The sequence below is a fragment of the Trifolium pratense genome, linkage group LG4 (assembly GCF_020283565.1).
Source record: "Trifolium pratense cultivar HEN17-A07 linkage group LG4, ARS_RC_1.1, whole genome shotgun sequence".
Lineage (NCBI taxonomy): Eukaryota > Viridiplantae > Streptophyta > Magnoliopsida > Fabales > Fabaceae > Trifolium > Trifolium pratense.
The window spans coordinates 46,210,945-46,283,033 of record NC_060062.1 but is presented as its reverse complement, the minus strand read 5'-3'; the positions used below and the strand labels follow the sequence as shown (position 1 = coordinate 46,283,033).

At 34.0% G+C, this 72,089-nt stretch overlaps 5 protein-coding genes across 5 annotated transcripts; 4 read left to right on the top strand and 1 right to left on the bottom strand.

Annotated features, from left to right (window-relative positions):
* Positions 1–22,560: 22,560 nt before the first annotated feature.
* Positions 22,561–23,151, top strand: LOC123919784 (zinc finger protein 4-like). The gene has a single exon (XM_045971784.1). The coding sequence runs from the start codon at positions 22,600–22,602 to the stop codon at positions 23,119–23,121; it is 522 nt and encodes a 173-aa protein (XP_045827740.1). The 5' UTR covers positions 22,561–22,599; the 3' UTR covers positions 23,122–23,151.
* Positions 23,152–35,133: 11,982 nt separating this feature from the next.
* On the top strand, positions 35,134–38,257 carry LOC123919783 (metal transporter Nramp3-like). The gene is made up of 4 exons (XM_045971783.1): positions 35,134–35,927; positions 36,612–36,748; positions 37,004–37,656; positions 37,788–38,257. The coding sequence occupies exons 1-4, from the start codon at positions 35,392–35,394 to the stop codon at positions 37,956–37,958; spliced, it is 1,497 nt and encodes a 498-aa protein (XP_045827739.1). The 5' UTR covers positions 35,134–35,391; the 3' UTR covers positions 37,959–38,257.
* Positions 38,258–43,886: 5,629 nt separating this feature from the next.
* LOC123919782 (FRIGIDA-like protein 3) lies at positions 43,887–47,032 on the top strand. The gene is made up of 4 exons (XM_045971782.1): positions 43,887–44,092; positions 44,854–45,881; positions 46,115–46,290; positions 46,391–47,032. The coding sequence occupies exons 2-4, from the start codon at positions 44,858–44,860 to the stop codon at positions 46,832–46,834; spliced, it is 1,644 nt and encodes a 547-aa protein (XP_045827738.1). The 5' UTR covers positions 43,887–44,092; positions 44,854–44,857; the 3' UTR covers positions 46,835–47,032.
* Positions 47,033–49,432: 2,400 nt separating this feature from the next.
* On the top strand, positions 49,433–56,253 carry LOC123919781 (aspartic proteinase 36-like). The gene is made up of 12 exons (XM_045971781.1): positions 49,433–49,837; positions 49,961–50,081; positions 51,209–51,636; positions 51,745–51,901; positions 52,757–52,839; positions 52,918–53,014; positions 53,110–53,182; positions 53,338–53,523; positions 53,714–53,838; positions 54,088–54,189; positions 54,291–54,388; positions 55,699–56,253. The coding sequence occupies exons 1-12, from the start codon at positions 49,482–49,484 to the stop codon at positions 55,871–55,873; spliced, it is 2,001 nt and encodes a 666-aa protein (XP_045827737.1). The 5' UTR covers positions 49,433–49,481; the 3' UTR covers positions 55,874–56,253.
* A 2,436-nt stretch (positions 56,254–58,689) lies between these two features.
* LOC123919780 (lysine-rich arabinogalactan protein 18-like) lies at positions 58,690–60,465 on the bottom strand. The gene is made up of 2 exons (XM_045971780.1): positions 59,842–60,465; positions 58,690–58,957 (listed from the first exon to the last, which is right to left on the bottom strand). The coding sequence occupies exons 1-2, from the start codon at positions 60,385–60,387 to the stop codon at positions 58,877–58,879; spliced, it is 627 nt and encodes a 208-aa protein (XP_045827736.1). The 5' UTR covers positions 60,388–60,465; the 3' UTR covers positions 58,690–58,876.
* Positions 60,466–72,089: the final 11,624 nt, after the last annotated feature.

Sequence of the window (72,089 nt, the reverse complement as noted above, 5' to 3'; positions counted from 1 at the left end):
ACAAGTTTCCATAAGCTAGCTAATGAGAGCAAATCAAACCTAAAATTTAAGGTGTTCGCATAGACTTGATCCAATAAAAAAAAAAAAAACAAATTAAGAAAAATACACATAGAAATGTAGAGAATTTTTAAGAGATGATCCAAATTTGAAAAATATCATAGTAAAGCCGGCTAACCTCACTTTTGAGATTCCTTACCAAATGGGCCACACGATATTAAATTATTTTTTGAGGGAGAGAAGTCACTACAATAGCTTGCTACTAGGCTTCTTGTGTATCGTTCATGCGTTGCACTACTGCATAGACTGACGCACCCCACAAAATTAAAAATATATATATATATATATGGGGGCTGCTAACTTAGACCCAGTTGGGTCTAAGTTAGCAAGGTGCACCTTTTGAGTTGGACAAAAATACCCATTTTTTTAATTTTTGAAAGAATAGAGCAACAGGGGCATTTCTGTAATTTTCTGCAATTTTACACGCGCCCCCCACTTCTTTTTCCCCCCCCCAGGACACGTGGCAGCTCCTGATTGCACAAAAATCACGCGCGTGCATCACACGCGCCGACAGGCGCTCGTTTGGTGGAAGGATGACGCGGAGAGAGAAAGTTTTTGAAAAGGCAGGCCACGTGTCAGCATATGATTGGCTACGTTAATTTTTTTCCATTTAATACTTTAAACTCGATTATTTCGTCGTAAATTAATTTTTTATTTTTTAATTTTTATACCAAAATTCATAATTTTTTTTTCTCTACAAATAGAGACTTGGTTCGTTTGATTTGGACACAGAAAAAAAAACCGAATTTTTCACTACCTTAATCTCATTTTTCACTACCTTAAATCAACTTACTGAAACCATTCTACCAGCAAAATGGTTTCAGATTACAACTCTCTGAAACCATTGTACCAGATAAATGGTTTCAGAAGCAAACACAATTAATAAATTACTCACTGAAACCATTCTACCAGTAAAATGGTTTCAGAATGCAACTATGTGCAACCATTCTACAAGCTAAATGGTTTCAGAAGCAAATAACTAATAATCAACTTACTGAAACCATTCTACCAGCAAAATGGTTTCAGATTACAACTCTCTGAAACCATTGTACCAGATAAATGGTTTCAGAAGCAAACACAATTAATAAATTACTTATTGAAACCATTCTACCAGTAAAATGGTTTCAGAATACAACTATGTGCAACCATTCAACCAGTAAAATGGTTTCAGAAGCAAACATTAGTTTTTTATTACCGTTTTATCTCATTTAATTAACTAAAAATAGTTTCAGGTCTCCAAAAATTTCATAAAATATACCAAAAATTCCAGAATATTATCTACTATTTTCCTGGTATAATGGTTTCAGTGAGTTGGTTGAGTGGTGCGTGTTAAATTACAACACACAAGTAACGTATTTAGTAAACAATAAATGAGATTAAGGTAGTGAAAAATTGCGTTTTTTTTTCGGTGTCCAAATCAAACGAACCAAGTCTCTATTTGTAGAAAAAAAAATATTATGAATTTTGGTATAAAAATAAAAAAATAAAAAATTAATTTACAACGAAATAGTTGAGTTCAAAGTAAAAAATGAACAAAAATCACGCCCAGCCAACCATTGTGTGACACGTGTCCTACTTTTAAAAAGCAAATTTTTCTCTCTCCAGGTTGTAATCCAGTGTGACGCAGGCGCTTGAATCTGATGGATCAGGATGATCTGGGCTGTCTGATTGATCAGACAGTCTTGATGAGATCAGATCTTGGCTGTCTGATGGAAATCAACGGTCTGTAACCATGGTCCTTCGGTACGCGCGCGACACTGGATCCGCGTCTATTAATGGTTTAAGAAGGTGGGGCGCGTGTATATGGTTGGCAAAATTGCAGAAAATTACAGAAATGCCCCTGTTGCTCTATTCTTTCAAAAATTAAAAGAATGGGTATTTTGGTCCAATTGAAAAGGTGCACCTTGCTAACTTAGACCTAACTAGGGTCTAAGTTAGAAAACCCCTATATATATATATATGGGTCTTGCTAACGAGTGCCTGTTATCCCATATTTTAGCTCAAGGTAAAATATGTTATAATCTCCAGTTCCAAAGACATTTATGGCTATAAAAACCTGTTAAAATGGCTTTAAGTAGCCTTAGTCTTTAATGTCTTCAAAAACAAGAGAGATTCTCTCTCTTATCGTTTAAATGAAGGTTAAGGGTAATGTCTTTAAGAACAAGAGGATTCTAATGAGAAACTTCATAGCTCGAGATTAAAGGATGTTTCGATGGAAGCCAATGAATCGAAGTAGTCAGGGATTATGGACTTAGAGTATTTTTCATCATTCAGGTGTGATTCGACTTCGACGGTTACAACGGTTTAAAGGCCTTGGTTCATTTCAAATGCAAAAGGACGCGTGGCTGAAGTTTAGGAGTTTAACGTTAGGGTAGACGTTACTTAGTTTTCTATAAATAGAAGTATGTATAGTCGAAATAGTGGTCACAATTCATTTACACAAAATCTCAAACACTCAAAGTATCCATGTTAAGGCGAGAAACGAGTTACTCGAGAAAGATGTATGAATCGGTGAACCTTTTCAATTTCTTTGTAACTTTTACATTCTAAATGCAAATTTACTTTTCATAAGTCTTTACTTTCTAAAGCATTTATAAATTCTGCTTTTCATTAGTTCCCTCGTTCGAGTGAACTTGCTTTAATTATATTTAACATATGTTTCAGAAATTAAACATATTGTTCTTTTATAAAATAAGGATGTCTTTAAAGATAAACTTCCAAATTTCCTTTAACGAAATGCATGAACAATTGTCCCGAGATTTACTAGTTGATCTCTCAAGTAATTGATTTAAACTAGCGGTTGTTTACCAAAAATCAGTGTAAACAAATTGGCACGCCCAGTGGGACGGGTTGTTTTGTGCAATTTACATTGTTGAAAGAAGTTTATTTTCTAAAAATCCTTTTACAAATACTAAGACAGTCAGTGTTTATAGTTTGTGTTTTGATTTTGTATGCATTTGAGAAGTGGTAAATCTTTACCAAATTTAACTAGTGTTAAATCTAAATCAAAAATGGTTAGACCACCAAATAACAATCAAAACAATAACAACAATGTCCTAAATCCTGAAGGACAGCCAACACAAGCGTCAATTAGTAACGCTACTGTCATGGCCCAAGGCTCTGGAACATCTGCTTCGAGCGTTCCTGCAGTCAGTTTTGGGAATATAGGGGTAACAATGCCCTCAACGAGTTCGACTGTATCTGGGTCGATATCCTCGTTAGTATCACATGGTATAGGGGGCAGTCAGCCTGGTGCTGAAGATGTAAGGAGCCCCATTCGATCGTTTTTGTTGAACCAATCAGGATTAGGAATGCCAGACTCTTTAATGGCAGGCTTACATAATTCTAATCCAAATCCTGACAGGAGTACCATGCCTTCCCCAGCAGCCTCTGTTGTGGGAAATAGGACCAGAGACATTGCCTTACAAAATTTAACCAATGTAACTATGATGTCCTTTCGACAGCAAATGGACGAGAGTAATCATGAAATGGTTAACACTCTGACTTCACAATTGGGGACTATTTTGAACCCCTTAATCAACAATACAAATAATAATTATCAGTTGCTAGCCCATCAGATGGGGCGGATTGCAGATTTCTTTGGTACTCCTGCAATGCCTAACCAAAACCTTCAGCCCATTCGAAACCAAACACAGGTTCAGAACCAAGGGTTTCATGTGAACAATGAAGTTCCAAACAATCAAGTACCACAAGTGGTACAAGAGGAACCACCGGCTCCAGTAGTGCACCATGTGCCAGAGCCTGAAGTAATTTTGGTTAATCGAAATCAGAATGCTGACGAAGTAATTAGAAATGTGCAAAGAAATAATTTTGCGCAACAAGATAACTTGGCAAATTTAGTCGAAACTATTTTAACTCAAAACGGTTTCAATGTTGGCCTACATAGGCCTAACTTTATTTCCCCATTATCTGAATACGTATTACAAACTGAATTGCCAAGGGGATGGAAGATCCCCAAATTCACAAAGTTTGCTGGGGACACAACTGAGTCAACAGTGGAACATGTGGCAAGGTTTTTTGCCGAAGCAGGAAATTTGGCAGATAATGAAAATTTAAGGTTGAAATATTTCCCAAATTCCCTTACAAAAAATGCTTTCACTTGGTTCACAACTCTTCCCCCCGTTCGATTCAGCATTGGACTCAACTGGAAAGGGCTTTCCATGAACAGTTTTATATGGGCCAGTCTAAGATTAGTTTGAAGGAATTGGCCAGTGTGAGGAGAAAGACACCAGAGTCCATAGATGATTATTTGAATCGATTTAGGCTACTTAAGGCCAGATGTTTTACTCAAGTGCCTGAACATGAGTTAGTCGAAATGGCTGCTGGAGGCCTAGATTATTCAATTCGAAAGAAATTAGATACACAGCATCTAAGAGACATGGCACAATTAGCAGATAGGGTAAGACAGGTCGAACGCCTTAAGGCTGAGAAGGCCAGATCATCAAAGTTTCAAAAAAGGGAAAAGATTGCTTATGTCGAAACTATAGATGATGATGATGATGAGGAATATGTAATAAACTATGGAGACATAGAGGATAATGAAATTAATGTGGCCGAATTAAAACCTGGCCCCCCTTATGTCTGCAAATTACTAAAACCTTCGAATGGAAAAAATCCTGTCGAACCCAAGAATGATAAATTTGTCGCTAAAACTTATTCGTTTGATATAACTAAATGTGATGAAATATTTGATTTGTTGGTTACTGATGGCCAAATTGTTGTTCCAAAGGGATTGAAAGTGCCTCCCCTTGAACAACAAAAGAAAAGAGGTTTTTGCAAATTTCATAATTTTTTGGGTCATAAAACCTCACAATGTGTTCTTTTCAGGGATCTGGTTCAAAAGGCTTTGAAAGATGGAAGGCTGAAGTTTGGAGAGAAACCCAGACAACAGATGAAAATTGACGAAGATCCACTACAAATATCGGATGCCTCTTATGTGGAACCGGTCGAATGCTTGATGATCGATGCCATGGACTTATCAGGAGGCGCTCAATTAGTTTCTATTCCAGAGAATGAGTACTATGAGAAAATGAAAGTAGTATATCCTGGGGCTGAAGAGGAACTGATTGATTTTCTACAAAGGTGTAAGCTTAACAAGTCTGAGGTTATGCTTTGCCCAAGGTGCAGTGTTGTATTCGACAAGAAGGCTACTGAGGGCCTCAACAAGTTTATACCATTCAGAAGAAACAAAGAGAATTGGCCAAAGTCAAGGCCAATGAAAAGACAGAACATGGCGCATGCTAAACCAATACATCAAAGGTTGGGCAACCCAAATACTTTTGTGCCATCCAACAACTCACCAATGAACAAATGGGTTCATGGTCATGCATCAAACTTTGTCAGAAATTCTGTTGACAAGGGAAGTTCGAGTCATTCTGTTGATTCGAAGAAGTATGCTTACAGAAACAATTACAAGGGAAAGAATCCCATGACCCGCACACAATGGCGTAGGCATCAGCGCCAACAAAGGCTCTCCCTTCAAGAGGCTCAAAAGACTGAAGACAACAAAGAAAAACAGGTTGTCGAAGTGACTAGAAGGCCTCTGAAAGAAAGATTGACTCAACCAGAGGATGATCAAAAGGTTGAAAATGAGTTCGAAGGAGAGAACATGGAAGATGAGGATCTCCTTGATTCAGATCCCGAGTTTGATGTGTTGGTGAACGTAGTTTCGATTCTCCCTGCTGAATATGACGTGTGGTCAGAAGTGACTGAAGGGGAGGATGAGTTCGATGAGTCTGAATTGGCTTTGCATAAGCCAATGTGTTATTATGTAATGAATAATGGCTGTTTAGAGGAACAGATGGCCAATTTTGAGAGGCCAACTGAGGGAATGAAGAATCATTTGAAACCCCTCTTTATTCTGGCCAAAGTAAATAATGTGGGGGTCAACAAAGTGTTGATTGATGGAGGAGCAGCAGTAAACCTGATGCCAGAATTCATGATTACCAAGATTGGTAAGTTTTCTACTGACTTGCACCCTCACAACATCGTTCTTTCGAATTATGAAGGCGAGACTGGGTTTTCGCTGGGGGCAATTCAAGTCGATGTGGCGGTTGGCAGCACTGTTAGGCCAACTCTGTTTTTAGTTGTAGCATCGAAGGCCAATTACAATCTGCTTCTAGGAAGGGAGTGGATACATGGCGTTGGAGCAGTGCCTTCAACTCTCCATCAGAGGGTAAGTATTTGGAGAGATGATGGTGTGGTAGAGAATATCGAAGCCGATCAAAGTTATTTTAGGGCTGAGACACACCACATAACTAAGCATTCATTCGATAAGAAGTTGGCAAACATATCGCCATGTAATGAACAGGGATATGCCTATGCCCCTGCTGATAATGTCTACCATTCTGTCAAATTGGATCCAACTCATGGATTCATTTGGGAGAGAGAGGAGATAGATGAAGGTCCACATGTGGATGAAGGCAAAGTCCGCCCAACTGGGTGGGATCTTGAAGAATACTACGATGACTAAGCCCAATGCTTGGGCCAAGATTTCGGCTTATATGGCCGAAAACAAGATAAAGATGGCTTTAGAAGCCACAATGCTGCAAGAAAATATGGCTGTCGAAGCCAATAATTGTGAAAATGGCAAATTATTGCCAATGACTCAAAAATTGGACTGCATCTATGATGAAGAACCATTAGGATTTGAGAAAGATCCTTCCAGTTCCAGTCAAAAGATGCAGGCCCAAGACCCTTTGGAGGAGATAGATATTGGAGATGGCTCGATCAAAAGGCCAACATACATAAGTGCCAATATCCCAAAGGATTTGCGTGATAAACTGGTTGAACTCCTTAAAGAGTTCAAAGATTGTTTTGCTTGGGATTATGATGAAATGCCAGGTTTAAACAGAAATTTGGTCGAACATAGATTGCCCATTCGACCAGACAAGAAACCAGTTAAACAATCACCGAGAAGATTTGCACCAGAAATCCTATCTAAGATCAAGGAGGAAATCGAAAGGCTGCTCAGAAGCAAGTTCATCCGGACTGCCAGGTACGTCGAATGGTTAGCAAATATAGTTCCTGTCATTAAGAAAAATGGTTCTCTTAGAATATGTATAGATTTTAGGGACTTAAATAATGCTACCCCTAAAGATGAATATTCGATGCCTGTGGCAGAAATGCTAATAGATTCAGCAGCAGGGTTCGAATATCTTAGCATGTTAGATGGATATTCTGGTTATAACCAAATTTTTATCGCTGAGGAAGATGTGGCAAAAACAGCTTTTCGATGCCCAGGGGCTTTGGGTACCTATGAATGGGTCGTAATGCCGTTTGGATTGAAAAATGCTGGAGCCACATACCAAAGAGCAATGAACTCAATTTTCCATGATTTTATAGATACTTTTATGCAAGTATATATTGATGATATTATTGTTAAATCATCATCACAAAATGATCATTTGGTTTGCTTGAAAAAGTCATTCGAAAGAATGAGAAAATATGGATTGAAAATGAATCCATTAAAGTGTGCTTTTTGTGTACATGCAGGAGATTTCCTTGGGTTTGTGGTGCACAAAAAAGGCATTGAGATAAACCAAAACAAGACAAAAGCTATTTTGGAGACTAACCCTCCAACAAACAAGAAGCAACTTCAATCCTTGTTGGGAAAGATCAACTTTCTGAGAAGATTCATTTCGAATCTAAGTGGTAAAGCTCAAGCTTTTTCACCATTGCTTCGACTCAAGAAAGAGGATGTTTTTACTTGGGGGCAGGATCAGCAAGAAGCATTTGATGCAATCAAAAGATACTTGTCTAATCCTCCAACTCTGATGCCACCAATTAGAAATAAGTTTATGAAGTTGTATATTTCAGCATCTGATACCACATTAGGTAGTATGTTAGCCCAAGAGGACGAAAACGGCGAAGAAAAGGCCATCTATTATCTAAGTAGAGTCCTTAATGATGTTGAAACTAGATATAGTAGTATTGAAAAGCTTTGTCTTTGTTTATACTTTTCTTGTATGAAATTGAAGCATTATATAAAGCCTATTGATGTTTATGTTTATTCTCATTATGATGTTGTTAAACATATGTTGCTAAAACCAATTTTACATAGTCGAATTGGGAGATGGGCCTTAGCTCTTTCTGAATATTCACTTTCATACAAACCTTTGAAAGCAATTAAAGGCCAAATAGTGGCTGACTTTATTGTTGATCATTCAGCAATCGAATCACCTCAAAATTACATTGCTCTAGAACCATGGACTTTGTATTTTGATGGGTCTAGACATCAACATGGTACTGGAATAGGTATTTTGATAATTTCCCCACAAAAAATTCCTACTAAGTTCAAATACAAGATTAATGGTATTTGTTCGAACAATGAAGCTGAATATGAGGCTTTGATAGCAGGATTAGAAATATTATTAAGCCTGGGGGCAAAAGACATTAAAATAAAAGGTGATTCAGAACTAGTTTTGAAACAACTGACAAAAGAGTACAAATGTATCAAAGAGCATTTGATTCGTTATTTTGTCATAGCAAATGCGTTACTAAAACGTTTCGATTCGATTGACATAGAACATGTTCCTCGAATAGAAAATCAAGAAGCAAATGACTTAGCCCAGATTGCTTCAGGATACAAAGTGTCCAAAGAAAAGCTAGAACAATTAATAGAAATCAAAGAAAAATTGATTTCTAATGAGCCAATGCAATTGGAATTGTCAATACCAAAACTTGAGGGGGCAGAGATGTCACCAAATGACATGAATAATTCTGATAAAGAAATGAATTATGATGATTTCCAAATTTTGGTCATTGACAATTTAATAGATGGTGATTGGAGAAAACCAATTATAGAGTATTTGGAAAATCCAATCGGGAGTGCTCCTCGAAAAATCAAATATAGGGCATCAAATTATGTGATCATTGGTAATGAATTGTTTAAAAAGACCCTCGAAGGAGTACTGTTGAAATGCCTTAGTGAGAATGAGGCCTACATAGCAATATCTGATGGTCATAGTGGGGCTTGTGGTTCTCACCAATCAGGCCATAAGATGAAATGGCTTTTAGTTCGACAAGGCATGTACTGGCCATCTATGTTAAAAGATTGCATAGATTTTGCTAAAGGTTGTCAAGAATGTCAAAAACATGCAGGAATCCAACATGTACCTGCAAGTGAATTACATTCGATAATAAAACCTTGGCCTTTTAGAGGTTGGGCATTGGATTTAATTGGTGAAATAAAACCAGCATCATCAAAAAATCAAAAATACATAATAGTTGGTGTTGATTATTTTACCAAATGGATCGAAGCTATACCCCTGCCCAATGTTGACCAAGAAGAAGTTATAAGTTTTATCCAAAACCACATTATTTATAGGTTTGGAATTCCTGAAACCATCACAACTGATCAAGGTTCAGTGTTTACTGGTCGAAAGATGCAAGAATTCGCCAGGCAAACAGGGTTTAAACTTTTGACTTCGACACCTTATTACGCACAAGCAAATGGTCAAGTAGAAGCCGCCAATAAAATTATTATTGGATTGATCAGAAAACATATTGCTCAAAAGCCAAGAAATTGGAACAAGACTTTAAATCAAGTCTTATGGGCATGTAGAAATTCCCCTAAAGAATCAACAAACTCTACTCCATTTCGATTAACATATGGTCATGATGCTGTGTTACCAGTAGAAATTTATTTGCAATCTATCAGAATTCAAAGGCAAATGGAGATACCAACTGATCACTATTGGAGTATGATGTTTGATGAATTGGTTGATTTAGACGAAGAAAGGCTAAGAGCACTTGATACTTTAAGTAGACAAAAAGAAAGAGTAGCAAAGGCCTATAATAAGAAGGTTAAATCAAAAACCTTTGAAGTGGGGAATTTAGTTTGGAAAGTTATTTTGCCTATGGACAAAAAAGATAGAGTTTTAGGCAAATGGTCTCCAAATTGGGAAGGACCTTTTAAAATAATACAAGTGTTTTCGAATGGTGCGTATGAAATAGAAGAATTAACTCCAGAAAAGCGAACATTGAATATAAATGGTAAGTATTTGAAAAAATATAAACCAACGCTTTTAGAAGTTAATATTAGCACAGAATAAATATTCGAAACGAAATTGAAATTGCATAAACAAAGTAAAAGTGCCATAAAAGGCAATTGTCAAGGTTACAAACCAAATAAAAATAAAACCAGATAATTGTTCGAGAATTTAAAAACATCAAAAGAAAATCTAAGACAAACACTTGGATTTGAAATCAGCATAATGGTCCTTAATAAGGCCAACTTCGACAGTCTGGATCTTGATTGCATCTTCGAGAGATTTGATCTCTTCTTTGATCACAGTGGCAGAACTGAAGTGAGAAATACCTTCCTTCGCAGCTTCGCGGATGGATTCTTGAGTGGTAGCAGCAACAGCTTCTTCAATCTTTGTACGCTTTGCTTTCTCTTCGAGAATCTTTTTCTCTCGATCAGCAATCTCAGCTCGAAGAGAATCTATTTCTGCCTCCCACTTGGAAATATTGTTGGTACATTCTTGAATCCCAAGGCCTGGTTGCTGAACTTGCGCTTTCATTTGGTCAACTTTCGATTGAGCAGCCATGGCCTTCTCGAATAACGCATCGTAAGCAGCTTGCTGACCAACAAGTTTTTGAGAATTGCGTTTCAAGCTTTGCACTGTGGTAGCAAACTGGTCCAAGATAGATTCGAGCTGAATGACTTTCCCCAAGGTTTCGAGATCAGTTTGAGGATTGTGCAACTTGTTCAAAAAAGACTTATGCTTGAAAGCATTAGCAGGGTGCTCCTCAACTGATGCCAAGATGTCTCCATTGATGAAGTCAGTATATAGCTTCGAAATCAGAGAGTCTTGCCGAACCGAAGAATTGATTTCTGAATCTGAAGCAGTCGAATTGCTGGGTCCACTCGAACTCACAGGATCAGTAGTCGTTTTAGAAATCAGAAGTTTTAGAGCAGCTTCAGGATCATGGATTTGCAAGGAAATGAATTCTTCTTCAGCAAGCCCTAGGCTGGCTGACAGTTTCGATGTCGAGGTTTCAGGCAGCAATTCTGATCCACCAGCTTCTGCTTCCTTCATGGCTTCAGAATCAAAATCTTCTTCCTCTGAGGAAGTTTCATTAGCATCGACCTCGACTGTTGCATTTTCGTTCCATTCTTTGAAAGGGGAGGTCTTGTTATCAGTTTCTGCAGATTTAGGATGCTCTGGTTGATCTTGACTAGGCTCTGGTATGATTTTTTCAGATATAGTGGTCTCACTATCTTTGAGGGTATCACCACTAGACCTGTTCGACATGTTGTCCTAAAAAACAGAATCGAATATGAGGGAATATAACTTTACTTATTATAAATAAGAAAATGCAAGTAAAGTAGTACAAGTACCTCTGGATTGATGTCTTGCTGAGGCATGTTATCCGATTCATTGAGTGTAGTATCAGGCATAGCAACATCTTCTTGAACTTCAGCTTCAGGGGTAGGCTCTTGCTGTTCACTCGAGATCGAAGGAGTTTTAAGGTTGGTTGCAGAGGGATCACTTGAGGACTTGGACTTTTTATTCTTTTTATCCCGGGTTCGATCCTCTGAACTTTTCTTTCCTTCTTTCTTCTTTTCCTCTTTCCTCTTTTCTTTCCTTTCCTTCTTTTCTTTCTTTTCTTTCATCTTCTTTTCCTTCTCTTCAGTAGAAAGATCATCAGAAGTAGTTTCTGGAATATTTGTTTCAATATTCACAGGAGGCTGGCTCCTCTTTCTCTGGAAACTTTGTTCTTCTTCTTCTTCTTCCTGCGAATAGAAGTCGAGACACGAAACATTTGAATTAATGGAATTGGTTTGGGAGGAACTTTGAAAATAAATTAGAAAAACTTATACCTCTTCTTCGTCACTGACGACTATTGTGTTAGGTTTTGGCTTCTTTGATGGGCCAGTCTCAGTAGAAGGGACGTTGGTTGGTCTTTTACGTGCCTAAAAGAAGTAGGTTGGAAAAATAAAGATTTAACTTAGAATTTTCAAAGGAAAATCAAGTTTGATTCAGTATGTACCTTAGAAGGCTCTTCAGACTCAACTGCCTTTGGTGTTGGTTTTTCTTTAACTGTCTTAACAGTTTCTGCAGCTTGTTTCTTGGTAACTAGGAAACATAAGCAAGAGGTTAAATCGAAACAATATGAGAATATTTGGCAAAAGAAAGTGCATATATAAAGACAAGTTACCTGTAGTCTTGACTTGTTGTTCGATTCTCTTTATCTGAGGTCGAGTAAACCCACTCTCCAACCTCGAGATAAGCACTGCATCTCCTAGGTGTTTGCTGTCGAAATATCGCCTCCACCAGTTGGCAAACTCTTGTGTACAGTAGTAAGAAAGGTTGAAGTCAAATGGCTCGAAGCCATAAACATTCTCACGACTAATCTTCATGTACCTTTCATACAAAGTGGAAGTCACAGTAGTCCCAAGCACGATGTTCTTCTTTCTTATATACATGCTCTTTGGTCGAAGCTGCGAAAAGCCAAACTGTCTAGAGACCAAATTCGGTTGATATCCAATTAATGCATACTCAGAAGATAGGGTACCAATTCGAATAGACAGAATGGTAGGATCTAAGTATGCTGTCCAGGTTTCATTTATTTCCTCCTCAGCATTTGGATTCAGCACTGGTATCTCTTTGACGAACCAGGAAGGACCAACAGTTCTCTTCACAAATGGAGCGTGTTCAGGCTTGAATTGGTCGATGGCTAAGAAAATTTTCATGTACTTCATGAAAAGCTGTTGAGAGTTTTGTTCGAGGGGATTAGGTTGAAGCCTTATCAAGCGGGTGCCTTCAATTTTCCTTTTAGCTATCGAAGCATGATGTTCAGTGGGAATGAACAAACCAAGTTCCTTTTCAAAGGTGGCATTTAACCACAATTGTAATAGCCACATTGGCCCAGCAGCTTGGAAACATCCATCTGTGGCGGCTTTCTTCGATTTCGACTTAGCAGGAACTAAACCTTTCAGGTTAATGCAAACTTCCCCAATCGACTCATACAAGGTTGCCAGCAGAAGGCGTCCTAAGGCAAAGTGGCATCCTTCGTGTATTTGCACAGCCATGGGTATAAATTTCCTAGCAATTTGGAGAGATCGAGAGCAGAATACATAGTGGGATAGCCATAAAGTGAGGAAAGCCACATGTTCTTCATCTGAGACTTCTTCATTCTCAGGTCCTGAATGTTTGAGGATATAGGCAGAAAAGGCGTTTTCTTTGTAGTTCAAAGTGATGTTATCACTAACATCATTAGGGCTGTAAGTTTTGCCAGTGGGTCTTAACCCTGTGATAGCAGACACATCGAACAGGGTGGGTGTCATCATACCACTTTTGAAATGAAAGGTGTTGGTAGATTTCTCAAAGAAATGCATCGCAGCAATGAGCATTTCAGGTTGGTATTTGGGCCCTATCCTAGAAAACTGTATTAACTCGAAGATTCCGTAATCTTTCCAGAATTTACCAAAGGATTGTTCTATTCGATCGAGCCAAGTAAGGTAAAGGTTATTTCCGTAATAAGGATGGGATCGAAAGGGTTTATAATTTGTCAACATATATTCAAAATTATAGGGTTTGCTGTCAAAGATTCTGGGTTCGCAAGTTTCGAGACATGGAAATATCTCATCTACTTCCCTAGTCAAATTCATATCATCTGGAATCGGACCACCAAAAGCATAAACATTTTTATTTATAGCAAAGGGAATCATTACCTGACTTTCCCAGATTTCTCGATGTTTTTTGCTACCTTTGGGTTCTGGAACGTACTTCGTTCCATCATCAGCAATGGAGAAATCGCTCCATTTTCCAGCAAAAGGGACTTGAATCTTGTTGGATGAAGACGCCATAGAAGCTCTCGGAAAAAAGAAGAAGATGAAGAATGTAGATCTGAGATCTGGAAAGATATGATTTGGAGAAGATAATCCAAGATACGGTAAGTTCAGATTTGTTTTGAATCTTTGTTGTTTCAAGATTGGGAGAGAGATTTTGAGAAGTTTTTGGAGCGTGAGAAGCTATGGAAGAAGTTGGAAAAGTTTCAATTGAAGTGGCAAAACTCTATTTATAGCCATTCTTGGATTAAGACAAAATTTAATTAAAAAAGGAATAAATGCTGAAAAAGCGCTTTTTGTCTGTTCCGATTCAACTTCTCAGACTGACGCGTGTCCCACTACTCAGAAATGGCACAGAACGTGACAGTTTTGTAAGAAGAGGAACGGTTATCTTTTTAAATGCCATGACATCATTAAATCGAAATAAAAGGGATGGCGTTTGGAAATACAGAGGCACTTTGAAAAATGCCAATCTCTTATTTCATTTGAATCATTCAAATCGAAATAGGCATTTTTGGGGGCAATTTGTTATCCCATATTTTAGCTCAAGGTAAAATATGTTATAATCTCCAGTTCCAAAGACATTTATGGCTATAAAAACCTGTTAAAATGGCTTTAAGTAGCCTTAGTCTTTAATGTCTTCAAAAACAAGAGAGATTCTCTCTCTTATCGTTTAAATGAAGGTTAAGGGTAATGTCTTTAAGAACAAGAGGATTCTAATGAGAAACTTCATAGCTCGAGATTAAAGGATGTTTCGATGGAAGCCAATGAATCGAAGTAGTCAGGGATTATGGACTTAGAGTATTTTTCATCATTCAAGTGTGATTCGACTTCGATGGTTACAACGGTTTAAAGGCCTTGGTTCATTTCAAATGCAAAAGGACGCGTGGCTGAAGTTTAGGAGTTTAACGTTAGGGTAGACGTTACTTAGTTTTCTATAAATAGAAGTATGTATAGTCGAAATAGTGGTCACAATTCATTTACACAAAATCTCAAACACTCAAAGTATCCATGTTAAGGCGAGAAACGAGTTACTCGAGAAAGATGTATGAATCGGTGAACCTTTTCAATTTCTTTGTAACTTTTACATTCTAAATGCAAATTTACTTTTCATAAGTCTTTACTTTCTAAAGCATTTATAAATTCTGCTTTTCATTAGTTCCCTCGTTCGAGTGAACTTGCTTTAATTATATTTAACATATGTTTCAGAAATTAAACATATTGTTCTTTTATAAAATAAGGATGTCTTTAAAGATAAACTTCCAAATTTCCTTTAACGAAATGCATGAACAATTGTCCCGAGATTTACTAGTTGATCTCTCAAGTAATTGATTTAAACTAGCGGTTGTTTACCAAAAATCAGTGTAAACAGTGCCCCCGGGGCACTCTTTAAGCATTCTATTTAAAGAAACTTTTTATTCAAAAAGTTAAACACTAAAATTTCCAATGCGTTGACTTTACGCATTCCGATAAAATTTCTATAAAAAGTTTACTATTTATGGGCTTAAAGAGTGCCCGGGGGCACTATTTAGCATTTGCCTATATATATATATATATATATATATATATATATATATATATATATATATATATATATATATTCCTTACCATATCTAAACCAAACATTATTGTTTGCTAATTGCTTGTTTAGATCTTTGTGACAGAATGCATGCTTGATGTTGAAACCCTCTGATGTGATTTTGACCCTCTATGCACATATCAGCCAATAGCAAGCTAAGTACTTATTATCAAAAAGGTAAAGAAAAAGGTGGTTTGGCACTTAGCAAAATTTATCGTTATCTATATATTATTTTTTAAGCAAAAAAAAGTAGACTAAAACAAGAATTACACAGGAAAAATAATCTTACTCAAAAAATCCACACAAAAGTAGAATTTACCCACAAAAGTATAGGTCAATTCAAGTCGGCACAATACAGACATTCAAAGCAACACAAGTGAAAATCTCTAGTTAGCATTGTTAAGCATTTTTTTAAAAAAAAATATACCATTGTTAAGCATATTCTCTCACGTTCATTTTATTTTTTTTAGAGCTTTTCTGTATTTTCATGTTGGATTAATTGATTAATTAATTATTAGGAATTATTATTTATATAAATTATGATATATTGTTATTAAACCCTTATACTGATGAATTATATATTTGGCTCTTTGTTTCTAAATGAACCATTATGGATTCAGTAATTGAGTTAAGCCCAATGAGAGGTTCATGTCCTCAGGACATAAAGTGAAACCTAACTCTGAAATACTAACGGTGTTTATGGTAGTTCTGCCTCTCATGTATGCTCCTGTCACCAATTGTCTCTGAAATCCAAAAAGGTGTGTCGTTCATGATTCAATCTCTTAAATAATATGTCATAATTTATATCTAATTATTCATGGTTATTTTATTAATTTCCTTCATTTCATTGTTAAGTATGTTCACTATCTTCCTTCTTCCCTCTCAATAAAACAAAAGAAAAAGGAGAAACAAACAAAACCAATTTTCTTCAACTGTGTTTCAGTAATTTCACTATCTTTTGTGAACAAATCAATAGAGAAAAGAGAGAAACAAAGAAATCTGAAATAACGAAGAAAGAAATTTCACATTTTTATCATTCACCTGTGTTGTGTTTTCTCGCTTTGACCACCACTTCACCTATCGTCTTCTAGTCAACCACCGAGTCACCTATCGTCTGGTCGCCGACCACCGTGCCGCCCGTCCTCTCTCGCCGCTGCTTTTCCAGCTGCTACGTCTCCGATCACTATGCTCGAACAACATCTCCGACCACTGTGCCGCATCTTTACTGTCTCTGACCGCTGCTACGTCGCCCACGTTGTTGGTGTCGTGGGAATGGTAGTCGTAGGAAGCATATGGATTGAACAGGCTATTCTTTTATTCACTTTTAAATTTTTTACCATGAGATTGATCTAATTGTCAGGATTTGGAGAAGAAGACAGTTGGAGAAGAAGAGGATCTAAATCCCAAACAACTCAATATCCCTCTCCATCTCCACTAACCACACACCAAAAGAAGCGAAATAAATTGGTCAATTATACTGTTCAAATCACTTTGTCATTCTAATTACAGACTTCGATATTTAATATAAGAGAATTTTTTTTTTTATTTACATATATCATTCAAACTCTACATCATTAGACTAAACCTAATGATTTAGAGAATATTTATTTTTTAAATATATTATCAATATAAACTAGACACTCAAAAATATATTGTAGCAAATCTTCAAAATCACAATTTGCTTTTTATCATTTCATCCCATTGAGAAAATTATAATCTTTCTCAAAAGGAAAAAATCAATAGTAGAAATATTCTGATTTCTAAGAATGAAACAAGTGTGCATTGAGGGACCTAGGCTAGTTAGTAGTTACAACTAGACGCCACTAACCGTCATATCTAGAAAGAAACTGATTTAAAAGCTCAAGAATTATTTGTCAAAAAAAAGCTCAAGAATTATTTCCCTTAACTTTTTCACGCCATTATCGACAAACTTTCGGCAACTTTTTTTTTCCTTCTTCTTTTTAAATGTAACAAATGTTTTTCGGACACTAATTAAAGACTTAAATAATATATTAGTAAAAAAAAACTTAAATAATATTAAAAAAATTATCAAAATGAAAATAAAAGAAGAACAAAAACTAGTCGATCTGCTGTCTAATGACTCCAAAAATACATGGTAATATGGTGATTCAAAATCGGTGTGCGGATATATTAGCGAATATAAGTTGTATGTCCTTTGTGGACTCTATAGTTTATGAGCATCCTCCTCCAGAGCTGATGCAGGTTATTGCTAATGATTGTAGGAGTTTATCTTTCCACCCGTTTAATCACCTTGTAATTTTATTTTAGTTGAGTTTAGGCCCCTTTTATTACCAAAAAAAATATGTGTAGCAAAAGAAGTCCATATTTTTAAAGAGACGACATTAATAGTACTAAATTTGACCAATCAGTCGGTGGACCAGAATTCAGTGCAGTCAAAGGTCCATCAACCATTGGATTTATTTTTTATCCATTATTCACCCTTAAATTGTTTTGTCCCAAAAAATATTTAAAAACACTTGTAGTGAGAGATAGAGAGAGGTGATTGTAGCTAATCTGCATCCACCAATCGGCACATTTGTTGCTTTCTCTTAAGAAAGAAAAGAGAGTTTTCGAATGAGAGAGACAATAATGTTGTATTGCGATGCAAGTCTCAAATATAATAAAATAATTTTATAATTTGTATAATGAACCTTTTAAAAATATAAAAATATTATTTTCAATACAAAATTTATTTATTTTTGTTTTCTTAACTAGTACTTTAAAAACACTACTTAACGTAATTTTTTTTTATTACCGACTTACTCTACAAAACTTTTGCGAACTTTAACTTCTAAAATAGGAGTTTTGCATTATTACCGATAAAATAAAAGTATTATTCAGGCTATTGTAAAATAGTAGATTGATAATTTTATTTTATTTTTAGGAAAGTTAACACTTGTAAATTATAATCACTCTTTCTAGGAAATGGATTGCCTCCCATGAAAAAATCACATGAGGGGATGCAGTGCTATGATCCACCATTCATTTAATATATTTTACTATTATGTTAGTTACTATTCACATTTAAATGAAAAATGATTATTTTACTTAAGAAAAATGTCACCGGAGAGGATCCTCTCCCCTCTTTCTCACATGTATGTATGGTTAACCAATTTTTGATTGGACAAATTCCCAAATATCCCTAGTTTTTTTATTCATGTTCATAATATTATAAGAATTCCTGCCATGAAAATGTAGAATTTTTTAACAAAAGATGAATAAAATATATATTTTTAAGTACCAAAAATTTAAAAATTCATATATGATTCATCCCTTGTTAAAAAAGATTGCAAGATATATTTGTATAATCTACTAATCATAATCGCGAAAAAAAAATTCAAAATTTTAAATGATATATATGAGTTGACTTAAAAGCCGAAACTATAAATTGTTACTCAAAATATTTAAGGGACAAAAACTTGCTGAAATTTCTTATATAGACAAAAAAAAAAACAAAATTTGAGATATTTAACCCTAATATTATTAAGATATTCTTAATAACCCTAATAAAAATTAAGATATTCTTAACTATATGCTTTCTCAAAAAAATATAATCTTATTTTAAATAAAAAGGATAAAATTGGATTTTAGTTAAAATAATAAGGATAAAAATAAATAATAAATAATAAATTATAAGTTCAAAAATTATTTGAAATAACGTTTAAAAAATAAACTATAAGTTTGTAAAATAAATTATAAACTCTTTATAAAAAAATACAATTATAAAACATATCTTTTAATTTGGAAATTAACTTATTGGTCTTTCCAAATACACTCTTGTGTAATTAAAGTCATTTTATAATATTGAGAATAGATATTGCTTTTTCTTGTAAAAAAAAAAAAAAAAAGAGAATAGATATTGAGAATAGATATTTCTTTTTCATGTTAATGTGCTCTGTTTCACTATAAACAACAAAATAAAGTCCATCTTTTGTCTTGGATGGACCATACTGTGGCCAATCAAACAATTACTGTACCCATTATGCCAATATATCTGTGTATGTATGTAGGTTGTTCCTACACAAACTTGTTCTTCTCCATATCAAATTTGTGGCTCCTAAATCACCAAGATCAATTAATAATGTACTAGTAATCTAGCAGTGTTTGACAGTTGTTCAGTGTCCAGTATGGGAGCCTATAAAATTTATTTATTTATTTATTTATAAATGTCTCATTTTATTGATCAATTGATCTATCAATAATGGAAAAAACTATTGTCAAAAAATGGAAAAAACTATGTGATTGTATAGTGCCACATATTTTACACCCACAAATTATATAGTTAACAAATTTTAATTTGGTCACACAAAAAAAGTCAAAGTTTAAGGGGCTCATTACTTTTTCTCTACATTTTAGGCTCAAACAATAAAGTTCTCAAATACTCCCTCCGTCCCAAATTATAAGGAAAAATAAAAAAAAAATCATATTTATTAAGAAAAAGTAAAACATGATAATTTGAAATATGTTTTGTGGGTTTTTCTTGAAATAAGTTGCATAGAAAGATGTAAAACCAATTTTTATTGGTTGTTGTTTATTGAGAAAAGGGGAGAGAGACAATTTGCATTTAATTTTATGAGGATAAGGGAAAAACATTCTTGAAAATGATTTTTTCCCTTATAATTTGGGACAAAAAAATGGATTTTTTTCCCTTATAATTTGGGACGGATGGAGTATATATATTTGAGCTTTCAAAGGAGTTTTTTTTTTGACAAATGAGAGGAGTTTTAAAATGAGAGGGTGGGAGGAATTAATTTCAACCCTTGCATCTAATCAAGTGCTTAAAATATTTTACGGCTGCACACATACAGGAAGATAATTCACATTGAGCTTAAGAGTAACTATACAAGTTAGTTGCACAATACATATTTATCCAAAAACTCAAGATATTAAGGGCACGTTTGGTGCACAGGATAAGAGACACGATATGATAACTGTATTATATTCTGTCTCAATTTAGTGTTTGGTGACACAACAAGATATGATAAGTTAATCCTGAGTCTTATCATATCATGTCTCTCTAGTTAAAATTCTTATCCTGAATTTGAGCTGAATTGCCAACAGGATAGCATAAGAAAAAAATTTGTTGATTTATTCTATAAAATATATATTAAAATAAAAAATGAAAATTAATAAAATATAAATAATAAAATAATTTGACAGTAAATTAATAATAAAATAATTAATTTTAAAATATATATGTGATTTTCTCACAAGGGAAACTTTGTAATTTATATAATTTAAAAAATAAAAATTCTACGAAAATTACAATATTTTAAAGTAAAATAATTATTAAAAAATTGCAAAATAGGGATATTAAATTAAATTTTATAACAAATTAAATATAATTCTTTTGTAATGGTAGTTTTACTATTTACGTATGAGATATATCATATATTTATTTAGCTTATTTAACATGTATAATTGATAGTTTAAAATATATATATATATATATATATATATATATGTATAATTGAGTTATTTATTTAATCATGATTCATATAAAATTTTTAATTTGTTTATTTTGTCGTAATTTTTATTTAAAATTTTATAAAGTTTTTTTGACAAATAAAATTTTATAAAGTTATTTGATTACTTATTTATGTTTTTATTTATCAAAAAATTCAAAGTATCGCAAAATAATTTTTAAAAAATAACAATTGTTTTACAGGGGCAATTTTATCATTTAAATATGTTATATCTTATCATATTGTTATGAGCAAGTATATATTAAAAACATGATATAATAGTTATCATGTTTGTTATCCATGATAGGATAATTGAGGAATGGGGATAATTTTTATGCTGCTAATATTCTATCATATCAATATCCTGTTTTATATCATATTTTGTCACTATCATATCCTGCACACCAAACGGAAAGTTATCTCACTTATAAAGTAATAAACTTCTACTTTTTAAAGCAATGTGCGACTTCACTCATCTCATACTTGCCACAACAATCTTGCCCTCAAGTGTGAGCATTCAATTCTATATGTTCCCCTCAAGCAGAAGCTTTTTTTCCTCGTAAACTTGCTCTTTTGCCAAACTCAACATGACACGTCATCTGACCACTTTTGTTAGGAAGATTTTTTATACAAGAAGTCGGTCGAACCCTTCGTCGAACAATTAACTCTAATACCGTTGTTGGGTCACACAAGAGCCAATCAGAGAGATATTCACATTTAACTTAAGAGCAACCATATAGTAAGTTGGACACCATAACTTTACCCAAAACTTTAAAGCATTAAATTTATAGGTTATCTCAATTTAAAACTTAATTTGCCTCACAATTTTACACAATACATTATTTATTTTTTACAATATTTTTTCTCTACACTTTTTTGTAATCAAGCCACAATCCATTTTTTTATTTGTATCCTAAAACTATTAATCTCAAAATCATATTCTAAATCAGACCCAATTTTCAATAATATGACAATAGCCTATATTGTTCCTTACACGTACTTGAAGTATAAAATGCAATCATGTACCCAAAAAAAAAAAAGTATAAAATGCAATCTGAATATAGTACACGACGCTTTTAAGGGTCAATTCTATGTCCACGAGTATAAGAGCCATGGGATGCTTTATTAAGAATTAAGAAGTTCAAACCACAAAACTATAATAAGAAATTCTAGAAGCCACAATATGACAATAGCTTTGTCCCAATTCACATCAAAGATGCAAATCTTAGTGGAAACACATAACATGTCGTTTGCTGAGATCATAAATTCTCCAAATAATAATATTTCAGCCCCCCACCCTCAATCATTCTCTTAGAATTAAAAGTTGAGTCTAACTTAATGCTACAAAATCGGCTAGTAAGGTGTGAAAACCTGATAACAGATGGCCAACAAAACTTAGAAAGACTCTGATACCATCATAAAATTGGGAGTTGGTCTAACTCAACCTACAAAACCGACTTTGCCTCTGCTATATAAACTTATACACTGGTCCAATCATCTTACATTTCGATGTGTGATTTCTTAACGAATATCACACCCTTTTTTTTTATTTTCTTAATCCTTAATCCTTATTTAAGCTCTTTCTATTCCCATATTCCTATACCACAATACAAGTTTCACAAAACCATTGTAATCTTGAAATATTAATTGTTACTATGGTCTTCCTTAAGGAGAGCAAAGACAATAAAGCCTCAAACAATAAACAAAATCTTGATAACATAGGAGAATGGTTGAGTTTAGGAATCAAACAACAAATGTCTATGAAAAAAGCTCATCATAACCAAAATGCTCAATCATCAAAACCTCTTCACAAAAAGACATACTCATGCAACTTCTGCATGAGAAAGTTTTACAGTTCACAAGCCTTAGGGGGACACCAAAATGCACACAAAAGGGAAAGAGAAGCTGCTAGAAAACTCCAACTATCTCATAATTCTTTGGTGGCAAGGTCACTAGGAATCAAACCTCACTCTCTTGTGCACAAACAAAGCAGAGAAAGAGATGCTACTATGGTGGCTCAATTCAATGTTAATGCTGCAAGTTCTAGAATTGGAATGGCATGGACACCCTTTGTTCTTGAACATGCTGTTGATTCTGTATGGCATGGAAGCTTTAGGAAGGACTTGCCAAAGCAAGAAGATATACATAATAAGCTGGACTTAGATCTTAGGCTTTGATGCAAATTGTCCAACTTCGGAGTCCTCATTTACCGATATATGCACTTGTGCGGTCACAACTTTGTGGCTGCATGCAGTCGGTCACATTTGGATCATCTGATTAAGTTCGGATGGTTCATATTTAAAGGTCAATATTTTATATTTACCAAAATTTCCAATAACTTTTGTACCATCCAATCTTAATTGGACGATTCAGATGTGGCTCAATGCATGCAGTTATGCTCAGTTCAAATCCTCGTTGAAACTAATTTTCTTCTTCTATATGTTGCTTAATGCAAAGTTTTAAATTTTCATGTGGTTACACCGGGATCCTTGATATATTGTAGAGAATTGCAGTTAAATGTAGTAGATGTGGCCTCACTCACAATCATGTTGCAGATACAGATACATCAAAATTAAGGTCCAACCTCAATCACGGTTGTGTCACTGTCTCAATCCATTCTTAAAATTATTATTAATTACTAGTACTAATAAGATGACAAAGACACTACTGTAGTAGTTATAGGAACCGGCCATGTCTGTACATTACAAGTTTTTACATTATTAACTTGTTAATCACCTTTCCCTTTCTTTTCTAAAATGTGGTTATTTTTTACAATAAGAAGGGAAAAAAAGTCAAGTTGATTTCTGTGTAGTTCTGATGAATTACATGAATTTATTTCCTTTACAATATGAAAGTTGCAAGATAATTGCACCCGAGAACAGGTCACAGCTGCAAAAGTAACTAAACTATAAGTCTATAACTGCAGATAGATATGTATTGGCTATTGCTGATAAACTAAAGCGAATAAAGCTTCAATGATCGACTGGTTCTGGTTGTATACATAAGTTGTTAGCATAATTATTTTTTGTTCATGTTGGAATCATTTTTATTAAGTTATAATTTATTTTCTTGGAAGTTGTAAATAAACACATATAATTGCAAAGTTTTATGTTCGAACAATCGAACTCAAACAAAAGTGTTCAGTATAACAATATCAGTATTGTTAGTTGATTTTGTTAGAAGTCACACATTGGCTAGAGATATGGCAAAGATAACCTTTATAAATGTAGTGCAAACCTCAACTCTAAGCTAGCTTTTGTGGTTGAGTATAGGCCTCTAAAATTCTAATATGGTATCAGAGCTTATCCTAGATCCATTTGTTGTTTGTTGTGGAGACCTCCCATATTTGGGCCACCCGTTGTTGTTGATCCCACGTTCCAGCTTGTTCAGTTCTGGACGTGAGGGGGTGTGTTAGAAGTCACACATTGGCTAGAGATATGGCAAAGATAACCTTTATAAATGTAGTGCAAACCTCAACTCTCAAGCTAGCTTAGAGTTGAGTATAGGCCTCTAAAATTCTAATAGATTTAGTCTTATGTTGGCATAATTTAATATGAACAACTTATATCCATCTCTATTTAAATGATATTTTTGTTCCTGTAAGTTTATATGTTTTTGCTTTTAGTCCTTATATCTTTTTTTTTATTTGAGGAATTCATCTCTGTAAGTTGACGTGTTTTTGCTTTTAGTCCCTAAAGATAAAATCCGTAAATTCGCATGAAACATGTAGATTTTAAATCCGCATGACAATTCAAAGGAAAATCCGCTGGTTTCTTGTGGATTTTCCTACGAATTTTAGCTTTAGGACTAAAACCAAAAGATTTTAACATACATGGATGAATTGCTAAAAAAAATGATACAGGAACTAAAAACAAAAACACGCCAACTTACATGGATTAAAAGATCATTTAAGCGCCTATAGATAAATACAAGGAAGATGAGGGGGCGTAGGCTAAAACCACTAAAAGTTGACAAAACAGAAGTTAAGAAGACTTGGCCTATTCCTAGAATAGTTTTGCCCAACAACAATAGAAACCTCATCCCACCAAGTATAAGAAGAGATATGGTAAGACCCAAGTTGGCAGCTTATCAACACATCATGACCTTCCGCATAAATATGATATATTAAAAAATTCATAGAATTCACCAGGTGCAACCAGTTCAACCAACGAAATCCCTGAATGAGTTGCAAAACAACCAAGGTTAAGAGCCTTGTGATCTCAAAAGAGGAGGGCACCAACCTCCCAAATTGGAAGAACTTTTCTCTCCTCATCCCGTATTTCTTTTCTACCCTCTGTTTTTCTGTTTTTGCCCTTGAACAACTATTTCGGAATGCGTTTTTCGAATTTTTGTTGCCTTGAAAAAAAAACTCCATGATGTGTTTTCCGAATTTTTTCTAAATTTGAACTAGACAAACTTCGGAAAACACATCCCAAAGTTTTTATACAGACAAAAATCGAAAAACGGAGGGTGGAAAAGAAATAAGGGGGCAACAAGAGAAAAATTCAAATTGGAATGTAGGAGTTCGAATTTTTCTTGGTCCAATGGAGTTTGGATTGATGAGGGCTGATTTTGCTATTTTGGGCTTAGTCCAAATTCCCATTTGCTCTTACCGTCACATACACTTCGCTCCACACAAAAACCATAGAGACAAAAACTATATATAATTAATTGTCTATCTATATAATATAAGAAAGTTGATTGTTCTGATAAACTCTCAATTGTCCTTATTTAAGATGTTGTCATTTGTTCAAAGTAAGGGCAATTGATGTCCAAAAATATGGTAACTCAACTGGAAGTACATATGTAACCAAGTCATCTAAGTCATATTTCATCTTGTGAGTGCAAATGTTACTTTATTGAAAGACATAGTTGCATTTTAACCAAGTCACGAGCCACTTAGTTACTTTTGAAAACAAATGCATGTGACAATGTACTTTATTTTGCAAGTTGTTATGAGTTGTCATGAGTTATCTTTTGGATGCAAACTATGATATTCAAATTTCAAATGGAACATATTTTTATAGGTTTAATTAATAAAATGGTCCCTTAAAGACATTTTTGGTTTCTGATTGGTCCCTTAAAGAAAAAAAGGTCCAAATAGGTCCCTTAAAGAAAAAAAAAAGTCCGAATAGGTCCCTTAAAGACATCTCCGTTAATCAGTTTGGTCCCTAAAAAGAGGTCTAAATAGGACCAAACTGATTAACGGATATGTCTTTAAGGGACCTATTCGGACCTTTTTTTCTTTAAGGGACCTATTTAGACCTTTTTTTCTTTAAGGGACCAATATGAAACCAAAAATGTCTTTAAGGGACCATTTTATTAATTAAGCCTATTTTTATATTACTCAATCTCCCACCCAACATCATCACTTACTTCTTATTTCCTCTTCTCTCATCTTTTATACGGGGTAAATTCTAACTAACTATCATATACGGGATAAATGATCACTGATAAAAAATTCAAATTAATTATCATATGTGAGACAAGTTCTTACTGATAAAAATTTTAAAAAAAAAAAACTATTTTACACAGGGTAAATTCTAACTTATATATAAATTTTAACTACTATATACGGGATAAATTATCACTGATAAAAAATTCAAAATAATTATCATATGTGAGACAAGTTCTAACTAATAAAAATTACAAAAAACCTATTTTATAAGGGATAATTCTAACTGATATATAAATATGTTGTATGTAATTGTTTCTTTCAATTTAAATATTTATAATTGCAACCAATTTTGATTACCAAACTATAACTTAAAAAAATATCATCGTAACGTTACGACCCGTGCGATAGCAAAGGTTTTTTACTAGTTTTATAAATGTTTGTAATATATATTTGGTTTAAATGATATTTTAGTCCCTGTAAGTTGGCGTGTTTTGGTTTTTAGTCCTTCTATCTTTGTTTTTAGGAATTCATCCGGTAAGTTGATGTGTTTTTGCTTTTAGTTCCCAAAGCTAAAATCCGTAGGAAAATTTGCCGGAAAATCCATAGAAAACATACAGATTTTAAATCTGCAGGTTTTCCTATGGATTTTCCTACGGATTTTAGCTTTAGTGACTAAAACCAAAAGATTTTAACATACAGATATGAATTGCTAAAAAACAAAGATACACGGACTAAAAACAAAAACACGCCAACTTACGAAGACCAAAAGACCATTTAGGGGTATATATTTTTAGTCAAAATGTACATACACTATTTTTTAGCCTCCGCTAGCAAAAATTAATGACTCTGCCACTGCCTATTACCCCTTCGAATCACAACGCCAATCTCTGTGATGTCGCAACTCACAATCGCTAGTGCTTCATTTGTAGCTAATAATAGAGAATGGAGAAACTCCAGATAGTTACAAAAAAAATAAAAATAAAAAATTGAAGAAAATCTACCCCTATTGCACGTACGTCAATGCACAATATTGATCATTAATATATTTAATTGTCTATTAGTAAAAATTATAAAAATTTAATATTTTGAAAATACTCATCAAAACAAATTGAACAAGATCTTATATGCTAATATTTACATTTATATATTATTATAAAAATACGGTCAAAACAATGTATATGAATAGTACATTTTTTTCAAACAGGGTCTTATAATTAGGGACAAACGTAGTATTATTTATGAATATATGCGTAAATTTTAACTCCCTTCACCCTAATTGTAAACTAGTTTAAAGATTTGTGCATTTGCACGGGTCATTGATTTTTATTCAATATTTAAGTTTGTCATTATATCATGGTAGAAAATTTATTTAGAATAAAATATTTAATTTTTTTTATATAATATTTTTAAAATATAAGTGAAACTATTGTGCTATTTTTTATAAAACTTATTAAACGTGTATATTTTTTATATATCTTTCACAAATAATAATCCCGTATATATTTTTTAATAAAAAAATTAGAAATTTGATTAGGAATATTTAGGATAATTTAGTAAATTTGATAGTAATTAACTTTATTGTATTATTATTATTAATAGTTAATAGTATATTGTTTTTTTATGAAAAATATTGTTTATGTTTTTATTTGTATATTCCTTTTTTTTACAGTAATTTCTATATTCCTAATTTATGCATATTCATCTTTTGTTTTTAGAATTGTTTTTATTGACTACTAAAAAAATATGTCTTATGTTATGGTCAGTTTGTTAATAAAATATTTTTGCTGCTAAAAAGAAATGTGTTTGAGTTTGTTAATAAAATATTTTTGTTGCTACTAAAAAAAATCAAGGGTATTGTTGGTATTAGGAAAAGCAAGCGTTAATCCTATAATAAAACATAGGCTCGCTAGCGACAAACCTGTTAGATAAGGCTCTGGAATCCACCAGATTTCCGGAATCCACCAGAAAGAGTAACTAATCTATAATCCACTAGACTTCCGGAATCCACCAGAAGGAGTAATTTGGAATCCACCAAATTTGAGAAAAATCTCTGTATTTTTATTCAATCAAAAGGTTGCCTTTCAAGGCTACAATAATTTAGTTTAAATAGTAGTGAAAAAATAAAAATAACAAATCTCCTAAAGGATTGTAAAAGAAAATAACAAACCTAACTAAATAAAAATAACAAATCTATCTAAAATATAAAAATAACTAATCTAGGTGAAATATAAAAATAAAAAATCTACCTAAAATATAATAAAACTAAATCTATCTAAAATAATAAATTACTAAAGAAACCCTCCTACATCAAAAGTTCACACCAAAATTTATGTATTCTCTTTATGTATAGTATAGAAGATTTTGTTCTATTTTTTCTTTTAATAAATTATTGAGTTGGTCGTATTAAATATTAATTTATTTTGTTGCTATTTTTATGAGTATAAATTATTTTGTTTTGTTCCAATCTACAATTGCAACATGATTAAAAGTAATAAAGATAAATCAGTAATTTTGGTGGTAATCGATTTTAATATATTAGTAATAGATAAAAAAAAAAATTAACTTCCCACCAATTCAATTAATCTAATTTTTTTTCCGACAAAGAATCTAAAATTATAAAAATTATATAATAGATATATCAATTAATAATATCCGTCAAAGTTACACAGAGAAAAAGAAAATTATGACATTCACGTTCACATCAAGTGCCTTTCAACCACCAATAGAGACAATCATACCACCAAAACCTCCAGATGGTGACAATGCTAATAGAAAAGGTGCTAAAGAGATGATCTCTTTTAGAGACAAAGTGTTGGGAAACCATATTTTAATGGAAAGAGAAAAAGTGGATCTTTTAGCAACAAACAAGGCTAAGGTTGAGCTTGTTCAAGGAAATCGGCTTATGCCTATGCTTCATGTTGAAAAATCTGTAATTGCTGAACTGAGTGTGCCATGGAAGGATACTCTTGTTGTTAAATTGCTGGGAAAATCTTTGGGTTACAATACCATGAAGGCTAAACTTGAGAATGTGTGGAAACTTACAGGAGGATTTGAATTATTGAATGTTGGTAAATCTTATTATATGGTCAAGTTTGATGGGGTGGAAGACAAGAACAAAGTCATCAATGGAGGTCCTTGGATCATCTATGATCATATATTGGCGGTCAGTCAATGGTCTCCAACGTTCAATGCCACGACCGCAACGATAGATAAAACTATGGTATGGATCCGAATACCGAGTCTAAATCTAGTGTATTATGATGAGAGCCTTCTATGGGCGCTGGCTTCTATGGTCGGTACCCCTGTCAAAGTTGATATGCATACACTGAGAGTGGCTCGAGGAAGATTTGCTAGAATATGCGTTGAAATTGATCTCACGAAACCGGTGGTCGGGCGTGTCGGAATTAATGGAGATTGGTACCATGTGCAATATGAAGGTCTCCATATCATATGTACTCAGTGTGGATGTTATGGCCACGTCCTAAAAGATTGTGGAATGAAAAAAAACTGTGTTTCAATAGAGAAAAAGAATAATTCCGGTGAAAACAACGGCGACAAGACTGATTCCGGCGCCGGAGAAAAAATCATGGAAAATCAAAACGTAAATCAAGGGGTGAAGAATGATGAGAATCCTTCAAAATCGGTACAAGCCGTTGGAGAATTAACTCCTGATTTATTGCATGGGGAATGGATTAAAGTGGAGAGAAGAAACAAAAACAAGAAAGTTCCTAAAAATGGATTTAATGGGCAACCTGTTAATGGAAATAATCAACATTCCAATAATACTTTCCTTAATATGGTGGAGAAGTTAAATAGAAAATATCCCCTCCATCAAGGCCACGTAAATGATGCTACCCCACCTAGTAGTAGAAACAAAAATAGGTCCAAGAAAAAAAGGCAAAGAAATGATTTTGTTGGCCCAAGCAAAAATATTCCTATTGGAATACAAAATAAAATGGGTGATGAGAAGGCTTATGTGGAGCGAACAATTGCAAAAGAAAATAGAGCTCAACATGACTTTGAGCTCAAACATCTTGAACAACCTGAGATGCATTCCTCTATGGACAAGACACAACACAACACGCACAACAACATAGTTGGAACATTCATTCATGGAATGGAGTCAAACAACACGGTCAATGTGGAAAGTCAATCAACATCTAATGGAGATGAACACACGACCATGGCTCAAAGAAGTGGAGATAATAGTGTGGGAACAACCCATGACACTACTATGTTTCTTAATTAATGTATCCTTTTATTAGGAGTAGTTTGTTTCTTATATCATATTATTTTAATGATTATTATTAATTGGAATTGTAGAGGAGCTCAAAGTTTAAATTTTCGGCGAGCTCTTAATAATTTCTGCAGGAAGAATAAAGTTGATATAGTGGCCTTACAAGAGCCACGCTGTAGTGGGAGTACCGCAAGAAAAACTATCAAGAAGCTAGGTTTCAAAAATTATGTTATGGCCGAAGCTAGGGGTTTTTCTGGTGGTATTTGGCTGATGTGGAACAGGTCAGACATTCAAATTCAATTAATTCAAAATAACTTTCACTTTCTTCATGTGCAGGTTAGCGAGAAAGGTATGGAACCTTGGCTTCTCACTGTGATTTATGCTAGCCCTCGAGAGAATGAGAGACATGATACTTGGCAATTATTGAGACACCTTGCTACTTCAATTAACAAACCGTGGCTTGTGATGGGGGATTTTAATGAAATTGCTTATCCAGATGAGAAGAAAGGAGGTGCCCCAGTAGATGTTAAAAAATGTCAAATTTTTAACAGTTGGATCAATGATTGTAACCTCCTAGAAGTCACTACCGCAGGAACACGCTTTACTTGGAGAGGTCCTAAGTGGAATGGAAGGGATAGAGTTTTCAAGAAACTAGACCGTGTTCTATGTAATGTTGATTGGAGAATTAAATACCATGAAGGGTTTGCTAAGGTCCTTCCAAGGGTTCAATCTGATCATCATCCCATTATTGTATCACTAGAGGGGCATGCCACTTCAAGCAGAAACCGTCCTTTTCGTTTTGAGGCAGCATGGAATTCTCATGTTGATTTTAAGGACTTTCTGAATTCCAACTGGGAGAAGGACACAAATATCGTTCAAAGTCTTCACAATCTTACTATTCAACTCAAAAAGTGGAATAAAGATATCTTTGGGGACATATTTAAAAGAAAGAAGGAGATTTTGGATAGACTTAATGGTATCCAAAATAGCTCTAACTACGGACATAGCATATTTCTTGAGAATTTGGAAAAAGAGTTACAAGATCAACTTCTTGTCACCCTTTATCAGGAAGAGTGCTTCTGGTTTCAAAAATCTAGGAGTCAATGGATTAATGATGGAGACCGAAATACAAAGTATTATCATTCTAAAACCATTGTTAGAAGGAGACGCAACAAAATCATTTCTTTGCGCAAAGAGGATAGAACATGGGTGGATGAACCAGAAAGCCTTAAAGACTTGGTACGAGAATTCTATATCAATCTTTTTAAAGAAGATAAAGAAGTTCGTGATCCGATTATTTCTTGGACTACCTATCCAAATAACATGGAAGAACATCAAAATGTTTTAAATGCTATAATTCAGTTTGATGAATGCAAGAAAGCCCTTTTTGATATGGGGCCTCTGAAATCACCTGGGGAAGATGGATATCCTGCTCTCTTTTTTCAACAAAATTGGGACATTATTGCTGACTCTCTTTTTCAATATGTTAACCAGGTTTGGCGTAATCCTTCTCTCATCTCTTCTATCAATAATACTTTACTTGTGTTAATTCCTAAAGTTGACAGACCTGAATTTGTTTCTCAATTTCGTCCTATAGCTTTGTGTAATGTTGTCTACAAAATTATCACTAAGGTTATTGTGAATAGAATTAAGCCTGCGTTGGATGGGATCATATCTCCCTATCAATCTAGTTTCATCCCAGGGCGCACTATACATCATAATATCATAGTGGCACAGGAAATGGTGCATTCTATGGCTAGGATGAAAGGTAGTAAAATGTTTATGTCCATTAAAATTGATCTTGAAAAAGCTTATGATCGTCTAAATTGGAAATTTGTGGAAAATTGTCTGAATGAATGTAAGTTTCCGCCTAACCTCATTAACATTATTCAACATTGTATTTCTTCTCCCTCTTTTAAAATTTTATGGAATGGTGAGAAAACAGATATGTTTACTCCTTCGAGAGGCATTAGACAAGGAGACCCTCTGTCTCCTTACCTTTTCGTCATTTGTATGGAACGACTGTCTCATATTATAGCTGATCAGGTGGATGCCCAGTATTGGAAACCAATGCGTGCAGGTAGGTATGGCCCTCAAATATCTCATCTTCTTTTTGCTGATGATCTTCTTTTGTTTGCAGAGGCTTCTATCGAGCAAGCACATTGTATTATGCATTGCCTCGATATTTTTTGTCAAGCTTCTGGACAAAAAATCAATAGTCAAAAAACAGAAATCTACTTCTCTAAAAATGTCGATCAACAGGTCAGGGAGGACATTTTACATCACACGGGTTATAAACAAATCAATAACATGGACAGGTATTTGGGGGCAAATATTAGTCCAGGCAGAGCTTCTAGGGGAAAGTTTAATAACATCATTGACAAAATACAAAACAAGTTGAGTGGATGGAAGCAACAATGTTTGAGCTTTGCAGGCAGACTTACTCTATCTAAATCAGTTTTGAGCTCTATACCATACTATCATATGCAGTATGCCAAGCTCCCAAAAAACCTCTGTAATGAGATGGAAAAAATTCAAAGGAGTTTTTTATGGGGAGATACTGACCAATCTCGTAAACCCCATCTAGTTGGATGGGACATTTGTTGTCTCCCAAAGAATGAGGGTGGTCTAGGCATTAAGAGACCTCAACATATAAATGACGCTTTTCTTATGAAAATGCTTTGGAATCTGATCAACAGACCAGATGACCTTTGGTGTAAGGTTCTTTATAATAAGTATGGAAGAAATAAGGACTTGAGAGTAACAATAAGCTCTCAACCCTATGACTCTCCTTTGTGGAAAGCTTTGACAGGTATTTGGGAAAAATTCCAGCAGAATATTGTGTGGCAGTTGGGAGATGGAAACAATATCAACTTTTGGCTGGATAAATGGACCCCGAGTGGAACTTCTTTGCTCTCTGTTACTAATCAAATTATTATTGACACGACTCTTTCTGTGAGGGATGTGCTTACCCCTTCAGGAGAGTGGGATTTTGATTTCCTTACTTCTAATTTACCATCTAATTTTTCTTTTCAGGTTCTTGCTATCCCAGCACCTATGGACATAGACGGGAAAGACACAATTGGTTGGGGAGGGACCAACACTAGGAATTTCACAGTTAAAAGTGCTTATGAGAATCAAAACATTAGAGCTCAACCTATTGAGGGAGATTGGAAGGCCGTGTGGAGTTGGAAAGGACCTCATAGAATTCAAACTTTTATGTGGATGGCGGCTCATGATCGGTTGCTCACTAACTTTCGTAGGAGCAAATGGGGTGTTGGAGCTTCTCCCACATGCTCTAGATGTGACAGAGTCAATGAAACACTTATTCATGTTTTGAGGGATTGCCCTATTGCAACCCAAACCTGGATAAGGTTAGTCCCTTCAAATCAAATCATTAATTTTTTTTCTTCTTCTAATTGCAGTGAATGGATCTTCAAAAACATCAACCTTCAACTGCAAGATATCCAGAACAGGAAGTGGAAAACAATTTTTATGGTGGCGTGCTGGCACATGTGGAAGTGGAGAAACCAAACGATTTTTGAAGATGACTTTCAACGTCCGACTGACCCAACCTACATGATTATCAAGATGGCTAAAGACATAGACAAGTGCATCCACCATCCTCTGAATATTCGCCAATGTGACACTATTTTCATTGGATGGAAAAAACCCCGAGAAGGGTGGATTAAGCTTAACTGTGATGGAGCCTACAAGGATTCTTTGGGTTTAGCTGGTTGTGGTGGACTCTTTCGAAATTCAGATGGCAGATGGATTAAAGGATACTCGCGCAAAATAGGAACTTGTGACGCTCTCTCCGCTGAAATGTGGGGAATGTACTTGGGAATGCAACTTGGTTGGAGACAAGGTTTCTGCCATCTCCAGGTGGAAAGTGACTCCAAAAGTCTGGTTGATATGATCACGGGGAAAGTTAAATTCAATGGTAATCCGCCTACCTTGGTGCGTCGTATACAAGAGCTTTTAAAGTTGGATTGGCAGGTGCAATTCAATCATACTTGGCGAGAGGGAAATAGAAGTGCTGATTGGTTGGCTAATTTCAGCTTTTCTCTAAATTCTTTTAATATTCATGTTATGGAGACTCCTCCAAATGAGGTTTCGAGTCTTCTTTTTGATGACTTTTCTGGGGCTTGCATGCCTAGAAATTTTCATGTAACTCTATAGTTCTTTTCTTTTTGGGCGTTAGCCCTCTTTTACTACCAAAAAAAAAAAAAAAAAAAAAAAAAGATATATCAATTAATTACTAGTAAATTTAAAAAAATAGTAATTTTACCTATAATTAAAATCAGCAATATGTCCACAGATCCTAACTCAACCAACAGAAATACCAAAATTAATAGTATCGAACGTCAGAATCAAAATTCCACTTTTTATGGCGATACATTGATTATTTCCAAAAAAAAAAAGAATCGGCGATACATAATGTAGGTAAAATGCACGCATGAAAATGATAGGTAAAATGCATACATTGATTATTTCCAAAAGCTGACGTGTCACAAACGGCATGAAAATGCACGCACAGAAGGAGTGAACAGCACACGCAAACAAGAGCTTTGCACACTTCACAATCACAAACCATTCATCAAGCGTCTCCCTCCATTAACAAACAAACAACTTTCTTCTCATAAAAACAAAAACACAAGCATCATTAAAAAATTTACAACGATTCATCACGTGTCATGTCACACTACAACACATGTCACACAATATTAAAACACATCAACCTTTGTCAAACAAACATTAATCATTTGACTTGTTCATACATTTCAAGAGTTCGAATCAAAAAACCCCATTATGCATCCAAACCCACAAGAACAATCACTACCACTATTAGTGCAACACCAAGAAGATGAAAAGCCACAAGAAACAGCTTATGATTCATCTGAAAAGATAGTAGTAATTGGAATTGACGAATCAACAAATTGGGGTACATCAGTTCCACCATTTTCATGGAAGAAACTATGGAGATTCACAGGTCCAGGTTTTCTAATGAGCATAGCGTTTTTGGATCCAGGGAATTTAGAAGGAGACCTTCAAGCTGGTGCAATTGCTGGGTATTCTTTGTTATGGCTTCTTATGTGGGCTACAGCAATGGGGCTTTTGATTCAGCTTTTGGCAGCTAGGTTAGGTGTTGCTACAGGGAAGCATTTGGCTGAGCTTTGTAGGGAGGAGTACCCTAGATGGGCTAGTAATCTGCTTTGGGTTATGGCTGAGTTTGCTTTGATTGGTTCTGATATACAAGAGGTTATTGGTAGTGCTATTGCTATTAGGATTCTTAGTAATGGGGTTGTTCCTCTTTGGGGTGGTGTTATCATTACTGCTCTTGATTGGTAAGTCTAATTCATCAATTATCCTGTTACTCCCTTTTTAATTTACTTGATTGTTCCCCAAGTTTAATTTTTTATGGTTAGGTAATTATTTGTGTGTATGTTTGGTTCCAGTTTTTCTAGACGTGTATAATTGATTTTGACATGTTTAGTTGTTTATGGCTATAATAGTATGTGAGATTGCATATGAACAAAAGGTAGACGGGCAACAAGTTGTGTTGTCAGACCTTTCTATATAGCAAAACCTAATCTTTGAAAAACTACATTCATAGACCTAGGTGACACAACATTACTATGCGTGACTATAATTGATTTTGACTTAAAGAACAGATTCTAATTTGGAGCTTTTGCCTCTGCAAACTGCAATTGATTTTTTAGCCTTGAATTTATTGCTCAACTCGGTTTTACATGTAATCCAACTAAAAACGACTTTACATTCAACTCAATTTTTGCCACCGCATAATCAAACACACATTGCTACATTTTGCAAAATCAATTAAAAAATCCCACTTTCATTATCAATAGGTTGTCTTGTCTTGTGAGTAGAACCATTTCCCCTTTTGTTATTTTCTAAACGGACATATTGCTGGAGTATTTTCTGTAACTAACAACATTTTGGATGTTATGGTAACTAAACTCCAAATAAACCTTTGACATGTCTGTGTTTTATTGCCTTGTTTATTACAGTTTCATTTTTCTCTTTCTTGAGAACTATGGTGTGAGATCATTGGAGGCTTTTTTTGCTGTTCTCATTGGCATAATGGCAGTAGCTTTTGGTTGGATGTTTAGCGAGGCAAAGCCAAGTGGCAAGGAACTTCTAGTTGGTAAGGATATTTTTTTTTGTTTATTTCACTGATTTAGGACTTGTGAAAAATTAAAATCACTATAAGCTGTTAGGTATGGCTCATAATAGTTTGCAGGTAAGTGGCTCGAGCCGGCGAGCGACCGGGATTTTCTCCCTGCAGTACAGTTCAAGAGTAATCTTGTAAATTGAACCGGTAGTATATAAGCACAGGTTGTTGGTTTGGTTGCACCTCTTGCTTTGAATATGATTTTGAGTCTGATTTTATCTTTGTTAGGCATTTTTGTTCCAAAACTCAGCTCAAGAACTATACAACAAGCTGTTGGAGTTGTGGGCTGTCTTATAATGCCTCACAATGTATTCTTGCATTCCGCTCTTGTTCAATCAAGGAAAGTTGATCAAAGCAATCAAGGCCGAGTTCAAGAAGCGCTTAATTACTTCTCAATAGAGTCCACACTTGCCTTGATAGTCTCCTTTATTATCAACATATTTGTCACAGCTGTGTTTGCGAAAGGGTTTTATGGTAAAGAAACGGCGAATAGTATTGGCCTTGTAAATGCGGGACAATATCTCCAAGATACTTATGGAGGTGGAATGTTTCCGATATTGTATATATGGGGTATTGGATTGTTAGCAGCTGGTCAAAGTAGCACTATAACCGGTACTTACGCCGGCCAATTTATCATGGGAGGTTTTCTAAATTTAAGGTTGAAGAAATGGATGAGAGCGTTGATTACTCGAAGTTTTGCAATAGTCCCAACTATGATAGTTGCTCTTATATTTGATGCTACCGAGGATTCACTCGATGTTCTGAATGAGTGGCTTAATGTTCTTCAGTCGGTACAAATCCCCTTTGCACTTATTCCTTTGCTTTGTTTGGTATCAAAGGAACAGATAATGGGAACTTTCAAAATTGGCACTGTCCTCAAGGTATATTGCCCTTTTAATCTGCATTTTATTTAAGTTTGTGTTATATAGATTAATTTGAACTGTCATGCTATACTATATATCAATATCATATTAAGAAAAATGCTAATTAGCTTATGTTATTATGGACACAGATTACTTCTTGGTGTGTGGCTGCTCTTGTGACAGTGATCAATGGCTATCTTTTGATGGAATTCTTTTCAGCTGAAGTGAATGGAATATTAGTTGGAGCTATAGTATGTGTAGTAACTGCTGCATATGTTGCATTCATAATATATCTTATTTTGAGGGCCACTAGGAAGTAATATTATTCTGTCAATGGCTTGTTGTAATCTTGTATGATGCAATAGTGTAGATTATAAAATAATTTAGAGTAGATTTTAGTGTTGTATTGCTTTCAAATTTTCTTGTCTTTGATGATTTGGAAGCAGATGTAGTGCTTAAACTTTGTTGTTGTAATATCTTTAGGCTACTCTAGTTTCTGGCTAGAAGCTCCATGAGTCTTTCTCAAATTCTTTTTGATTAGGCAAAAATAGCGTGTGTATATGTAAAACGGTGCATCTGAGCACTAATTAAGCATACTAATAAGGAAGTTTATAAGAGATAAACTTATTGATTTTGAATTGTTATTTCAAATTCCCTAGCTTATTTTTAATAAAATACCTCATAAACTAATCAAAATAAAGTACTTAATAGAATTACTTCATTTTAAAAATCTTCCAAATATACTGTAACAAAGTAAATTACAAATTAATCTGGATTCAATCGTTCACTAAAATTCGAGTTTAAATCATGGTTGGAATGATTTTTAGTTAAATTTTACACGTCACATGACCAAAATCTGCATTATCAGGGTTCTTCTTTGAAAATTGAAGAGTTAAAACCAATGTTGTTAGAATTGAGTTTTTATATTAACTCATTTTGTTTAGTTGGAATTTTGAACTTAATTTAAAATTAAAAATTTTATTTTTAATTTAAAAATTTAAGTGTTATGAATATTATTTAAAGAAAATATTAAAAAAAAATTATTATTAATTTTAAATTAAAAGTCAATTTTGAATAGTAGATAATTCTCACTCATATGATTTTTCTCATTTTCATACATTAAATATGACCGTATAGTCATACATTTCAATAACAAATACTCCGTATTAATTGTTGGTGTTGGTTGAAAATATACATGTCAAATAGTCTTGATTTTCATTGCAAAAAAAAAAAAAAATAGTCTTGATTTTCCCAACGAATAGCACAACAACTATATATCCATCATTGTATCTTATAAAGAATATTTTTTTTCCTCTTTCTATAAAAATAATCTCTTTTTTTTTTCTTCATGGATTAAGTATGACTGTTCAAATCATATGTGAAAATTAATATTATATATAATTGAAATATAAAGTGATTGTAAATTTTAACTCTTATTATTTTATTTTTACAAAACCTCTTTTATATTTATGTATCTATTATTTATTAAATAATTTATTATATTTGAATAATCGTAAAAATATTTGTGATATTCTATTATTTTATCAAATATAATTACTTAGGTTTGGTCTAGTAGTTAGGGATTTGAGTAGCATGAATGAGGTCATAGGTTCGATCCTCATTGCCAACATTGTAAATCATATGTTTTCATCGATTCTTTTGTATATCTTTTTATTAATATTTTTGCACACGTGCATCAAAAATTTGGGAACTAATGGTAGCTCTGCAAGTGTATAGAATCGCTACCAAGTAATAAAGTAGTAAGTTATCATCTCCACAGGGATTGTGCCAAAGCTACCGGTTTCAGTTAGGAATTAGGATAGTTTTGCTTTCGATTTGTTTGTTTGAAAAAGGTTTTGAGACAGAGTTAGATAGTATAAGACTAAAGATAAAAGAAAGAGTTCAAGATAATAAAAGTAGGTTAAGTGCTTTCGAATCTCTCCCTTATTTCTGCTTGGTAACTGGCGCTATATCTGCTCACTATTGAAGCATTATCTGGAGATTAATTTCTATTAAAGTAAGCCTAGTATAACTATACTTACTTCTATTGTAATCTATTTAGATCGAACCAATTAAGTTAGGTTTAGCCTTCGTTATCTCGTGTCCTTACCCTTAACAAGTTCAACCTTTAAATGGCGTCCTTATCTTTAGAGGTTCAAAATCTAACAAGTTCTCTGGCATAATTGGTTCCCTAATATCAGTACACAATTTAACTATGTGTAATTCTTAATCTCAAACCTAACCGCAAATACTGAACTTAATGGTCCCATATAGGTAGGTTATAGTATCTCTTTGAGTTAGTAGTCTTAGATGTGTCACGGTATCCACTTCGACCCTAGTTACTAACAGAATATGCGTATGTTCATATATGCTAGTGTATAAACAATAAATAGAAATAGTAACAGATAATAAATGAATAGCAATTGTAAATAGTCTTGGAAAATAACCAAATTACATGTCTCGAGCAGTCCTAGGGGAGTTCATCTACTTGACCCAACCTAAAGAGACTTAGCTACTATTAAGCATATTGAACAATAAAGAAAACATGCATAAAAATAACTTCGATTCCTTGCAGAGGGACTTCGTCTCCCGATGGTAGGAAAGAGTCTCCCTCTCTTGAGAGCTCCTTAGCCCTCATGGCTCCTCCTCCTTTGCTCCTTAGAGAGCTTATAGTTCTCTGAACTTCTGAATGAATAATTGTGAAGGAGAAGAGCTCTATTTATAGTTTTTAGTGGATTTGGGCTTTTTCCATTGTGGCGAGATGGATCCATCGTAGCTACGATATCTGTATTTCTTTGCTTGATCAGCATGCAGACTTGGTGGCCAAGTTTTCCCTTCATCGTGGCCACGATGTATCCCATCGTATCCACGATAGCGTCCAGAATTATATTTTTGCTTCAACACGAAAGTTGTAGCTCTTTGTCATAGCTTTCCAACGCATGGTCACATGACTTTATCCGATACTCGTAGCTCCAGTTCTCGTGTTTTTGGTACAATTTGGTATTTCTCCATTTTTCCATCTTGCGCATCGTACCCATCGTGCCCACAGTGCTTCATAGATTTCTTATTGTGGCCACGATACGATCCACCGTGCTACGATGGATTGATTTGTTATACTCTTTTAATCCGCCTTCTCATCGTGTCACGATGGTCATCCATCATGATGCGATAGATTCTTCAATTTCTTCTTTTTTTGTTGTTTTTCATGCATTTTCCACTTTTCTTGATTCTTGGACAAGTAACTTCGTAACTTTAGGTATTTGCTTGCATTTGATCTTCAATTGCTGTTAAAACTACTCTAAAATAATACTAAAAACATCATATAATTGACTGTCATCAGGAACCCACAAATACTAAAAATTATTATTTCTCTAACTATTGATGTACTCACTCCGTTCTCTGCTATAAGCAAAAATTCACTTTTTAGAATAATTGAATAATTGATGTACTTCTATAACATAGACTTAACTAAAAATAAAACGAAATGTTCAATAAAATCATAGATTATCTGCAGGGTCGTCCCAAGCAATTTGGAGGCACTATGTAGTTTTAAAGTTGGATCCCGAATAAAAAGAAAAAAGCTAAGAAAAATTAAAAAGAATTATTTATTTAAATTATAAATAACAATGATAACATAAAAAAATTATTTTTATAAATTTATTTTCTTCTCTTTTTTCAAATTAACACTAAATTCTAGAAAAAATCATTTAAATTGGAATAACTAATTAACACTTTTTGAATTTTAGAATGTACAAGTACTATATATATATGAAAAATGCTAAACAGTGTCCCCGGGTCACTGGTTAAGCATGTTAAAATAGAAATTTTGTCTCGAAATGCGTACATTCAATGCCTCAAAAGTACAACAAGTTGTCTTTTCAATATAAATTTTATTTTTTATTTCCTTTTTAGGTATACTTAACAAGTGCCCCGGGGGCATATATATATATATTTTTTTTTTTGGTAGAGTATATATATATATTTATAAGCTTCATTACATAGCAAATACTTTGTAATGGTTCAGTACTAGTTGCTTCTCACGCTATGTTCGGTGACCAAAGTTGGGCATAAGAGTAGTTATCAAAAGCAGCTTCTGCCGAGAATAATGAAACGAAAATGAAAAACACCACGGAAGTCATCGTGCAAGGGGCACTTGATTCATAAATGGTGATTGTTGATTCACGTGGAAGAAATACGAGAGTGAAAGGGTTGTGGATGGATGGAGAGTGATCTCTCACTTGTAAACAACATTTGAGAAAATAATGTAAAATCTGATGGAGTATATATTATAAAGAATACTCACATACGGTGAATGGATTCTCTCAAGTGTAATTTACACTTGAGAGAATAAAGTGTGGTTTGTTACCATTGATTAAGAGAGAGAAACATAAAAATTTAGAGAAAATGAATTTAGATGGTGTTATATTACACTTTATTCTCTCAAGTGTAAATCACACTTGAGAGAATCTATTCCCCTCACATACGTGTCAAAAATTGTTATCCTTTCTAATTATTAATGTGTTGATACATGAATTTGGTATATTTAGAAGGACTAAAAACATATTTAACCCAAAAAATAATTGTAATTCTGATTGATTTATAGATACATGAATAAATAATTTTAAAAACAAAAAGGCATATATAAGAGGTCGTTTGGATTGACTTACTTTAAGCTTATGTGAGCTTATTTACTGATATTAGTTGTTGTATTAGTATTTAAATAAAGTAATAAAAAATGTTTATCACAATTTCAGAAGCTACATAAATGTCATATTTTAATAAGCTTTATGCTTATCATTTTGCTTAACATGAAGCTTACGAAAAAGTATCCTGTAAAAAATTGCATTACCCTGTAAACGATTGCATTACCCTGTAATCATGTCAATCAATAACTTTGAGTTATTCTCTTTTGTCAAAAAAAAATAAAAAAAAACTTTGAGTAATTTGTTATAATGAAGTGAGTACGTAGCTTTGTCTTCGAGTCAAACTCATTCATGTGCACAATCCTCATATTTTAGCATGCAAATCATCACAAACACCAAAATTTTGAGTGTATCCTAAAATTCATAGACCATTTGAGTCCCGTAACAATCCACTGCACAAAACAGGATTGATATAAACCCCGCCACAACCAAGTTTGACTCAATTCTCAAATAGACACTTTTAACAACCAATGAAAAATAGTGTCTATTTGACACTACTTTCTTATGTTCTGTTTGGTAAAAAATAGCGGATAACTGATAAGGCAGCTCATAATAGATGAACTTATAGCGAATATCTTATAAGTTAGCTTTTAACTTATAGCAAAAAATCTAGCTGATTGAATTTGCAATTTTTGGTAAAATTAGCGGTTGAACCAACTTATAAGTATGAAATGAGATATAAAAAACTGTTTAATTAATATTTAATTTTTTTTCAAGTAAGATGATAAGGGTAGAATTGGAAGGAAAAATGATAAGCTCATAAGTTACTTGAAATGACGTTTGAAAAACTAGTTATAAGCTAGTAAAATAAACTATAATTTATTTTTGAAAAACCTTTACCAAACAGGTATTTTTTGTCATCTAAACTTATAAGCTATAAACTCAAAATTTGATTTTACCAAACGGAACCCTTATAAGATAATTGTATTTGCAGTCGTCAATATCTCTTACCATGATGATTATATGAAATAAGATCTAAAAAACTCCGAGAATCTTCATTGAAAATAGATTTATTTTACCACGTCCATAGATGTATCAACACTCCATCATAAAAATGCATTTCCACCCATTTTTATTCACACTAATTTTAATTCAATTCACACACACACATATACTTTTATTTTGTATTAATCCTCTAGTTTTTTTTTTTACTAAATTAATCCTCTAGTTTTTAGAATAACGAACTTTAATAATCTAAAATTCGACTACAAGACAAGTAAAATCTATCCAAAAAAAATTATAGTTGCGTGACTTGCGTCAATGAACCATTTACAAATTTTAATTCCTAAAATATCGCTTCTTTGCATGAAAATCATCCTTATCCAACGAGGTTTAAAAAATATATAGACTAATCTATTTCCAATAAATTTATTTATGCATTTCAAAAAATAAAATAAACGTATTTATGAAAAAAATTTAATGTTAAAAATATCTTCTTTTTTTTTGTCAGAAAAGATATAAATATCTATTGATTCACAAAAATATTTATTTTAAATAATTAATATATTTTGACCCATTTGCAAATTACAAATAAACCCCTATTCCCCTTCTTTTCATTCGAAGAGGCGGAAGAGCATATCCAGGTTTTATACCTTTCTTTCATCGTATTGTTTCGCCACTCTACTTCCTTTTTCTTCCCCAAAATTCATTCACAGCACAGACTCAGATTTTCAATCGTCGCAACCGCATCCAAAGTTTCTTTCTAATTGGGGGCAAAAACCACAAAACGATTTTCTTGTCTCTGAACCGAGGTATTTTATTTTTCACCAACGCTTCTTATGCAGTTTTAGCTGAATGTTTAGGTTTCATGTTTTTATTCGCCTAAATCATAGTAAATTTCATAGCTTTTTCGAAATGTTAGGGTTTCGGTGTTTTTAAATTTTTTTCTAACTTCAATAAAACTGCAAATCAATTAATGTTGCGGTGTTTTATCTTCCATTAACCAGCTGAAGATTTTTATTTAAGAAAATGTTTCTAAATTGTTGGGTACCTTTAATAAACCATTGGTATTTTTCTGTTTCGATATGTAAAACATGATACATGCCGTTAAACATATTTTACAATTAAACCCTAAATCAACAACACTCAGCAGCTGCAAAAAAAAAAAAAAAAACAAAATGCAGCCGCTTCCGAGTCGCACTGAACTCAACTGGCCATAAAGGTAAAAGCTTGATGTTGTAGGAGGTACCCGTAGGTACTGAATTATGAGAAAGAAATACAGATAAAGGGATTTTCTTGCTGTGATTAAGGAGTTTAGATTGAATTACTCTTTTATTGTTTATTCTCATGTTATTAACCTTTGTAATAGTTCATGACAGTTAAATTGAAGAGTAATTCTTAGATAGGCACAACCCCAAATGAACATGATTTGGGGACACACACAAATGAAATTTTTTAATGTAAAATAATTTAGTCAAATCATTTAGCCTAAATATTTTTCATTTAGGATTGTGCCCAAGTAAGTATACCTCTTAAATTGAATTGCTCTTAAAGGCTGTTGGCTAAGCTGCAGGAATATGGGTGACATGGAGCAAGACAATGAAAATAACAAAGAGACTATGATAGAGCAGCTTGCTCAGGCGTGTGTTGAATTGGAGGCTCGGAATGGCGCTTCTGAGGATAAGGTTCAATGGGTTGAAATCAAGCAACATTTCTTTGACCTTGAGATGCTATTGAACAAGAAAAATGAAGAGCTGCAGGCTAAGGAGAGGGAGTATGAAGAGAAACAATTAGAAACAAATACATTGCTCTCCCAGAGAAAGGCGGCGGTTACTTCAAAGGAACAAGATCTATTAGATCGTTTGCAGGAGCTTAAAGATGCTGCCGTAGCTTCCATTGTAGAGGCTCGTCCAAATCACGAGACTACACCTTTGGAGTTTTTTGTGTATGATGATGGGGAGAACCAAGATAACAAGGTAAACAGCTCCCCTGAGGACTCTCCTTATAAGTCAGGTGAAAAGTCTGAAGGTGTGGCTACTGAGGTTACGTCACATCTAGAGTTGAAATTTTTTTGTGAGAAAATGGATGCGAATGGTCTTCTGGATTATGTTGTGGCACATAAGAAAAAAGTGACTGTTTTTCGTGAAGAAATTTCGGTTGCATTAGAAAGTGCAACTGATCCAGCACGTTTGGTGCTTGATTTACTAGTGGGGTTTTATCCCGCCAATGAGACTACCCAACAAAAAGATACAATGGGTGCTGCCCTTCAGGGCAAGCGCAAATCCTCTATTCTAATTTTGGAAGCCTTGGCCAGCTTATTGGCAAGGGCTAACCCAGGTGCAGATCACCTTTTGAACCCTGAAACCAAGCAGCAAGCCAAGGCAATGGCTGATGAGTGGAGGCTCAAGTTAGCTAGTGCGGACATTGATGCTGCCAATGGACATTCATTGGAAGCAGAGGCATTCTTGCAGCTTCTTTCAACTTTTAGAATTGCTTCAGAGTTTGGTGAAGAAGAACTCTGCAAGCTTGTACTTGCAGTTGCTCAGAATAGGTCGGCACCTGAGCTCTGCCGCTCTGTTGGGTTAACTCACAAAGTGCCAGGTTGGTGTTCTTTTAATAAACTGCTGACCTGTGAAATCTGCAGTGAAGGATTGTCCTGTCAGATATCTCCCATATACTAGATGATTGGTCTTCTTTAGGGGAAGTATAGCTAGATCATCTAAAGAAGCAAGCCACGAGTGACATATATTTTGCTGCTTTTGTTGTGATATTACATGTTAAACGGTGTCACAATTTTCAGATATTGATTATTCTAATTTTCACTATTTATGCAGGTCTTGTTGAAATACTCATCAACAATGGTAAACAGATTGCGGCTGTACATTTTATTCAACTCTTCCAGCTTCAAGAAAGCTTTCCCCCTGTGCCCCTCCTGAGGACATACCTCAAAAACCAAAGGAGAAATTCACAAGTAAAGGCTGATAATGTGCGGGATATTGCTACTGCAAAGGTATGCTTTGTTGCTTGACCGATTCAAATTGAGTGACTATCTTCATTATTTTGTTCTGTATTGCTTATACATGTACATTCTCATTTATTCATTGTTGTAGATTGATGCCAATGCACAAGAGCTTGCAGCACTGAAAATTGTAATTAAGTGCATTGAAGAATACGATTTCGAATCCGAGCACCCACTTGATACACTCCATAAAAGGGTTCATCAACTAGAGAAATCAAAGACAGAAAAAAGGAGAGGTGGAGAGTTTTTCAAACGTCCACAACAATCAAAGAGGCCAAGGCCTAATGAAAGGCATTTTCCACCCCGTTCCTCTGGTCGTGGTGGTGCTTCAGCTGTTGGTACGGGTAGGCAGATTCCCCCTGTTAGGACAGCATATGCAGGAGCTGCTGACAGGTATCCCCATTATAGTGCAGTCGCACACGAGTATCAAGTTCCTCAACCATCTATATACACTCAGCCCGCCAGTGCAACTCCTCCTAACTATGGTCGTTATATTGGTAGTAGTTTGCAACCCTCACACCAGCATTACATGTGATTTGTTTACATCCAAGCATTACTGAAAAGATTTGAGGCATGCTAGCTGATCAAAACATTAGTAATTCTACCCCTACTTTTTAGTATGTTTCCTTTTGTTTTTGTTTTGTTTGAGTTTCTTATGATATCAGAAAGCAGGTGTACTCTTATATTTATATCTAATGATCACTTTTGAAGTGCATGTTAAAATTTGGTGACAGAACTCGTTGCACTTAATAATAGAATCCATTGAAATTCTAATTCGAAACTTTGAATTAGAAATTATGTGTAAATCTAAATGTTAAATATAATACTTTCAGCATGCTTAAACTTTTGTTTTCCAGCTTGACAGAAACGTAAAACGTAATTTATCCCTACTATCGAGTAATGTAGTTGAAAACGGTTTGCCTACAAAGGGAAAAAGGCTCATGGTATTATGGGTTGTTGTCAGAATTAAGCTACCAGTGACGGGATATTTAGACTTAGTTTTCTCTCCTGACCCCGTGATTCTTTTTTCTAGTGCAAATTTAGCTTAAATTTCAGTTTTTAGAAATCGAAATTTGTTTTCAATGCAAAAAAAATTTTGGTTTTTACAAACCGAAATTTTTTTAAGGGCAAAATTGGAAGTTCAGGAGCATAAAAAAAACACGGGGTCGGGAGAGAAAACATATAGTTAGAAAGCCAAAAGAAGTAGAGGCAACATGATTTTTTTTTAGAGGCAACAAAAGTTAGAGAAAATTATAAAAAGAAATAACTAATATGTAGATTTTTAGATTATTGAGAGGAAGAAAATATAACAGAAAATTTTAGATCTCAACTTATGGCCCGTTTGGATTAACTTATTTTTAAACTTATGTAAACAGTTTATGCTATATAAATTAGGTTTTATGTTATTTTATAAGTTCACACTAGTGAAAATTGTATTTTTATAAAGCGATTTTATCACAAACTACCTCGACAAACTTATAATAATACATAAAATTTGCATAAGCGATTTGCATATGCTCAAAAATAAGTTAATCCAAACGGGGCCTTATTTTGTTGGGTGATAAAGTGGGAAAAAAAAATAATGATTTTAAATATGAATGAAATTTCAAAAAAGAAAAGTTATCTCTTCAAAATTTGTGTTTTCTCACCATTTGAGAAGCAAACTTTAATATGGCCCCCTCATAGGAAATTTAGTTCTGATAAAAAAAATTCATCAGCGAGTTTTGTTATTGTTCTAGGATAGAATTGTTCTGATCTATCGACAAAAAATTGATCCAAGTTGTAAGAGTTTTTGAAGGGGAAAATCTACCTTGTGTGTTTTACAGGTTGTCTAACAGAAATTAGTTATCGTTAATAGCGGTGAAAAATTTATACTTATATCATGGTAATAAAAAAAATGACGTTAAAAGTTTCGTACTTATATCATAGTCATAGTAATAAAAGAGAAAAAACTTTTGTGATATTTGCCCTCAGTGTTTGGAGTTTATGTTGAATTAATGACTCTTGAGTTTTCTTTTTTCATCCGCCTCTTTCTATAATACTATTCATTTCAAACAATAGATTGAGTATCATTTTTTTTTGACAAAAAAATTGAGTATCATTTGATGGTGTTATAATTTGGGATAGTTTCTCTTTCTGCCCCATGTTTCTTTTTCACCTCTTTAGCACACAAAAAAAATCGGTTTTCTAGAAACCGAAGTTTGGGATAGTTTTTTTTTACACTAAAAAAAACTTTGGTTTCTAAAAATCGAATTATTTTGCGCGCTAGAGAGGTGACAAAGAAACATGGGGTCTAATGAGAAGCCATCATAATTTGGTCAGCGTGTGCTTTGATTGAAGTCTTTTAGGCCTAGCTCAATATTTTATGATTGTCCACAACCTCCAAACACGAGGTATGATGGGCTGCGATAATTTTGATGTAGTTAGGTTTCATATAGCAAGTTTTATAATCAATGTTTATGATAACTTGTTATACATAATTTAGGATTTTATTTCTGGATTTATAACGAATCGCAAGTAAAAAAGTGATTTGTCGAGTTCTTATGTTGAGTAACTTTATAAAGGATAAAAATGTGAGGGTTACAAAGGCTCAAAGCCAAGATTACCTCGAAAATATAACTCTGAATTTAAAGTCGAAATATAGACATCGTCTGTTTGAAAGATTTAAATCACACATGCGATCTTATGAACTCTTTAGCCCTTTTAGTCTCATACATGGACTACTCTTTTAATATCTAGAAAAATGTCTCACATTACTTAAAAACCCAACCTAATAATAATTTATATACAACATTCATACTCCTCCTATAAAATAAAATAAAATTGTGTGGCATAGTTTTTAATAATAAAAAATGAATATAAAGCAATAAAAAGTAATTATAAAATAGAATAACCAAAAAAAGCAAATAGTATGTTTTAAAAAAAGGAAAATGCTAAACAGTGCCCCGGGCACTGTTTAAGGGACTAAATATAGTAATATGATATCGAAGTTTGTGCAGTCAATGCCTAGAAAGTATAAACAATGTTATTTTTAATTTTAAAATTTCCTTTTTTGGTTTCCTTAACCAGTGCCCGGGGCAGCATGACCCTTAAAACAATGGAAATGAATAATATATGTCACTATCTTTCCTTCAGAAAGACGCTGACTTCCCTCCTTTTGATAGATAGAGAGATTCTAATCTATGCCGCCCTTCACTTTCTGTCTCATTTCGATTCGTTTACAACCAACCATAACTCGGATCCAGAATCGTTCCACCACCCCGAGTCACCAACTCATGGCGCGGCGGACATTCACTCACCTCATCCTAATCCTAATACTCCACATTGCGTTACTCGCTCCTTCCCCAATCGCCGGCGACACCGCGTTCCTCCCTAACCGCCACCATGGCTCTCGTCCCGCCATGGTTCTTCCTCTATTCCTAACCGCTCCCAATTCATCCACGTCAGCACTCGATCCTCGTCGCCAGCTTCACGGATCCGAATCCAAACGCCACCCTAACGCTCGTATGAGACTCCACGATGATCTCCTCATCAACGGGTAAGCTTCTTTGTTAATCGTTGCACGCATTTACGTTTTCTTTTTGGTTTCAATTGAATTCGTAGATTTGAAATTAATGTATTTTGTTTTGGGGAATTATTGAATTATTATTGATTTGTGTAGATACTACACAACGCGGCTTTGGATCGGTACTCCTCCACAGATGTTTGCTCTTATTGTTGATACAGGGAGTACTGTTACGTATGTTCCGTGCTCCACCTGTGAACAGTGTGGCAGGCACCAGGTAACGATTCATTGCGTTTTCCCCATTTTTTTGTATTGGATTGATGTGTGCAAAGTTTGATTCTCTCGTGTTTTCTTTGATAATTGTGTAGTTAGTTGCAAATGGAAAAAATGATAATTAGTTTGTGCAAAGGAGGGTTGTATATGTAATGATGAATTGTGGTTATGAAAATTCCTCGGTAGCTAGGCACTAGGGTGTTATAGGATAGTTTGTTATGTTGTTGAGGATGTTGTGAGTTGTAAGTGTTGATGCTGCGCAACCAGCTCGCGCTTCGTAAGAGTTAAAATTGAAAGGTGTAAAATGGAGGAACAAAAATTGATACAATATTTGGACTCAATTTAAGTATTGAAGGTAATAATAACGGGGCTGTGTTTTACTCCTCTACCCTAATTGACTAATTGATGCTTAAATACACCTTTCTCTCTTTTTGAAAAATTAGACTACCCTTTATCTGTGCCAATATAATATGCATGCATCAAGTTTATTAAATATACTGTAATTTTAGTTTGATGTCTTTACCTATTCAAGACCTTGAAGTCCTGGTTTCATTGACTTTGTATAAAGCCATCATCCAATATAGACTTTCAAGTAGAATTTCAGAATAAATGAAGGTTTTATATTTTCGTAAAAAGACCCAGTGAAGTTTTAAAAAAGCTTATATAATCGAACATGATATGCTACATTGAATGCTTTGAAATAGATTCCTCCAATCTATTTTATTTATGCTTTTATTGATGCAGTAAAATACTTATGTTTCCCTTGTGTTGTGTTTCTCAATACCATCATTTTCATGGTGGAAGAGGTGTAAGAGAATGGTTTTATTTAAAGGGTCTTTGCTAACGAGTGACCATAGAGCACTCTTTAAGGATTCCAAATAAAGAAATTATTTGATAAATAAGTTAAACATTTCAATTTTCAATGCATTAAATACACGCATTTTCATAAGAACTTACTATTTTAGACTCTTAAATAGTCCTCTTAGGGCACTCATTACCGTTTCCTTTATTTAAAACTTGTACCTTCTGTCAAAAAATTTAAACTTGTACCTATGGATGTGTCAATTGTTAATTGTCCTATTTATCTCAAGTATATTGGATTTGTTTCAGTAATTCTGTTTTACTTAACAGGATCCGAAGTTTCAGCCAGACTTGTCAAGCACATATCAACCTGTCAAATGCTCAATGGATTGCAACTGTGACAATGACAGAATGCAATGTGTGTATGAGAGACAATATGCTGAAATGAGTACTAGCAGTGGTGTTCTCGGAGAGGATCTTATATCCTTTGGAAATCAGAGTGAGCTTGCTCCACAGCGTGCTATTTTCGGTTGTGAAAATGTTGAGACTGGCGATCTTTATAGTCAGCATGCTGATGGCATTATGGGTTTGGGCCGAGGAGATCTCAGTATCATGGATCAGCTGGTTGACAAAAATGTAGTGAGTGACTCATTCTCACTATGCTATGGTGGAATGAATGTTGGTGGGGGCGCAATGGTTCTTGGTGGCATATCTCCTCCATCAGACATGGTCTTTGCACAGTCAGATCCTGTGCGCAGGTGTGTATTTCAAAATTCTTATATTGTGAATATGAGATGTAATGCATTTTCACAACAAATGCATTTTATTAATCTCACACATTTACTCTAGTTTCGGGGTGGCGACAGTCCCTATTACAATATTGATTTGAAGGAGATACATGTTGCGGGGAAGCGACTGCCTCTAAAACCAAGTGTTTTTGATGGAAAACATGGAACAGTTTTGGATAGTGGTACAACTTATGCATACCTACCAGAAGAAGCCTTTCTTGCATTTAAAGAAGCTGTAAGTTCTTTCATAGATATTTTCATAGAAGCTTTTGGATTTGCATTTTTAATTCTCACCAGCCCATTTTGTTTAACACCTTTAAATTATTTTCTAACTTGAGTCTCGTGTTATCATGCATGGAGCTAGAATAAATTGACACTGGGTCAATATACAACTAAATAAGAGTCTATGAAAAAGTGAAACTTGTGAGAAGCCACTTCTACATGCTTTTGTTGGTGAATCTTTTTATGAAATTGCTGCTGAACATATAAGTGGAATTGATTATTGAAGGATTTAACCACATTTAATTATTTTCCATATGATATTTCTTAGGAGTTTGTTGTGGATTTATCTGATTCACTTGTATTCTGAGGTTTTTTTTTTTAGCTTTTCCCAGTACTATTAAAATCATTGCATATTGCATGTATTCTGAGGATTTGGTCGGTTTCTCTAATACTTGATGTGGATTTGCTGCAAAAGTTTTGAATGCCAACCTTTGTGCTTGTTTTTTTAGGCTTCTAAAGATTGATGCTGTTCATAGCCTTTCTGAAAGATTTCATTTGATAGCATAAATGATTCATGAACCATTTTGGTTTTCTTCATTTAAATAAGCAGAATATGTGTGGCTATACTCTTACATTCACTCATGAGTCATGATTTTTAGAAGTTTTAGGAATCTCCAATCGGTTAATTGTGGGGTTCATCAATGGTGTCTTTGTTTGTAGTCCCAAAATAATTAGATCTGAAGTATTTCATTTTGCTTTTATAGTGGTTTTCGTTTAAAATTTATTTTCTTTTATTTCAAGTCAAAATGACAACATAATTGTATTTTATTTACCTGATGGTAACTCTGATTTACTTATCTGTTTGCAGATTGTGAAGGAACTTCAATCTTTCAATCAAATCAGCGGTCCAGATCCAAATTATAATGATTTATGTTTTTCTGGTGCTGGAATGTATGTCTGTAAAATTAAGAGTTCATGTCGCTCTTTTATTGCAGTTTAACTGACAGTTTGGGTTTACTTTTATTTCAGCGATGTCTCACAACTCTCTAAAAACTTTCCAGTGGTTGACATGGTATTTGGAAATGGTCAGAAGTACTCACTGTCACCTGAAAATTACATGTTCCGGGTAGTTATATAAGATCATTTGTATCTTTAACTGTGTTTAGAGGCTGGTGCAATCATTTAATAAATTTACTGATTTCATTATCCTTATTTGTGAAGCATTCAAAAGTAAGAGGTGCGTATTGTCTGGGAATTTTTCAAAATGGAAAGGATCCAACTACTCTCTTAGGAGGTAATTTCATTACTTTTGGTAACTTTGTACCATTTCATGTTTTTCCTTAATGTGAAATTTTCTTCCTCTCTGTTAGTGTTGTGTAACTAACTTCTGTGGGATAGATTTCTGCAATACTTTGGTGATTATTCTCATGTCATTTTTTTTTTCCATAGGTATCATTGTCCGAAACACACTTGTTATGTATGATCGTGAGCAAACAAAAGTTGGTTTTTGGAAAACCAACTGTGCTGAGTTATGGGAAAGACTACAGATATCCATGGCCCCACCACCAATAAATTCAACCAAATCTGTGGGGCCTACAGGTCCTCCATCTGTGTCACAACATAATTTACCTCCAGGTATCATAAGCTTCTCATTTCAATTTAGAAGTATATTTGGAGACATCTTCTCTTAGCATGGCTCAGATGGGTTGTATGTCTCAAGAAACCTAGTTTATCATGCTTTTTATTTGTCTCTGAAACTAGTGCAATCTCTTTCGATGCATATATTTATTGCTCACTGATGTGCTTTAAATAATTTAATGCACAGGTGGATTCCAAATCGCACTAATAACAATAGCTATTTCATTTAACATAAGCTACGAGGATATGAAGCCCCACCTTGCAGAATTGGCTGGACTCATAGCTCATGAGTTAGATGTTAATACTTCCCAGGTTAGCAAATATTTAATGTTGCACAAACATTTTATCGTATAATTACAACTTGTGTATTTAGGTAGCTAATCGGGTGGTTAGGATGGGTTTCAAATTGCGATAGACGTCCTAAATTTAATGTTCCAAGTTGTTATGAAAACTTTCCAAATTGCCCATATAAACGATGCATTTTCTGTATATTTTCCATGTTATGTGTTTTATGGTTATTTTATGATAAATTGGTAATAACACTTTCATGTATGTCCACAGATCCACTTACTGAATTTTACCTCCTTTGGAAATGATTCCCTCTCTAGATGGGTCATAACCCCAAGACCATATGCTGATTACTTTTCTAACGCAACTACAATGGTAAGTTAACATTTATGCATCTGCATTGATTCAAAAAAAGAACATTTGTGCATCTGCATTTGTTTGGAGACTTCCCATATGACCATGACTTCTATGCGCAGAGTATAATTGGCCGGCTTGCTGAACACCACATGCAACTTCCTGATACCTTTGGAAGTTATAAGTTGATTGATTGGAATGTTGAGCCTCCACCAAAAAGGTAAGTTTTCACTTGAAGGAAAAATGCTTGAAATTTGTAAAATTATTGCTTCCATTCATGTGCACATTATGTATTAATTTAACAAAACTCATGTTTGATATTTGTGCACATCTGGTTTTTTTATATACACATGCAATTATGCGACCAATAGCTTTTATCAATTTGAAGCAGTGAAAATAAAATTTGTATGTTTTGGATTTAAAAGATATATAATTTTTGACAAACAAGATTATTTTTTAGTGAATGAATACAAATAATGTGGTATATAAGAGGTAAATAAGTGAAAAGGAATATAGTGGAATGAGGGTGGACGGACATACTGAGTTCCTTTTCCTGTTAATAAGTTGATGGACGTTTCTTGCTTGTATATATCAGTATTCTCTTTATCTTGTATTTGTATATTATATTATATTATATATATGGTGGTGGGGTGCAAGCAATGGGAGGGGAGTTAATCTTTACCACTCATGCAAGATTAACTGGTAAAATTTCACCTCTTTTTTTGCTGGATATGCCCCTTACATAGATATGGGTTGCGTATATTTTATGTATGTTTATTGTGTTTTCTTTTTCCTCCTTATTTTGGGTTTTACTCGGAGTTGTCGATGGTGGATGTCGGATTGTGGCAGCGAAGCCAAAGATCTTCCATAAAGCGGATGGCGTAAATAAAACACCAGAGACCATCAATATATGTCAAAAACCAGACTTAATTGATAGGAAATATCATTTGTCTCAATCACAATGTGTGATAAACAACTAATAACCACTTTTCTCAAATTCAACACTTCAAATAACAATAAAATTATAAAAAACAGTGCAAACGCAATAATCACCAATCCTCTTCTGCAACCCCAACAAATATCACTAATCATCTTCAAAGTCATCATCAAGTGGAGCATCTCCCTCTTCCTAATCTTCAAGTTTCTCCAGAATCGTACCCCAAACCATGTGAATTTGTTTTTCAAATTTTCTTTTATAATACTATCGCATTATTAGGTTATCAAGCAAATATTTATAATAAAATAAATGAGCTTTGAAACTTATGAGTTGTGACAATAAGTGGTAAACTACATGCACTCATCTTTTGATGATTTCACAATCTTCTGTTTAATTAATGTCTCCTACTTCAAAGTCTTCTAGCTTTTATTTATTGGATAGACGCTGTTCACCTTGCATATGTTTAGAGTAAGTTTTCTAATATTGCATTGAAAGCCTATGGTAAACAGTGTCTATCCCAAAGTTTCTCATTATTGAATTCATTACGTCTGCAACCACTTGTGATATTAACATGTTTTTCTGAAATTATCCAGGAGTTGGTGGAAGCAATATTACATGGTTGTGGGTTTAGTTGTTCTGCTTACATTGCTTCTAGGATTATCAATATTTGGAATATTCTTAATTTGGAAAAAAAGACAACAGCAAAGTGTGCATTCATACAAGCCTGTTGATGTGGGTGTTCCTGAGCAAGAACTCCAGCCATTATGAGCTAAGTTTATGCTACAACTATATATCATACTAAATTAGTCTCAGTAGCACGATCACTTGCTATCAAGAGCAATTTATGCTTGTCACTGAGCTGGTCAAGTTTGTTGTTTGAAAGAAATCAGATCGTTCACAATATCCAGTGATTATTGAACCCTGACATAGGTACAGAAAGAATTCTCTAGATATTCTATCATATCTGTAAAGGAATTTTGTTTGTGAATATTGTAATATACAGGTGAATCAAAGGGTGACATCATAAGATTGAAACAATTTCATATATTGTAATTTTCACATTTCATTTAACCTGTTGTATTATGAGAAATATCCATACTTTCTACTTTTTGCATTGATGTTGTGGTCTAAGATATCAATCTACTCCATTGTTGTATTTTCCTTCCTCGCAAGTTTATAGAAAAGATATCAATTTACGAGTGACATGTCCAAAACAAGTTAGAGTTTATGTTAATTATAAAGGTTGCTTGTACACAAGCAATTATATCCAACCATAACATAATTATTTTATATTATAAACATTTAATTAAATTCTTTATCCAAACAATATCTTATTACAAGGTTTTCCTGTGCTCCTAACATTCAACTTTTGCAATTCATATGTCTGATAGGAGCATGTACCATCATAGTATAATTGTTTGTCAATAGGATCCGTTTCGAAAAATGCTTAGGAAAAATTTACATGATCCCTTGAGAATGGAAATCCTAGGAATGTAGAAATCCTTTATACAGGAATATATATATATATATATATATATATATATATATATATCAAATGCAAGCATAGTAGTACTATATTTTGAGTAGTACAATATTAGAACACTCGTTCCTCTTTGTACATATATAACCTCAGAATTTACATATACTAGCACTCAATGACCCTCAGGGTTTCTTTTATGCCCCCTAAAATCTCATTTTGCCTCTCGCAGTATGAAACATTTTGGTCAACTTATTTCGGTTTTCACGAACCGACCAAACCTCACTTCGGTTTTTATTCACCACTCGCTTAAATACTTCGGTGAATATAAACCGAAGTCAACCTTTATATCAGTAACCCTCATGTCACTTCTTATTCTTCACAAAACAAAAATCAAAATACCAAATCGAACCAACAGCGATTTTTCACGCATTTGAGGCTTGAAATCAAGATTGGAGCATCATCTAAGGGATTCAACACACATTGAAGCTCAAATCCCAGGTAAACATCGTTTTTAATTTATTTGTTCTAGCTATCCTAGGGCCTATTTTCGTAGGTGTTATGACAAGAACGCCTTCGGTTAAGAGAAACCGAAATTTGCCCAGATGAGTTTCGGTTTCTATGAACCGAATTACTGTGACATTGAATTTGCTAGCGCAGGCTACTGCCTTTGGCTTGACTTGGCTTGCTAATGACTTATAAATTGTTGTCCAACTTGCATATTAGTATTCTAAGTGTTTAATTAGTATTCTATTAGGATTGTAACTATTATATGTGGTTAATTGATTTTTTTGCGTTTGCTTATTTTGTAGTCATGGGAGACGAAATTGACGAATTTAAACCGAAGCGACCTGTTGTGTTTGGCCTTTTTGTAACAGACATTGTTCAAGTTGAAGCTCAACCTAGTAATCCTCGTAGTAGACAGCCTCCGGCCATAGAAATCGACACAGCGTCTCACTTTGCGACTGACAAACAAGAGAGCGATAGAGATGAGTTGATCAAATGGGCTAGAGGCGTGGCGGAAAAGTTAAGGTTCGCCATTATAGTTAGGAGATCCTCCTCCGGCGGCGATAATCAGAGAAAGGCTCAATTAGTGGTTGAATGTGAACGTGGTGGTCAATGTGTGCCAGCCAAAAAGAAGTTGAAATCTGATTCGACCGGAACGAGGAAATGCAAATGCCCATTCCGACTTGGTGGTTATTACAACAAGGAAACAAAGCTATGACGTTTAACTGTTGTCAAACACTAGTACAATATAACTCAATTAACCTCATATTCACATTTAACTTAATTAGCAACATGCATTCATGCTATTATGTATCGAATCTAACAACTAACCAATAATCAACAATTCAAACAACATAATCAACAATTTAACCAATAATCAGAGATTAAAATTTTCTAATTTTTTTTTAGGGAAGAACAAAAAAGCAAAGAGAAGTGTCATGGTGACAATAAATATATAGAATAATAAAAAAAAAAAAAGGAAGAAATTTACTTGATGAAGTGTGATTTGAAGTTGAATGTTGAAGTTAGCCTCAAATGTGCGCAAGAGAGGAAGAGAGGAGTTTTGCGGTTTGTTTTTTAAAGAAAACGAACTTACTAACTTCGTGTGACTTCTAATTCATATTAAAGGACACTTTGGTTAATATAAACCGAAACAAATAAGCGAGTAGTTTATATTAACCGAAGTTGATAAAAGTTCAAATTAATTCAGTTTGTACAAACCGATGTACCCAAAAGGCAAAATTGAAAATTCAAATGGTAGAAAAGAAATGCTGGGGTCGGGAGAGAAATGATATATCAAGTTTTTTCTATAACAGATATCAAGCTTTTACAATGATGATTTATCAGTCATATATACAACTAAAAATAGTTATTATAATGACCAGAGGCCGTTTCAAAACATACAGATCAACACCATTCGTGCTTGTTTAATTATAAGGTTTTTTCTTTGGTTACATAATTATGAGATTTAAAGTGGATATAAAAACACTTAATTTCTATACAACAACAGAAAACCATCTGTGACGGTGTACATTCGTCAAGTCAAGCAGTCAAAATATCAGCGACATAAAATAAAAATGACAGATTAATGACAGCAATATTCACCAAAAAAGAATTATGAAAATGACATTAAATATTAATAGAAAAATAGGAGTCTGAAGGTAATAAATGTAAATAAATGTAATGTAATGCAATACGTGTCCATACCATGGCCAAAAAAAGAAGAGCAAAAAAAGGGTGGAAATAAATTATACAAGAGTATAAGAATCAAGAGCAAGAAATTAAATCTAGAAGATTAAAACAGTCGCAATCCAGCTCAAAGCTAAGCCTCCTACCAGCTTCAAGCTCCTGATGGTTTCTGCTCCACTCTGAAAATCAACATAATATATAAGTTTCAAGATTTGTTTGGTCCAATTAAATCAACATACTATATAGTATATACACATTGTTTAGTATGTGTGGGTAATCACTAATCATACAATTCTCAACTGTAACACAATCAAATTCAATCTCTAAAACCAATAATCAAATCAAGACTAATGTATAATCAAATCAGGTTATTCAGCATATTATCATGGAGTACAGCTTAATGTACTAATGTATCCAAAATTCCAAATCACAGTACTGGTTATTAATTAGTTGATTAATATAATAAAGTAACGTTATTTTATATATGAAATAATACTTTAAATAGTACGTCTATTAAGGAATCATTTTGCGTGAATTCAAAACTAATACGTTTCTTTATCAAAAAAAGGAAAAGAAACTAATACATTTCTAAATATAAAAGCCAGATACACACTTTATCTTTATGTGTTCATTTAATTTATCTTTGGATCTGGATCGGAAAAAAATATAGAAAATGTCTTCTTTTGCAAACCTAAAAATAATAATAGTAAATATGTTACTGTATAATTATTATCTCTACCGATTTACTAGGACAAGTATCACTTCTTTTTATGGTAAAAAATAAAATAAAAAATTCGGAACTAAGGTGCTCTCAGTTTCAGAGAGTTAAGCTAATCAAACCCACCGTCAACGGTGGCGCGTGGCACACATTAACTTTAGATTTAAGTTCAAGTTACCGTTTGGCTTTATATTTGGGTTAGTTAAAAACACATAAACGTAACACAAGTGAAAAACAGTGTATGTATGTAACAGATCTGAAACTACATTGTACAAAACAAGCGCGTATGTTAACTGTAGAAACAACAAAAGACAAAAAAAAAACAAAACAGAAGGAGAAACAAACCTCATCGTTTGCAGTAGATGCGGGTCCAGGTGAAGACGCAGTAGATTCACTTGGTCCTGGTGCTCCTGTTGGTGGTGCAGGTGGACCCTCCAATGTTGGTGATGGTGCTGGAGCACTGTGTTTCTTTCCCTTCTTTGGTGCCGGAGCTGGAGCCTCCGGTGTGGTGGTAGGAGGCGCCACCACAGGTGCCACTGCCGGAGGTGAGCTGACTGGAGCAGGAGTGGGTGGTGATTTTACTGGAACAGGTGTTGGTGGTGGAGTGCTGACAGGTGTCACCGCCGCCGGTGGTGGTGTGGTCACAGGAGCTGGTGTGGTGGTTTTGGAAGGAGATGCGGCTGGTGTTACGGCGGGTTTGGGGGATGCAGCTGGAGTTGCAATGGGTGCTGGTGTTGTTGGTTTGGAAGGAGTGGCGACAGGAGATGAGACTGGAGTGGTGGTGGCCGGAGTTGATGGTGAGGTGGTTGGTGCGGCTGAAGGTGACTGGCCTCCGACGCCGGCGACTATAATGCAGATGAATGCGAGAGTGAAGATATTGTTACGATCCATTTTGAGAATTGAAAGAACAATGTTTTGTTTTTGTTGAGAGAGAAAAAGAGAGAGAGAGTTATGTGAGAAAGTTATGTGATGAAAGGTTTAAATAGGACTTTGATTTTAGTAGAAGATGATGATGATGCTACTCCCTCCGTCCCAAAAAGAATGACTCAGTTGACCGAAACACGCATGCCAATGCATAACTTTGGCGACTAATATCTTTAATTGTATAATAGTAAAAATTATAAAAAATTGATATTTTGAAAATACTCATCGAGACGAATCTAACAACATCTTATATGTTAATATTTATTTTTATTTATTAGTAGAAAAATATGGTCAAAACAATATATATGAATAGTGCATATATTCAAAATGGGTCATTCTTTTTGGGACGGAGGGAGTATTGTTGTATTGTAACAGAAAGAAAATTTGATGATTAATCAGGACCGCATGTTTGTGTAAATGGGTCCCATTATATCTTGGGCCACCATTAGCCGTTGGATCAACGTGTCTCAATTATATGCTTTGTAAAACTCAACTCCATCCAAAGATTTGTCCGAACATAGTTTTACTTTTCAGGTAAAATAATACTCTCTCCCTCCCTCTTGATATTTTTCAAGTATATTAAGAAAAGTTGATAGTGTGATTAATTGTACTTTTTAGATATTATAATTACTAAATTGTTTTTGGTGAAAATATGTATTTGTAGTTGATTTTACAGATTTTAATGCAAAGTAGGGTTATATTTAGAAAAGTAATAATAAATGTGTCTAGAAAATTGAAAAAAAAAGCTTATATTTAAGGACACATTTTGTTTGAAAAAATGCTTATAATTAGGGACGGATAGAGTATAATTAAAAATAGAGAATTATCCAAAAAGAAAAATAACACTTGGAATTTTAAAATATTATGATAAATCTACTATACTAGTAATTTTGAAATAATGAATAGAATAAAAAAAAAAAGAAATAATGAATATAAATATTAATATTACTATTAAATACTCATATGTCCCTTATTATAAGATCCTTTTAAAAAAAAATATTGTTTCTAAATATAAGACCCTTAACACAATTCTAGGTATATTTATTATTCTTTTTCCACATATACCCTTTATCATACCATCAATTTTATCTTGGAATATGAAAAGTCAATAATGAATGACAATTCTAGGCGTATTCTAGTAATAGTCGGTCACACACGTTTCAAATAAATGTATTACTCCAACAACTTATTTTAATACTTCCTCCTCCTTTTTATATAGGGATGACAATAGGTAATGTATGGCTAGGGTACTATAGTACTCATCCCCATATCCGCGTGGGTAACAACCTTTGTACCCGTACCCATATCCTATGGGTACCTAAGTACCCGTACCCGTTACCCGCATTTTTGTTAAAAATAAATCGATCAATTATATAATATTACATCATTTTAATAAAATTAATTTTCTTTTAAAGATCTTAATGATGACTCATGAAAATTATAAATAAAATTATTATTAACCTCATACTAAAGTTCATATATTTATTGATACATTCACATTGTGTTTGTATTTTGCTATAAATAAAGATTTTTATTAAAAATTTGTAATGGTTTAATAATGTTGAATTTTTAATTTGATATACCTACATTATTATATAATAATATAAATAAAATAAATATATATATATATTATATGGGTATGCGGCGGGGTGGGTACCAAAGTACATGTACCCGCTCATTTTTGTGGGTAATTACCAATACCCGTGCTCGTATCCAAAATGCGGATTGTTATCATATCCATTGTGGATATTTTTTATGGGTACCCAATGAGTCAAATTGCCATCCATATTTTTATAAGGAACATTTGAAAAAATTACACTGACCAAGAAAACACATTTTACGTAGTTATTTTTATTTAATACTCTTATAAATTTAAATGTATTTCATTTATACCCTTATTTATTTACTTTTAATTCAACTAACTTATTTCTTTTTAATATTACCTCATAATAAATAAGTGTATAAGTGAAACTAAACACTTAAAACATTTAAAAATTGGTCAAAGTTTCTTATAAAAATGACCAAATTTTTTTCTCAGAGTGTTCCTTATAAAAATGACCGGAGGGAGTATATGTACTTTTTTTTGTAAAGATTCCTATAATAAAAGACGGGATGGAATAATATTTAGCTTTTTGACATAAATTAGACTGCTAAAAAATATATAATTTGTAAAAAATAAACCTACTTATTTAACTGGTTAGAAAATAACAAAATCTTAAATTATTTTTTCTTTACTAGATATAAAACTCCAATTTCTTAAATAATTATATATTAGAGCATCTCTCCAACAAGAGATTTTATCATTGAATTTCAAATACTAAACAATTTCTATAATCCGTGTCTAATGAAACATATCTACGAGGCAATCTAATTTCAATAAAAAATTGCAATGTACCCTGTGATAACTAAGATATTACGTGCTATTAGTTACTTAAATATGCACAGTAGTAAAAATATATCGTGAGTTGTGTGATTATAAATTTATAATGTGATGTGACGTAATGAAGTTCACTAAATGAGATATAAATTTCTGTAATTATTATTATTATTATTTTTACCACATGTATCCGACTTATTGATCCGCCTAATCCAGTTTGGGGTTAGTTTTGTCATCAAGTGATTTTAATCCATTAAGGATTGTAGTTGCAAGAGATCAAACCGTAATCTTCTCTACCAAATTAACGCCAATCACCGTAAAACCAACTAATTATTGGTGAATCATTTAAAGAATTTTACTAACATGTATTCTAAGAAAAATATTAATTATTACATTGATAAAACTCGTATTTGATCTATCCATTATTACATGTTATGGCACAAATATCTCACCATTAGTTTATTACTCCCTTCAGTTTTATAATAAATATAAAAAAATATTATTTTTAGGCTAGATACATTAATTATACCGTAAATTTAAAAATATAATATTATATATATATAGGATTGGAGGGAGTACTCAATATCTTGAGAGGGAAAAATTGGATATTTTTTATGACAAATATAAGATAAAGTTAAGAAAATTGAGATATATGTATTGCTCAATAACTTTCCTACTCTTAGGAAAATAAAACAAAAAATAAAAAGAAATTTTCAAAAGTTTTAATAATAATCAAAAGGACTAGAGAGTATTCACCTCCTTTAAATTGATCCACTACATTTTTATACATTAAAAAATATAAACTACTTACTTTACACTTTAAAGTAAGAATTTAATTTATATACATTGACAATGTAAAATTATTTTATACACATGTCTAATAATATATTGACATATCATGTATTGTGTATATAAATATATGATGTGTCATATTCATTAAATGATATAACTAACCATAATTCAATGCATGTGTAAAATAAATTTACAATGATGATATATAAAAATTAAACTCAAATTAAAGTTAGTTCAAATTCATTCATTTATTTCGGTACTTTTCAATTTTTTTTTTCTCAAACCAAATACATATACATCATTAAAGTAAATAGTAGACTTTAAATAAATTGAATCCTTTAAATGACACTAGAGTCTAGTCTAGAGAGTAATTAAAGCAACTATTTGATACTTTTTTATTTTACTCAAACTTTTTTGTGCATAATATAAAGTTAAATTGCACTTTTGGCCCTCTAGATTTTAGAAAGTTGCAATTTTAGCTCCATAAATTTCAAAATAGCAATTTTGGTCCCCTATATTTACCCCTTTTACAAAAGGTCAATTTTGACCAAACCAACGTTCATGTGGTAACTCACTGACTTAGGTGACTCAGCTACGTCAGTTTTTTTTTTAAAGGGAATTAATAGGCTAATATAATATAACCACAATTTGAGTATAATGTTATAAGACCACAACCTACAGAAGGATCAAGTTTCATTCCTGTCCTGACAATATAACAATGAATCCAGTATCCTGCATGAATATCAACTTTCTCAACAAATGCTGGAAGAACAGTTATAAGAGTAGCATTATCAGGAAAACATATATCATCATCCCTCAACATATCATAGAATACCATTCGAGCATCATCCATATAATTCCCAATTACGGAATTCCTGAACAAAAGCACTGAAAATTTCCACAATTACAATTCATTCAAATCCAATTCAAAAACAAACAAAATTTAAAATTAAAATCAAATCAAAGAATGAAGAAATACTTTGCAATTTTTTCGAAAGCGTTATATGCTTCAACGAAATTAGACTGTTTATAATGCAATTTAGTCCAATCCACACTTCACAACATTCCCATGAATAATTCCCATGAATTTGATGAATTGAAAGGGAAATTTTTATTGTAATTTTAAATCAAATTACAATAAAAATTATGCTCACCATCACGTCATGACTCTTCCATTCCATTACCTTTTTTTATTTTTATTTTTATTTTTATTTTTTATTTTTAAAATTATAAGATGACAAAAAAAACTCATGTGACAGTTGAGTCACCCAAGTGACTTGTCACATCAACGTTGACTTGGTTAAAATTGACCTTTTATAAAAGGGGTAAACATAGAAGACCAAAACTGCTATTTTGAAACTTAGAGGGTTAAAATTGTAACTTCCTAAAACTTAGGGGGTCAAAAATATAATTTAACCTAAAATAAAGAGAACTTTAGCTATATTTCCAAACAATACTACTTGTATTAAACTTTCTTAATTTGAAAAGAAAACAGAACGTACAGTCGTGTCCGTGGAGCTAGATCCAGTCTGGAGCGGGCCCAATTAGGCCAATAGGCGCATGTGATATCGGAGGATTCAATATTTCAATATTGCTGCTAGTCACACTGTAGCTAATCATCAAAGAGATTTTTTTTTGGGAGGGTTTGCCACCCATTTGGATTCTACAAAATTCGAGGGATTAGTCTCTGCAGTTGTGCGTAGAGGATATTCGGTTTACATCAAAAAAATTTTTTTTTGTCATCCTACATATATTCTTGCACGTCCTACGGATTTATTAAAGTATTTATGTTCGTTACTTAGATAGTGAAACACTCTACTAGCTTTGTTTTTTTTTATAATGTTAAATAATGGACAATATTTTTCAAAAAATTTCCATTTTTTATAACGTCCACTACTTAAATAGCAGAAGAGTATAAATGAAAACACAGAGGAATATCTCATGTTCAAATGGTTTATGTGTCTTTTGTAAGAAAAAATAAAAATGGTTTGTGTCTATTGAAGACTTTTTTTTTTTTTGACAAAAGGGTGCTTATAGCATTTCATTAATTAAAATGTGTTCAATACAACTTGGAGCATGAACCAAGATCTGGAAACTAGCTGATAATGTGGCCGCCTTAGCTAGACAATGGGCAACCTCATTTGCTTGTCTCCGCACAAACTCAACACTAGAGTTTCTATAATAATTATTAAAAACAAGATTACAATGATCCATAATAACACCAAATTCAGAGTAATCTTTAACTGAAGAATGGAAGCTATCAACCACTCTCTTTGAATCCAACTCAAAGTCAACAGGACCTAGCTGGAGCTCATGTACCCACTTTAGCGCTGACAGAAGACCGAGTGCTTCACCAATGTGTACCTCGCATTTTGGTGTGAACCATTCTGTTTTAGCTAAAACGAAAGCACCATGTTCGTCTCTGATACAAATCCCAATGCCAACTCTGTCAGAGCTCGGCGGGAAGGAAGCATCTATGTTGCATTTCACTCGGCCGATCGTCGGTCTACGCCAAGATCTTACCGCAGAGTCCTGAACAGTCGGGCCTGGCTTGGAAGTGACAATACGGACTGCTTTCCAATCCTGCAACATATTAATAGCACGGGAAAAAACAAAATGTTGAGCATCAATTACATTATTCCAAATCTGATTATTACGTTGCTTCCAAATACTCCACAAAACACAAGCAAATACTGCTGAATCATCTTTCGACAGCTGCTGCAGAATTTGAAAGATAATGGTCGGAGCATCATTATTATTAGCTAAAGCATTTGAGACAACTTGAGAAAAACCAGCCATATTCCACACATTCTGGCTACTTGGACAGTTAAATAAAAGATGTTCACTATCCTCATTATTACCAACACACAAGGCACATATCTGCGTACAATCAACTCCTTTATCTCGCAACCGGACACGAGTCGGGAAACACTTACGACAAACGCGCCAAACCAGATTTTTAACTTTTGGCGGTGCTTCAATGTTCCACACCAGATTCCAACTACCATTAACACGCAAATGAGAGGTATCAAGGAGCTCATGTACACAAATTCTATAAGCACTTCTAACAGAATATTCGCCTTTGCTTTCACCACGCCAAAGTCGTCTATCATCCGAAACTGATGGGTAGAGGGGGGTAGCAAGAATTCTAGCTACCGAAGTTTGATCAAACATAGACGATATACGGCGTACATTCCAATCCTTAGAGTCATTCTCCATGAGGTCAGAGACCGTAAAACCAGAATACATTAGATTGTTATGGTTAATTGGTTCAAGAGGGAGAGCATCAGCAAGCCAATTTTCATTCCAAAGTGGAATATTATTACCATCACCAATCCGCCATCTACAACCTGCTCTAATTAAGAATTTGGAGTTGCAAATACTTCTCCAAACAAAACTAGGATTGTGACCAAGACTAGAATCAAGAAAGCTACAATTTGGAAAATATTTAGCTTTGTATAACTTAGCAATCAGAATGTTGGGACTAGTTAGAATACGCCAACTTTGTTTACCTATCATAGCTAGATTAAAAGCTGAGAGATCTTTAAATCCCATGCCACCATCATCCTTATGCATAGATAATTTATCCCATGACAACCAATTAATACCTTTGTTCTGAGTTCCAGAATGACCCCACCAGAAAGAATTCATCAATTTTTCAATCTCATCACATAGGGAAGAAGGCAGGAGAAATATACTCATGAAATAATTCGGTATAGCCTGAAGAACCGATTTAATGAGCACTTCACGCCCCGCTTTTGATAAACATTTACTACTCCACGAATTAATCTTCTTCCATACCCTGTCTTTTATAAAATTGAAAGTAGCTTTTTTGCTTCTCCCAATCAAGGAAGGGAGCCCCAGATATTTCCCTGTACCAAGAACAGTTTGAACGCCAAGGATATTAGAGATATTGTTCTGAACTGCTGAATCTACATTGCGGCTACAGAAAATCTCAGATTTTTGAAAATTAATGGCCTGTCCAGAAGCCTGTTCATAAGTAATGAGAATATTCTTCATAGTATCTGCTTCATTAGTATTGGCTCGGAAAAATAAAAAACAGTCGTCAGCAAAAAGAAGATGAGAAACAATGGGAGCGTTTCTACAAATCTTAACACCATGCAAATCACCTCTTGCCTCTGCATTGCGGATGAGGGCTGAAAGGCCTTCTGCACAAATGATAAAGAGATAAGGCGATAAAGGGTCTCCTTGCCTAAGCCCACGGCTGGGCTTAATAGACTCAGTCACATTACCATTAACCAACACTGAGTAGTCCACTGTCTCAACACATAACATGATCCAACTAATCCACTGATTGGAGAAGCCCATCTTTGACATAGTGCCTCGGAGATAATTCCAGTCAATTCTGTCATAAGCTTTACTAATATCGAGCTTAAGGGCCACATCTCCTAACTTGCCCTTGGTCTTGGTTTTCATATGGTGGATGACTTCAAAAGCAACCATAACATTATCCAGGATGGATCTTCCTGGAACAAAGGCAGATTGGCTAATCGAAATGCATTTATCAAGAACGTTCTTCAGTCTATTAGCTAGTACTTTGGCCACTAATTTGTAAATCACATTACATAGAGAGATAGGACGCCAATCTTTCATCGAAACTTGGCTATCACCTTTGGGAATGAGTGAAATGTTGGTTGAATTCAAGTTAGCTGGAAAAGTACCAGTTGTTAGCCAAATACAACACTGTTGGAAGATCTCTTGCCCACAAGTAGGCCAAAAATGCTGAAAAAAACCTGGATTGAAGCCATCTGGCCCCGGACACTTGTCTGATTTCATAGAAAAGATAGCCTCTTTGAACTCGTCAATCACAAAAGGGGATGTTAACAAATTGTTATCATCCATTGAGATAGAACAGTCAATCAGATTAATAACAGGTTCAATCACACTATTCTGCATTTGGAAAATGTCAACAAAATAATCACGAGCAACTTCACATAATTCAATATTATCAGTAATCAAATTATCAGAAGCATCCAATAAAGATGTAATTTTGTTGACCTTTCGCCTAGAAGATGCTGAAGCATGATAGAATTTAGTATTTAGATCACCATCACGTAACCAGAAAGTTTTAGCACGTTGCCGCCAAAAAGTATCCTCCTGTACCAAAAGAGAAGACATACGCTTCCGAAGAGCATTAAAGAGATTGATATTATAAGAGTCAACATGAACTCTGATCCGATCCAACTTTTTCCTACATTTATCCACTTCGCGTCTGATATTATGAAAATGTGTTTTACTCCATTGAGATAAATCTTTAGCACAACAATTCAGTTTTTGTGTTATGCCTTGAGACCCGTAAGTGCTCCACTGTTGTTTGACAAAAATACTACATTCAGGATCAACAAGCCAAGCATTTTCAAATTTGAATCTAGACTGACCACGTTGGAGTCTTGAATCAGGTTCACGAACTAACAATATAGGATAATGATCGGATGCAGGTGCCGGCAGATTTTCCACAATGGCATTTGGAAAAAGGATATGCCAATTTTCAGTCGCAAGAGCACGATCAAGTCTCTCCTCCACAGCTCTAACCGTACCCAAACTCTTGAACCATGTAAAAGGATACCCCTCCATATGTACATCAGATAACCCAGAATCTAACACAGATGAACGAAAACCATTTATTAAGGAGGAAGCCCTTTCATTTCTACCTTTCTTCTCATTAGATGATAGAATATCATTAAAATCACCCACTATACACCAAGGAAGATTAGACACATGAGACAATTGTCTAAGAAAATTCCAAGCTGTTCTTCTTTGTCCACTACCCGGGAATCCGTAATAGCATGTTAATCTCCAATTACCACTAACAGCATCCCCAACTTCAACATCAATATGGTTCTGAGAATAATTAGAAATAGTACAATTAAAAGAAGAATTCCAAAACAAAACTAAACCACCTCCTCTACCTTCTCGATTAACAGTGAAACAATAATCAAAGCCTAAAACATAACGAAACTCCTCTGTTTTATTAGAATTAGATAATGTTTCACAAAGGAATAATACATCCGGTTTATAAACACGGACGAGGTATTTTAAATTAGGAACTGCAAGAGGACCACCTAAACCCCTACAGTTCCAACTAATGATATTCATTTTGGCTGGCGGTTCTGGAGACCAGAACTCGCCATTACAATTTTGTCAACAAATAAAGGATTAGTCTGCATCGGGACAACACAACCAGCAGCGTTAAAACCTTCATTATGTTCTTTAGAAAGCACCATTTCAGCATTTTCCTCTTCAGCTTCATCAGAAACATCCATATTAATCCTCAAACGTTTCTTAGGAATAGACCCAGTTTTGGTACCAGTGACCTTTTGTGCTAATTCAGCAGAGGGGGTAAGAGACATAGCAGGACTTAGTGTTAACTGCGCAGCAGCAGAGCCATTAGTTAAACTTCTCACCATGAGAGCAGAATTGTTTGATGTACTACCTGTCACAGCTGGCAGAACATTAGTGTTATTCCTGCGTTCATGGATAATTCTTTGACCCATAGCAGAATTGACAAGTGGGTTGGCCAAAGCCTCATAATTAATCACGAAAGGAACCCACTGAACAGCTTCGTCGTATGCAGCAACCTGATCCATTGGGTTAGATGTAGCTGTTTGAAAGATAAAACCTCTACCTCGCACATCACGGATAACTTTCACCCTACCAAAACGAGCATGTTGAATTGGTTGTCCCACATTGATACCGATAGCTTCTGATCCCCCCATAGTGCTCCCATTTGGTATACCATTATTTGCAATGTTGCCGCCTCTCTGACCACCACGAGTCTGGCCTCTGCCATTACGTAACCATTTATTAATAGTTGCTTCTCCTCCAATTGAACTATTACTAGTTTTCAGAAAATTTCCCCATTCCTTCTCTCCCTCCACAAAACCAGGTTCGACCCTTTTAGGACAAAAACTCTCAGTATGACCAAGCACTCCACAAAGAAAACAAAAGACCCCCAACTTTTCATATTTGAAATAAACATGGACAATACCTCCATCCTCCTTTTCAAAGGTGAGACTTTTCTTCAACGGTTCGTCAACTTTGACAGCCACACGAACACGCATATATAATCTCCACGCACCAGAATCATTATTGTCGTCATACTTGATGTAACGGCCAAGATGACTACCAATCAGCAACCCCATCGACTCATTGACATAGCCAAAGGGTAAATTAAAAATTCGTACCCACATCTCCACCTCATCTAGTTTCACAGCCAAGGGTTCATCACCTATTGCCAACTTTTTCAACACCAGCATATGATTATCAAAAGTCCATGGACCTGCTTGAAAGATTCTTTCCATATCCCACCAATGAAAAAACTGGAACAGAAATCTATTCCCTGCAATAGCTGCAATCTCAACCTGCTGGCTAGGGCGCCATAGACTGGCGAAGCACTCCTGCATAGCTTTGAATCTGACAGTTTTGTCAGTCAGCACAGTTCCAATAAGACATAACTCTAGTTTTTCATCAGGAGACAATGAAGCAGAATCAGCATGATTGTTGCCACCTGAAGTAGTATCATTGATGTTGAGGTTTTCCATGGTAACCGGAGAACAGATGAACAAAATTGATAGAGTAAGGATACTGATTTTAACTAGAAGCATAGGTTGGTGAATTGTGTTGGAGAGTGTCAAAAGTCTCTGAATATATAGCAGTAAGAGAATAGAATAGCATCCCTTCAAATCAGCTGATATAACCAAATTAAAGGTCAAGAACTTGGAAGTAACTGATTTGGCTATTAATTTTTTATTTCCACTATCCCTGGTAAAACTCAGAATTATCTTCTCCATGACTCTACCACACAAAAAACAATCGATATCCTTCTTTACATTTAAAATACAGCCCTCTAGTACACATATATGGAGACAACAAGACCTTGATCTTCTCTTGATCAAAGTTAATTCTTGACTTAAAATGGAAGCAAAAGAATCTCCAATCCCTTCACTTAACACACGGATTAAAAATACAATCTGTACCCATAAAGCCAAGAATATCCCTTTTAATTGACTATGGAAATTAGAGATATGATGACAGGGAATCTTCTCTTTTTAATTTTCTCTACATTTCTTTTCTTCTCTTTTATTTCTCTCTTGATTTTAATCGTCTCATTAAAAATAATAAACAAATTAAGAGATAGAGAGGAAGACGAGAGATGTAGAGAAATAAAAGATGATCCAATTTGATCTAGTGATTTAAAAAATGGTTTACACGTCTTTATATTAAGGGCAATGTTAACTTGTGCACCTAAGACATATGATAAGGAATAATAAATGATGGTCGATCCCATCTATTTTATTTTGGACAAAGCAAAAATTAACTTCAGTCAAATAAATATAAAAAAAGTGTGCTTTTATTTTTTATTTTGCCAAAATTACCCTCACCCTATAACAGCACAGAAACAGAAACGATCTTTGTTACCTTTTGCTCCATACACCTCCTCGCTATCTCACTGTCTTGTCATCTTGCCGCTTCACCGCGT

What these genes read in the sequence shown, in the direction of transcription:
- LOC123919780 (XM_045971780.1), bottom strand. Translation starts at nt 60,387, where the DNA reads ATGGATCGTAACAATATCTTCACTCTCGCATTCATCTGCATTATAGTC. An exon ending in CATCTACTGCAAACGATGAG is followed by an intron (nt 58,958 to 59,841) that starts GTTTGTTTCTCC and finishes GTTGATTTTCAG; the next exon opens with AGTGGAGCAGAAACCATCAG.
- LOC123919781 (XM_045971781.1), top strand. Translation starts at nt 49,482, where the DNA reads ATGCCGCCCTTCACTTTCTGTCTCATTTCGATTCGTTTACAACCAACC. An exon ending in CTGAAAATTACATGTTCCGG is followed by an intron (nt 53,015 to 53,109) that starts GTAGTTATATAA and finishes TTATTTGTGAAG; the next exon opens with CATTCAAAAGTAAGAGGTGC. An exon ending in ACAACATAATTTACCTCCAG is followed by an intron (nt 53,524 to 53,713) that starts GTATCATAAGCT and finishes TTTAATGCACAG; the next exon opens with GTGGATTCCAAATCGCACTA.
- LOC123919784 (XM_045971784.1), top strand. Translation starts at nt 22,600, where the DNA reads ATGGTCTTCCTTAAGGAGAGCAAAGACAATAAAGCCTCAAACAATAAA.
- LOC123919783 (XM_045971783.1), top strand. Translation starts at nt 35,392, where the DNA reads ATGCATCCAAACCCACAAGAACAATCACTACCACTATTAGTGCAACAC. An exon ending in TGGCAAGGAACTTCTAGTTG is followed by an intron (nt 36,749 to 37,003) that starts GTAAGGATATTT and finishes TATCTTTGTTAG; the next exon opens with GCATTTTTGTTCCAAAACTC. An exon ending in AAATTGGCACTGTCCTCAAG is followed by an intron (nt 37,657 to 37,787) that starts GTATATTGCCCT and finishes TTATGGACACAG; the next exon opens with ATTACTTCTTGGTGTGTGGC.
- LOC123919782 (XM_045971782.1), top strand. Translation starts at nt 44,858, where the DNA reads ATGGGTGACATGGAGCAAGACAATGAAAATAACAAAGAGACTATGATA. An exon ending in GTTAACTCACAAAGTGCCAG is followed by an intron (nt 45,882 to 46,114) that starts GTTGGTGTTCTT and finishes CTATTTATGCAG; the next exon opens with GTCTTGTTGAAATACTCATC. An exon ending in GGGATATTGCTACTGCAAAG is followed by an intron (nt 46,291 to 46,390) that starts GTATGCTTTGTT and finishes TCATTGTTGTAG; the next exon opens with ATTGATGCCAATGCACAAGA.